Here is a 72,089-nt window from a genome sequence, read left to right as displayed (position 1 = left end):
TGTACAAACTTAAAACACTAACAGTATTCGACATACATTTGCTACAAAGTTTACTGATCAAGTATTTAAATAATATGCTCCCTCTTTCATTTCAATACTTTTACACTAGAAGCTCTCACCCTACCCGTAATTCCTCAAAATTTCATTTGGTCAACCCAAAATTACTTATTGCCCATAGATTCATCAGACACCATGGTCTAGCCCAATGGAACCCTCTCCCATAATCTATTAAATCATGTTGCTCCCTGTACTCATTTAAGGCCAAAGTTAAAACGTTGTTATTATTTGAATATTCAAGGAAAAATATATGTGTCAACTCTTCAGTCTTTATCATAATGTCATGTCTTCTTTCTTTCTAATCAGTGTCATTATCGTCATCATTATCATATGAGAATTAAGAATTATGTTATCCTGACAAAAGTGACATTTTCTTTTGGTATTTAAGATTGAGATACACCATACAAAAGGTGAATAAACTCTCTTTGAGCCGAGACCTAAAAATAATATGCTTGATTGTCGTTTTTCCATGACAATTTATGGCGACCTTGCCAGGACCAGAGTTTTAGGTCTTGTAGGATATATCACAGTATGTAGGTTGAATATCAATTATACTGTGCATGTAGGTTTTAGTTTTAAAAAGAGACGGATATTTGCAAAAAGATTGATTTTGTGGTTCGGTGCGGTGGGTCTCTCGCCACGATATCAGCAGTGCGTGTACTGTCAATAGTCGTACAGTATTTGCGGTGGGTGATTGGCGTCGGTATACGGGATTGTGTGTAGCGTGCTATTCCGATATTTAACTAAAATTATGTATTCTTAATGACAGCAAATGTATCCATTGTGAGAAAGTTGAAACCACTTTTCATTTTTATTACACCGTAAACTCATACGAACATTTTGGAAAATCCTTCAAAGGCATTTATATCACGTATTCAAGATAAATATATGTATACATGAAGAACTTCTAGTGATAGGCTATATAGTGGACGATGAAACTTACGATATGTTAAACCTAATTTGAACGTAGCACAATACACAGTCTATCGAAATTATATAAAATATTCATTTCGAGGTAAACAAATACAACGCGAATTATTTATGGGTTGATTTTAAGTTCATGGTGAAATCATATTTGGAAAGTTTAAGTAATTCTAGATTTGGAAAAGAAGGTGAAGTTCAAAAAATCTCATAAATGGTTGCTGTAAAAACTTGATTGCTTTTGTATTGTATGTATATATGTCATTGCTAATAAATACCTCGAAAGATAATAAGAATTTTAGTTTTTTAGCTGTGTGTGACTTAATCCAGGTTGTATGCAGAGGGATACTCTTTGGCATACTTTGATTTTGAGATGGGTCTTGATATTGCATGTCTATGTTTATGAAGACAAATGGTGAATAGAGTTTTCCATGGGTTTTTGTCTTGTCTTGAGATTTAAGCTAGACCTCTACAACAAGAGTATTGATGGTTGTCAGTTTTTTCTTGAATATATTCTACAGGAATTACTCCATACTTGTTGATACCCAGTTGTGATTTCGAACACAATGTTATAATGGTCAGTATTAGACCATGGGCCGAGGCCTGTTTCCTTGCTTATTTTTTGAATTCCGTGGTCTTCGACTGGGAAGTACCTACAAATTTGTCAGATATTTTTGAAATGTGTATCTGAATAAAAAATGATATGTTCCCACGTTTGAAACTTGAGCATACGGCAGAAAACAAAGAAGAAGTTTAGAATTGGTTGCTAGAGACTTTTCTCCTTAGCAACCATAATAGGGAAGATATTTATTGACATATTTTGCAGAAAATATGCTAATTGTGCATACAAATGTTATTATGAGAAGTGTGATGTTATGAATTGATGTTTATTCATATACAATTTGCATGTGTATATTAATTAGTACCTTAATTAATACATGTATACATATTGGTAAAAAGTCTCATAAAAACTAATATCAGTATGAATATATAATCAGATGCATTTGTGTATTTATCAAGGTTTCCAAAGGGATGGCATTATTAGTCACATGCTCCATACCCCCTTACCCCCTCCCCCTTAGCTTTCCTCACCCCCTACCCCCCCCCCCCCCCGAAACCAGCCCCATTAAGCGAAAACGTCACATAAACATACATTAGTTTCCAATCATACGATCAACAAAAGATGTTTTATAACTAAATTTCAAACCATGCTCATTCTATTATCCACACACAGCCACCCCTACCACACATTGATGTACATGTATATGCAGACAATATATAGGCAACCCAACTCATGAATGAAATTAATTACCAAAAATAAAGAAAGATTTGTGACATGCAAATTCAAATGCCCCTCATGCATACGCACACACAAGTCACACATGCCCCTATCATATACCCCCCCATCCATAAGCATAATTTCATATCATACTTCTTAAATATGATTTGCTATCTTGTTTTCTTGATGGATATTACCATCAATTTTTTCTCTCTGTGTGACCTCACATGAAAAGCAATGACAGGATAATTACTTACACAGGATGTTGTCATTAATCTCGACAAAGAGGGCTTCGTGAAACACAGAGTATACAATAAACTTACTAACGCTGATTTAGTGACGAAGCTATGACGGTTTCGAGAGACGGGCCCCTTGGTTGTTTAATTACAAGCATAGACATGCTTTCCTAGCATTCAGATACAAACCAAACTACCATCATATACATGCATAATTTTTAAGTTCAAGTTTCAAGTTTATTTATATTTCTGTCATAACATACACTACAAATATGACATGAATATAAAAGAGTGAACAGAATATGGCGTTACAATAGAAAGATGAGGTGACCTTGGTTAAGAGCAAGGCTTGTGGATTTAAGGTCCCTCATGAGTAGTGTATGAGTATGAGTATGAGTATACACACAATGACACACACACTCGCACGCACATCCACACCTAATGAATTGGCGTGATATTGACTTCTTATCCTTCAATGTGCAGTTCAGTGTTAGATGTGCTGATTTGGTTATCATGTTTATGTTGAGTGATTATATTGTGAAAGTACAGTAAATTTTACAGGATAGACATTGCTTTCAAATAATTGCTGGTGTTGTGGGCAATACGTTTATTGTGCAATATAATTTAGGTTGTATTAAGAGGAGGCGGACTGGGACACAGGACAGGGACTGAGATTGGCAGTCACGTAGCCAGAGTGTGATGTTTGAGGGGGGGGGGGGGCACATACATGTAATCGATCGACGTCCTGGGGAGGGGTCTAACAAATTTCAACCGATCTTGGAAATTTGTAGGAGGGCACGTGCCCCCCCCCCCCCGTGGTTACGTGCCTGGCAATTGGGTGCGCGTATACGGTCGCAATTCCATAACGGATGATTCCCGCCCCCAACTGGGGGTAACTTTAAGAATAACAAATAACTACTTAGGAGAGCCCTCAAACAGAAAATTACATTTATTCCAGGAAAAGCCTAGGCAATGGTTTGTGTTTTTGCTCGTTCTTAAATTGTTATTGTTATCATCATTTGTTTAAAATGCTTTTATCGTCAATATATGTTATCGTCTAGTATTGTGTTTCTGGAATAAAGACAATAAGTGAAAAAAAATTGCATTCACTTTGCGTGACGATTTTCCTCACTACCGTCACTTCGTGAAAACAAGGACGATTATTACAGAACCAACTTGGGCGACTTTTGCTCAATCAATAGTGATCGAACATTGTAATTGACATAATCTTGCAGATATTTTCAAACTCAACTTTATCTATAAGTTCTTTCTCTTTAATGTTTCTGTTGTTGCTAAAATGTATTTGACTAAAGACCTTGCTAAGGTATTGAGTCCTCATGGCAAATTTCAAGCGGCCCGAGAGGAAACATCCCGAAATTCCTGACGGCCAGTCTGCCTCTGGTACATGTATTATCCATTCACAATTATGTACACGATTCCAATTGCAAGAGTGGTTGCCTTGACTTTCCATGTCAAGTATTTACGGAGGGTGGACATATTATATACGCACGGGTGTATTAGTGAAATCTAAATTTATTTATTGAGTGTCAGGATTTATAGACTTTCAAATCTCGAACAATCTCAAGGAGAAGACATCAAAAAAGGACACTTACTCCTAGACTACCACTTCTGGACTACTTGCCTAAAAAGTATTCATCCAATTATTCCTAATAGAAACCTTTCTCAGCATGAAACTGAGAGGTAGTTTGGCATGGGATAATTGTCCGGAGTGACTTGCTCGAGGTACTTGCTGTGAGTGTATTGCCATCAGGGCTTTTGGGGTAGTTTTGCAAAAGGGGCTATTTTCCGCGAATGGACAAATGTTGTCTTTCTGTAGTATACAGGTCTGAAATGATCACCCCAGTATGTGTCGGAATTCCTCTCCTCTGCAATGAAAGGACCAATTATGTTTATTTTTTTCCGTGTCCAGAGGATGTGATGAAATAAAGATACTTTATGATTCAAGGTCAGTCATGTATAATGCCTGATTCCTGTGAGTATACCTTCGTATGAACTGCATACACAGAATAAGGGATTCGCCATTTTGAATTGGAGTTTGTGTTGTGATTGGTTTTAGATTATGCTATAATTGTTCTCGTGGATTAGGGGTTCTCTTGTTAATTCATGTTTTGCTAGCTTTGACAGCTTTGACAAAATTAATTGCAGTTTGTATACTTTTTTAAATTGCAATGGGAATATGAATATGTAATATTGAATCAAAACGATTAATAAAAACAATGTGAATACCAACTTCCCCTTCACCGTTTACTTTATTACTAAGCTTGATTGTATACGTTTCTCGTTGCGCACGATGATACAAGTGATAGTTACAGTAATGTTCTAATTTAATTTTCATGCGTGCGTTGTATCGGCATGATAAGAAATTAACTAAGCAATCCCACATTTGAACTAGCTACAATAAAGGGTGTCTCGGAAAAAAGAAACGCAAGTTTATATTCGTAAATTACTAAATAATCCTAAATTATTTGCATCATTATTGTATACATTACTGACAAGCTCGTTTTCCTTTATATCATATGACAAAAAAATATGATTATTAGATCACATATGACTGATTTAAGACAAAACGTGTCGATAATAGTTGTTTTGAAAGTCATATGATTTGGGAATACCAATTATCAAAACTCATCATGTAAAGTGTGATATTCTCTCCTTCCATTTTAGTGATTTAAAGGCTAGCCTTAATACCTACCTTTCACACTTTATTAAAACAATATCTCTCAAGTTAATCATGTATAGGGTTTAGAGATAGTTTACCTTGGGCGCTATAATTATGAAGGTAAGTTATATATATATATATATTTATAAGCTTTTCTATTATGTGCACATTAAAAAATATAATTCAGGATTATTGAGTAATTTAACGATACACTAGGGTCTCCCTTTTTCAAGGACATTATAAACAATGAAGTTTTTGCATACTTTAATAATATCAGTAATGAATACAACCAAATAATCAACAGTAAAGTACATTTTTCTGAGTAAAATACGTAGTAATATCAATTTCGACTAAGAAACTTTAAATTAAGAAGCACATGAAACTGTTTAGACAATATAATTATGGAACAACAATGTAAACTCAAGAACTGCATGTATTTAAGGTAAAAAGTCTCAAATCATAATATATTGTATCTCCTATGTTTGTTTTTTTCCTTCATTACTTCTTCTTAAATTGTCTATATTTCGTCAACCAACGCAGGAGTACATTTATTTTTCGACGATATTTGCCAAATTTGTTTGTCCACTGAATTTGGTGTCGCCAAGAACCTCTTGGTGTCGTTATATGGTCTACTTGATAACGCATTGGCGTTCTCTTACAATGAAATGGTTCGATTCCCGGCGGAGACAATTTGTTTTCAACCTTTGCAGAACAAATTAAAAAGAGGACAGCAATGGAGAACTTTGCATTAAGCTACACAACCGTCATTGTCTAATCTCCTTTCGCATTATATGTATATATATAAATCGTGCCATAACTAAAAATGACTTAAATGAATTGAACAAACTAATCATCGTACCATCACCATCATCATTGAACTTTTTTGATAGGGAGTGCCTTTCCTCTGAGTAATACACCACAAAGTATCATATAAAAACAATCTTCTGATCATGATTACTTCGATAAGATACAAATAAATTGTACAGATATAATTTTGTCATTGAAATAACAATTATGAACAAAATTAAATATACTGGGAGAAGGCGGATGGGGTGGGGTTCTTTGTGGTCTAGTGGTTAAGGCATTGGCGTTCTTAGCCAGTGACCCGGTTCGATTCCCGGCGAAGACAATCTTTTGCAACCTTTGCACACACACAAAATCAAAAAAGAGGAGAGCAATGGAAAATTTGCTTTGAGCTACACAACCATCACTGTCTATTTTCCTTTCCCATTATATATATAATGTCATGAATAAAAATGAATAAAATGAATTGAACAAAAATCATCGTACCGTCATTATCATTATTATACGTTTTTCTTCGAAATGGATAAACCTCTTCTCTGAGTAATACACCACAAAGTGTCATATAAACAAAATATTCTGATCATGAACAATTCAAAAAGGTTCATACAAATTGTACATATCTGTTTCGTCATTGAAATGTAATAATAAATCGAACAAATTAATAATGGGAAACAAAATCATAGTGCCATCACCATCATCATTATACGTTTTTCTTCAAAAATGGAAAGACCTCTTCTCTGAGTAATACACCACAAAGTTTCATATAAACAAAATATTATGATCATCAATACTTTGATAAGGTTCATATACATTTTACACATATAATCTCGTCATTGAAATGTAATAATAAATCGAACCAATTAATAATTGAAAAATATCATCTTACCATCATCATCATCATTATACGTTCTTCTCAAAAAGTGGATAAACCTCTTCTCTGAGTAATACACCACAAAGTATCATATAAACAAAATATTCTGATCATGAACACTTCGATAAGGTTCATACAAATTGTAAATACATGATTATTTCGTCATTGAAATGTAATAATAAATCGAACCAATTAAGAATTGGAGAAAAAAAAATCATCGTACCATCATCATCATCAATATACGTTTTTCTTCACTAATGGAAAGACATCTTTTCTGAGCAATACACCACAAAGTATCATACACAAAAAATGTTCTGATCATGAATACTCTGATAAGATTAAAAAAAATTGTACAGATATAATTTCTTTTTTGAAATATAATAAAGATGATAACAAATAGCAATCACCTGGTTAGCCGAATACATTGTGACTGAATGATGGTAATTGCAAAAAGCTCGGGGAAGGGGGGGGGGGGATTCTTTGTGGTTTAGTGGTTTAGGCATTGATGTTTACAGCCAGTGACCCGGCTCGATTCACGGCGGAGACAATTTTATTCAACCTTTGCAAAGAAATTTAAAAAGAGGACAGCAATGGGGAATTTTTTTTTATGAGCTTCACAATTGTCATTGCCTAACTTCCTTTTCTGTGTGGTTTAGTGGTTAAGGCATTGCCGTTCACAGCCAGTGACCCTGCTCGATTCTCGGCGGAGACAATTTTCTTCAACCTTTGCAAAGAAATTTAAAAAGAGGAAAGCAATGCGGATTTTTTTGTTTGTTTTTATGAGCTTCACAATTGTCATTGCCTAACTTCCTTTTCTGTGTGGTTTAGTGGTTAAGGCATTTCCGTTCACAGCCAGTGACCCGGCTCGATTCTCGGCGGAGACAATTTTATTCAACCTTTGCAAAGAAATTCAAAAAGAGGACAGCAATGGGGAAATTTGTTTTTGTATGACAATTGTCATTGCCTAATTTCCTTTCCCATTATATATCATGTCTTAAAAAAAAAGATAACAATTAATTGAAAAATACGTTTAAAAAAAATGACCTCTTCTCTGGGTCATACACTATAAAGTATGGTAAAGAAAACAATGGTATCATAATTAACAGCATCGATAAAATACATATTAATTGAAAATACATAAATTCATGATTGAAATATAATAAAGATGATAACAAATTACCACACCTGGTTGCCCGAATATGTGATGACGGTATATTGGTAATTGCAATATGATCGGGAGAGGGGAAAGGGACACAGTCGACACCCAGTCCAGTCCACCCCTCCCCTGCCTAGTATTCCATTGGAACATCATGTTCTCTTAAGACCTTATTCTTGCTTTGATATTATTGAATAAAAAGCCTCTGTGTTTGGTGCTACCCTCTGCATCCTTATATGGCAGCATCATTGTTGGTAGAAGTACCATAGTCGTTACCGTCAGTAGCTTTGCTGGAATTAGTTGAATCTAGAGTAACACTGACCGTGTCAGCATCCGTGGTGGAGAGAACACCATCACCCTCAGTGACATTTGCGACAGATGCATCAAGAGGGAGACTGACCGTCACGACATCGGTGCTTGTTGCATCACGATCCGTGTCCTTCTTCTGTTCCTCGGTGAAACTCTGGATATCTTTGCTCATTGGTGGTGTGACTCCTTCCTCCACCTGGCTAACATCATAGGTCGGATTGAACCTACACATAGGGTCGGGTTTGTCGTCTTTGGTAGGCAACAAGTAATTATCCGAGGCTCCTGGACGCAATTTGCTTATCACGCCAGATGACGAGGATAGCCCCGTCGAGCTTACCACACCGCTGGAAGTGCTTGCTTCTTTCTTTAGGAACTTGTCGAAACAAGTTAGCCCCCATTTCTTACGAATGAAAGGCTTCCGGACGCAATAGAGTAGAAAGATGAACAATCCTTGGAAGGAGTTCAGGACGACGAAGATTGGCTGAGCCACCTGTTATAATGACAACAAATTTGGCATTATAAATAATAATTAGGTATATGGTATCCTCTCTCATGTTCTTCAAATACTAGACATCTACAGAGGTATTGCTGGTGTATCTAATCATTATAACATTATAGTTCTCAAGATACTTCTTACAATAGATATACACCACGCAGTTGGAATTACCTGACTGAATAACGGGATTAAAAGAAGATATCCGGTAACCCAGGTCAGACCGAGCAGGAGCAAGATGCAGATCGCGTTCTGGACGCGTTCGATAGTCTCGCGACGTTCTACCTTAGCCTCTCTTTTCACCCGACCAGCGATGTTGGCTGACCGGAGCAACTGTCGAACCACCAGGACAAAGATGACAATGTTGATGAGGAGGATGATGGACATGGGAATCAAGAGACCACCGATTTGAGCCCAGAATTGTAGAAAGCATCTATTGATAGTAAATATGCATTTTTTAAATAGACTGAATTAAGTCAATCAATAATGACTATCTTAGCGATAGTTTTTTTAAAATGTCAATGGTCCTTGAAACATTTTAACTGAGAAAATGTCATTGTGATGATTTACCATCATCTATTTAATGGAAAGTCCAAGCGTAATTGTCCATACGCTATCAACAATATCTGAGATTTTAGTATGTATGGTGACTAAATTCGCTTAGTGGCCTTTATAAAACTTGGATCACTATACATACCCGCGAAAGTGATACTTAAATACCAATTCCAAATAAAATTGCGTACTTGCTAACTTATAAGTTACCAAAATACCAAATACCTAAAAACCAGATTAAATAATAATTATAAAAAAAAGGTTCTCATAGAGCGCTTTCCACCGAAGTCTCTGAGCGCTAAAGGCAAGCCTTGCCCTGGAATTGCATCCTACATGATCAATACAACCCCTGCGCCAGGTAAGAACCACGATAACGTACATAAATATAATTTTACTGAATCCGAAATTTGAAGATCATAAAGTATAACTAATGCTATGCAATCCAATATTCCAACTAAACTTTCAAACGTTACCACTTACAGATCATCATGAGCATAAGAGTCTCTAGCAATAGCTCCAGTAAGAACCACGATAAGTACAGGAATTCCTGTAATGACATACGTGTATGAGGAAATACAATTGTTTTAGTAATCCAAAATAAGCCTACATTAGTCGTGGGCCAAGCTCTATCTTTTCCCCGTTTTTTGTATAGGCCTACTTATGTTATTCTTCTGCTGTCCAGCTCACAATTTTTTTAACACGGTCATGGCGGCACTATACTACTTTTTTAAAAAGATAAAGATATCTCGATTGTTATACTATCCGGGTTTTCTTTGTACAAATCACATGCCATGTCGAATGTCGTTAAATAATGGTTATAACGAAAGAATTACACATAAATGGCAACATTTACGAATTCATGTGCACTGTTGGACTATAATCCGTTTGCAAAACCATGCATACACTTCATGTTAATAGTTAGCAATATTCCCATTAAAAAGATATAATGAATCAAATATCGTACCCCATGCAGCTAAGGAAGCCTTGATCATGAAATTCTGGATGTAGGTGTTAAAGATCTTCACGATAATGAGGTAGGTATTGTACCCTTCCACACCCATCCATGCAATAGAGGACAAAACGAAGAAGTGAACTAGGGCCGTCAGAAACCCACAGGGTCCAGCTTGGACCTCACGATAATCTCTGGTTGAATCGAGAGAGATCATGATGACAAATGTCGTGTAGAGACATAGCAATGTCAGACACAGACAGATGAAGATCTTGTTAGCCTGTTTGGTCCTCAAATCCCTATCAAGATTGGAACATTAAAATAAGGTTAGGAAAGCGTCGAAGCAATATTGTACCACACATGTACAAGTTTACCATCACCTGATTGGCAACACATTAACAAAAACGCCAAACAAGAAGAAAACGAAATAAAATCGAGGGGAAATGTTTGTAAATTGAGGAGATCACGTGGTTGTGCTTTACTTTTATACATGTATCTCTTTTAACACTGGACACAACCATCAGAATGGCCACGCGTGTTGAATATAAAATTATCTGAGTGTAACTATTTTAGGACGGTATCAAATGGGAGAATAGTACGCCAAAGATGTTCGAAATTAATATGCTTTTTATTCTCTGCAAACCGCACACCAAACGGCAGATGGTTTGCTTTACGAAGTTAATAGAGTATCAATGTAGAATATATTGATATGCTACAAACAAATGATTACTAATTGCAACCTATTTATGACTCTCGTCACACCATCCCTTCATCACCAAGCAAATTAATTCAAAAGCTTCAAAATAAAGTTGAAAATAAAACGACCAGAGACTAATTACACATTCTGTCTCATTTGTGTTACATTAATGATTGCATTATTTCTTCTTAATGGGCTCACTTGTTCCACAGGTAGGTTGCCAATGTGACAAGAAGACTGAAGATAGAAATACAGCATCCAATGTAAGTCAGGATGTTGTACGCCTCGATTAATGAACCCTCCTGTCCATGGATATCCTGTAACATGAAAGAAAATTGAGCCCAAACTGAAACATCTACTTCGAATGCTCAAATAAAACTGATTATTTTACGATTATCTCTCATAAAGTCTATGTGTCGTTAATTGAAAACTGAGAAATCTGGGGTTCATTATAATAGAAAGTGGTGACACCTCGTATTACTAATGGAAACAAAATAATATCACTTTACTACCTTTCACTCGAGACACCACACCTTCAAACTTGTTTTGATCTCAAGAGTGAAAATATTATTCATACCCAATTGAAGACCAGCATTACAGTGTGCTAATTATTATAAAAAATCATCTATAAAAAGTTAATTATTATACATCTTACGAAAGAGTGTTTTATCACAAATCGTTTGGCATCATTTTTTGTGGCATGTGTTTATGCTTGGATGCACAGGAGGCGTTGTTTGCGAAAGTGCAAAAATCGACTTGCGCCAAAGTTGCTTACGTGATGTTTAAAAAAAACAATTGGGATTTGGGTATTAATTCGGTCTTTGCAGATCCAAATAACATCCCTAACAAAATTAAGCATGCCACACATATCAAATATCGAATATATAATATCAACGAACATTTTGTGCGCGCGCGCGCGTGTGTGTGTGTGTGTGTGACTTTGCGTGTGACCATATGCAATGCATTTCATTTGATACATTCAACTCATTCTCTCACTCCTCTAATCCGCTTTTCACTGACCATTATAACAGCGAAGTTGGTAAGATGATCACACGCACAGCGCACGATCTCCTCATCAGAGCGATCATCGGATGATGTGATTCCAGAAACAAGAACACATCCATCTTGGGACCAATCTTCCTGCTCCTCATCCCAGAATGAACACATGGGATTCACGTATCCAGACTATAACAACAAACGTAAGACCCATAATAGAGTTAGTTAAAAAGACATAAAGGAAGAATTAATGACAACTTTGATTGGTTTAGTTTAAAGCCCATTTGTCATGAGGGGAATCAAACACAGGAGTAAAAAGAAAAAAGAGAAAATAGATTGCTATACATATAATGTTTACATTTCCCCCTATATATAAATATATATATATATAAATATATATATATATATATATATATATATATATATATATATCGTCACCGTTTTCACGAAGTGGCCTCAGTGGCCAAAATCGTTGAAATTTTTAATTTCGAGTTTTGACCGTTTTTGAGCAATGTATATAAATGTCTACAACTTCAGTAATTTTCAAAGTCTAATCTTGCTTAATTACGTCATACGTGACGTCACGAAACGTATCACAGGCGGTACAACTGGCAAACACCGTTTTCACGAAGTGGCCTCTTACGCGCAAATGTAGTCTGCTATTGATAATCGTACACGAACCGGCTCCGCGAAGCCTTTGTCACAGATGCCGGTGCTTCTGGCGGAATTGTTAGAGGAATCTGACAGCCCTAGGTAATTATTTTCACTTATTTTAAAACAATGTTATGCATCGTTCAATAATATCGTCTGTAGCAGTATAAACAAACTCATATTCTAAACGGATATCAAGTTACGAAATGGCGAGATAGGTCATTACAGTCCCACGCACTGTTTTCTGCGTGAGTTGTATTGTCGGTCTACTAGTATGCAGATCTAGTAGTACGTAGTACTCGCCTACTACTACTAGTACTATCAACAGAGTGCTACTAAGTATTAAGTAACACAGTATCTTAGATAAGCTTGAACATGTATAAGTGCAGGAGCAGTTACATGCAGTAACAACAATGTCACGAGTCACAAGGCGAATTCGCTGAAGAGTGAAGCCCAGGCCAGGGCGCGCAATTTTTTTTTACACGCTAGCCTGGCCATTTCTATGATAAACACCATTGAAACGACTAATATTAGTCTAGCAGCCTACATGCGAGGAGCATGATGATCAACATGTACATCGTGCATGACAATCATCAGATAAAGACATAGCTGGCCCTTTTAAATGAGACGGCCATCTCAGCCATTGGGCGATGGAATTCAAAAACTTAATCTATTTTAATTTAATTTAGAAACTTTACATTAATCTTGATCTAAGCTTGAGACACAAACGACCGAACGTTCAGCTAGAGAGCAATCAAGTTAAACTGCGGTAGGCCTAGTGCATGCCTATATGTAGGCTTTACCTCCAGCGCACTTTTACTAGTATTACGGCGAAACTGGCCAGACTAGCGTGTAAAAAAAATATTCGCGGCCAGGGCAGGGGAGATATCATTAATAATAATTTTACATTAACTATGTTAACTGATTAAGCAGTACCAGCCCAAGCCTCCAAGGCAAGGCCCAATTAGCCAAGGGCACATTTTGGTTAAAATTCAATGTCAATGTTGATATGACAATGCCAAATCATAAAATGGCAATTGCGACGTAGGAGTTGAGTCTAGGCTCGAGCGCGAGCCTAGAGTCTAGATCTACTACGTTAGTACTTACGTACTCCTAGTACTAGATTTAAATGTTACATGACCCCCTCGTAAGCTCTTTCCATGTTCATGTTATAAATACGAGACTGAGACTTGAATAGTAAAGCCAGGTATGCTTGAATGAATAAACAATTTTGTGCTTGCTAATAATTTAAAGGGAAATCCAACCATGAGAATTGAGATGAAGTGGCTTAATTTCAGCAAATGCAGAAAAATGAAGCAAATACATTTCATGTTTCTTCCCGGTTTTACCAGTAGAATAGCCGGCTGAGAAGACCATCACTAGCACTCCCAGTGGCTGATGTCTAAGTAGGAGTTTGACGTGGAGAGCTTTAAGCATGTTGTTGAGGTACTAATGGATGGGGGGGGGGGGGGTCAACCTAGCATAGGCTGGAGCGGCTTCTTATACACTTGGTTTTATGCTCATAAACGCATGCCTGCTCTTAATTAATTTGCTTTAAAGACAAAGATAAAGCTGATGGTATGGGAAGACGTCCACTACAAATTCCTCCCTCTTTATTGTGCATGATAATTTCATTTTGCCACCAAAGTTGTGGTTGAGCTACTTAAGGTGTACCTTTTGCCTTGGATGACAGGCTTTTTGTTTTGTTGGGGGGGGGGGGGGTTGCTTATAATAATAGTACTACCGTAGTTGCTTCTGGTATAGCGCACATGTCCGTCACGTTGTGAGGTGGGGGGGGGGGGGGGGAGTTAGCACTAATTTGGGTTGTTTCATCCCATGTTTGCAAGACTGAGACTTAATTATGCAAGGTCTTCTTAATTGCTTTAGATAATGATGTGCTTGCTAATAAGTTAAAGGGATATTCAACCGTGAGATGAAGTGGCTTGTTTGAACAAATGCAGAAAAATTAAACAAATACTTTTCATATTTTTTCATAGTTTACCAGTAGAATAGACAGCTGGGATACGCAAGAGATGAGGGACCACTAGCACCCCCAGTGGTTGATGTCCATGTAGGAGTTTGTGCAGCTGATGTGGAGAGCTTTTAGCAAATTGACAAGGTATGTGTGGTAAGGAAATTAGCTCCAAAAGAAAAGTTATAGATTGGGAGTTGGGCTGGCGAGGGGGAGGGGTCAATCTTTAGCAAACAAATGAACTATTTTCATTTACATAACTATGATCCATGGACAAAACTATGCTGGGAAGTAATTTTCTAATGTGCGCAAAGTGGTGGGGGTGCTAGGAGGGCCCTCCAAAGATGACGGGTTCCCAAACACTCAATTTTTTTTCATAAACGCATGACTGATCTTGCTTTGAAAGGTTTTAGGCAGTTGATGGTATTGTAAGGCATCAAACACAAGTTCCTCGCTCTTTAATGTGCGTGACAGACATTCATTTTGCCAACATGTCATGTTTGAGCTACTTATTGTGTATCAACTTACAAGATGACAGGCTTCATCTTATATTTTGTATTTTTCTTATTGTCTTTTTTTCATAGGGGGAAGGGGGTGAAGAAGGAGAGTTACACTAATTTGTGTTGTTTCATCACAGAAAAAATAAAATAATATGCATTAACCTGATGCCTGTAATTTTTTGAAGAGATGCGATTTTAAAATCATATCATCCCAGTATAGCTTCCTGTACGAGCTGTGTTGGGGGTTTTCTGCATCCATCATGAGTTATCAAATATATTCTCCTTTTAACCCAGCATCTTCACCCTCTGCCCTTGAACTGATTGCTTTTCCAATACCACGGTTTGGAGGTCAGACCAAACGACTGACAGACCGACCGACTGAATAGCTAAGTCCCCTCAGTCATCAAAGGTAAGTTTTAACCTAATTTGTTACATTTTATATTGTTTATATATGAAATATTTTTATAATTTTGACTGGCTTTAATGGGAATATGAAACTATATTGCCCAAATATAATCATATTGGCCGGGTCAAAGACGAGGGCAATATGGTTATGTTGAGGGCAATATTGTCTCATATCAACCAAAATGTGAGCCAGTCAATGTTATTATTATCAATTATCCTCTTCTTATATTTCAAGTATCACTTATACATGTATCATGTACAAGTACCCAGATGTGAAACGTATGGTAATATGCTCTTATATTACCCGCTGCTACATCACGCGTGTCTTTATGCGATAATTGCACCATAAATAATAATGAATGATATTATACGCTTGACTAACTTTGAATATTGATCCTTATTGAGTGGTCTTTCTGAAAGTTGATATAATAAAGTTTCTTTCAATCTGACAGACAAGTACATGCAAGTGCATTCATTGTTACTTACTGGGTTTATAACATTCATCACAAATTTGCTGATAACCTGCAGATTTTATATCTTCTTTAGATATGAACATATCAATTCAATGATTGACAACAAACCCAGTAATACATATGGAACCCTATCATATCATCTTCAGTGGTTGATAAATACTGTATAGATGTCCGCTACATTTTTTATTGAAATGGAATACAATAGTACCATACAGACCATGGAGTATGCTGTCACAATTTTTTAAACAATATACCAATCCTCCCAACCTAAAAGTGTTGAACACAGGAAAGCCATTCATATTTTTAAATAGGAGTTATACCACTCTGATTTCCTACCAGGAATTTAGTGCCACAATGTCACAAATTGCATTCTAAGTGAATAAATGGTGCAACAGTATTTATAAAACAATTGCAAATCTGCTTTTCTACTCGGTGCATGCTTCGCTTTTTTTCTGTTAAAAGTAGACCTTAAATTCATATTCTGATTTTCATTTATAGTTACTGTATATTTCAAAATATCAATTTAGGACAGAGTAAAACCACTTTTTATTTAATACCTGTTTCTAGGTTTCATTCCTGTTTTATGAAATAAAATTACTATGTCCTCTCTACTTATCATTGAACAGAGTTATTGATAACTTGATTGTAACAATCTTTTGTCAATTACCTCTTAGGATGGACAAAAATACAGAAGTTATTGTTAGGTGGGATCGTGATGGAGAGATCAATTGTGGCAAGAAACGAGATCTTCGATATAACGGAAGGCTTAGGGTGGGTTCAAGAGTCACTATGAGCTAGATGGATGTGGACTGGACGGGGACTGCAATGCTGACAGGAGACTCTGACTCCGAATGTGCCTCCATTTAGAGGTTTTGTGGTCTAGTGGATAAGTCGTTGGACTGTGGATCACAGGATCCATGGTTCAAGTCCCGCCACAGCAGTAATGTCTTTTGGCAAGATATTAATCTACATTTGCCACTCTGCTGTGAGCACCGAAAGCGGCTGCCTAGCAGAGCCAGGGTAATAGTTGGAGCGCCTTGAGCATATTGTTATTATTATTTTGACAGTGACAACCTCCCTCCTTCCTCACTAAGAACAGCACAGACTAAGGTCATCCATCATATGAAAGTTGCATGTAAGAAGTTTTAATCCCATAAACTTACAGTGTTGTATGTTTTTAGAAGGATTTGGCATGTAGGACTAATATTAATTGCTAATAGTTTATATTTCAAAGGGCAATCCAACCTTTATAACAAGTTGATTTATGTTAAAGCAGAACAAAATGAGTGTAATAGACTGGTGAAAGTTTGAAAGAAATCAGACATAGAATAAGAAATAATGTTTGAAAAGTTAGATTACAACATCTATGTAAATCTCAGATCTGCAATTTTATGAGGCAACAGGGACGTATGCAGCTGACAACTTTGTATGTCATACACAAAAAATATAAATAATTAATGATTTTCTTTTAAGCTCCTCTTCCATTGTGGCAGTACTCAAACTATATTGTAACCCTCCCTCCCCCTAATCAGTGGCCTTGTGAATTTGCATTTCAGAATTTTCCAAGAACACCGGTACCCCCCTTCTTTATAGAGCTACCATGTTGTATTTTTTGCCATGAGTGTGGGCTACAGTTAAATAAGTTGCAATTTTGATATTCAAACATGATTCATTACACCGGAGTGTTGGCTCAGTCAGTAGAGCGTCCGCCTCACAACTGGGAGGTTGTGGGTTCGAATCCCGGCCGCGTCATACCAAAAGACGTTAAAAGATGGGAGTTGTTGCTACCTTGTTTGGCGTTCAACAATAAGGGATAGAGCAACGTCGATCTGGCGCTGCTCAGTGGCTGCCGGGCTCACGATCAATTGGGCAAAAAGAATTTCCGTTTCGGTTTAATAAAATTTTGAGTGAACTATTAGGCTATTATTATCATTATTATTATTATTATTATGATTTATCAATTTTTAATGATTGTACATGTAATTGTGAAATGAACTGTACAAAAACGATTCCAGTTACTGTATATTGCAAAGAAATAAATGCAGTCATAATCAAGACGAAAGTATTAATCTTAAGATTTGATTGCTTTGTGCTATTCAACGTTTATTCTTATTTAGTTAGATTTGTTTATAGGAGAAATGTGTCTGAGAGAGTAATGTACTAAAATGATAATGACTTATGTGACAACAAAGAGGGGTAATAAACGACAAAAAGAGAGATAAAGAGAGAGAAAGAAAGAGAAGGAGGGGGATGTTCTTGTTTGCATGAGAGAGCTAGAGAGGAGAGAGAGAGAGAGAGAGAGAGAGAGAAAGAAAGAATTGAGAAGAAGTTGTACATAGTGCTTGGTGTGCCCCCCCCCCAAAAAAAAACAAGTATACAAATATGCTATTGATCATTGACAAAAATATTCAATTAAACTTAAATCACATATGAAGCAGGACAGTATATACAATTTCCATATCGGGCATTCAGAGTCACTAACAAATTATTGCATTTCCTGCATTATGTGAAGGATTCAAGATGAATTTCTGGATGGGGCAGAGTGATGCGAGTCTAACATTGAATATAGTGCTGTGATTTCGAGGAAACAGAATCAGCTAGGTATGACAAATATATTTTTATGGGTTGGGGGGGGGGGGGGGTACGCAAATGGGCATTGCTTTGCACAGCGCGCACGTCAACTGGGACGGTTCGTAAAAACGAAATTTCACATAACCAACAGGGGAAACGGGGCCGCGTAAGCTGCGGGGCCACTACGTGAAGACGAGCCTAAGCGTGGATGTCAAGTTTTTCGTTTTCACGAACCGTCCTCTGACTGTCCTCTGTGATTGAGGTCTAATTATTGTTTAAATAAACATTATTTCCACGTAAAACTTATATCATTTCATTCTGTAGAAAGTGTACTATCAAGATATCCAAAAAAATGAATACCATCACATACTTTTTTCCCGTGAAAACAGCGATTGTAAAAAAGTGAAACTTTAAACGCGTTTATCTCAAAATTTGTTTCTGTACGCTAAAACGCTCTTGGGACACTTCGTGAAAACGGTGACGATATATATATGTCTAAAATGTAATTATCTATAAATACTGCTAATGGCAGATTACAAAATAATAAGTGTACTTTGTTAAACAATTTTATAATGACATTTATTGTAATAGGTCTTACCATTATTGTAGTGAAGGTAAAGTTGATGAACTCGGTCAATGCTGCAACTTTCCCTCTTCCAATACTGAGAGAAATCACGGGAGAGTTAGCCGATCGATTGAAGTCTTCATTAGCTGCACTGAATGTGCGCAATGATTTAGAAATAAACAGGGCTGGAGTTGAAAATACATTGAAGTTGACCCGGACATATTCACCACTGCCATTCGACGGCGATCCTGAGAGTGGGGCCGTGGACGAAATGACGGATGCAACTGAAGGTGGAATGTTCACCTGAGCGATGATGCCTGGTCTTGTAGCAATGACGTCATCGCGGTCATCTTGGGTCGGAGCATCGATTGTAATATTGGCCTTGGTCAGGTCTGAAGGACTGGATCCAGCTAGCGAAAGCACAAGACCACGCATTATGTCGTCAGCAGGTACACTCTGGACCTGTTATGTGAATTCGGATTTCAATTATTATTACTATCATTGCAATGACGAACCTTCGTCATTGCCTTGTTTTCGTTCACATTCTGCCCCATTCTGCATTAATATTCTCCTCCTTGTTTTCGTTTTCTTCCTTATCGTCAGGAAATCGCATTCGTTTTGCACGTAGTGCTTGTAGTTACGTACTTTTCTCATGTCCTTTTCCTTTCAAATTTTATAGGCATAGTCTCTAACATCTCATCAAGGTCACTACATTCTTCGATTCTCAAAATCACTCATGCATAACCGTCCAGGCGCCATTTTGTCCGTTTCTGGTCCATTTTAAGGCCTTTCTTTCTTCCTTCCTATCTCCACTATCCTAGATCCTATAAACTTCTAACAAACTCCTCTAGATAGTCTAAGAGATGTTCTTTCATCTGCGACGTATAACCTGACCTTCAAAATGCCATCTTCGTACTCTAAATTTAAATCTGAAACCGATTCCGTCAAAAATCTCTCAAATTCTTGAAAAGTTGACCCCTAAATAATCTAAAACTGCCATAACTTTCTCATATAAAATCCGTTTTGTATTTAAATCTCACAGTATCTTTATCTCATGATTGCACATAGCCATGCCAAATTTCACGCTCCAATGACTTTGCAAAACATAAATCGCGCCCTCTAAAGTTTTGGGAATTGGCTTTCTTTCTGTGGCCGTATCTCCATTATGACTTGGCAGACCCGTACCCTTTTTGGGATTTAGATACTTGAAGTTATGCCCTTTCCGGCCATATTCAAAATTATATACCCTATCACTGACCTAATTTGAGAAAATTGCCCTCCAAATTCGCCATTTTCAGGAAAATTGAGAAATAACTTCAACTTGCTCTAAAATGGCGATCGTTATACCTACATCAATGAAGCTTGGCAGACACATGTATCCATATACGTGACAACTGTCTGCTAAGTTTAGTAAATTGTAATGCCCTCTTCGCAAAGTTATCGCCAAAAATGATGAATTTACTATGCTTTACGTAATAGCGCGTTTGATGCGTGCAGTACGTTTTGCGCAGATGACAATGGTTTTAAACTGACCGCACTGAAGTGCCCTTTCGAATGGTACCAAGTATGGTATATGTTCACGCAGAAAATTGTGAGTAAATCGCATTTGAACAAGGGTCACTATACGAATTCCGCCGAGTTTCCGCCCTATTACAACACGTTTCGGCCATGACGTCATTTTTTTTTTGGTGTTAGTATGGGTGGCCGTTCGTGCCAAAGCACGCGTCGTAACATGTTCATCATGCACCAAGTCCTATTGGTTTTGCACGCAGTGCTTGCGAGCCCTTTCTAGATCCCTTCCTCTACTCCAATTCCCTTCAAAATTTGAAGGCGTAGTCTCTAGCATTCCTTCAAGGTCACTCAATTCTTCGTTCTCCGGAAACCTTCATGCGTGACCGTCTAGGCACCATTTTTTTCCGTTTCGGGCCGTTTTGGTGACCTTTCTTTCGCCCTAACTATCTCCACTATCACAGAAGCTACATACTTCTTACATATTGCTTTGGATAGTCCGAGAGTAGCTCCTTCGTTTGACACGTAGAAACATGGCGTCATTGCACGCACATCGTTGTGACACGATTGCATTTCTAGTTATTATTATTATTATTCGTATTATCATAATCATCATCATCATTATTTCTAATATTACTATCATTAAAATTATTATTATTAATGTATTATAATTCGGTTGTATTTACAAAAATATCAATATTACTATTTTATTATTGTAATTATTATTAAAAATGGGGAACTGGGAGAAGAAACCTTCGCTTTGAACTATTCTCCCTTGACAAATTCGTTAAAGCAGATCAGTTGAGGTGTTCAAAAGTAATCTAAAATCATTTATATTTGGATTGGAATATAATTAATCATTCCCTTTTATTTCATTTGTCAGTATTTGTATGAAATCCAAATGTTTTTATTTGATTTCTCCTTCGCAATGGCGCATTACAAATCGAATATTATCATCATCATCATCATTATTATTAATATTATTTGTATTATTGTCAATACTATAATTAATAACCTATTTCATTAATATTATTTTAATTCTTTTTCTATTAGATCAATTGTTATCATTATTGTCATCATTATTATTGTCATCATTATTATTATTATTTTTATTATTATCGTTATCGTTGATGATTGAAAATGAAACGATTGCAACCATGCACATAAGTTCAAGTAAGGCATCCCACAAATTCAAAATATAAAGAATCATGCACACATAAATGCACAAATAATAATGTTGTTTGGCAGATCTACACAACTGCATGAACAAAAATGGTGAAAGTGTCGCCATAGATAAATGGCATTGTCAGGTTTTTAAACCAAATATTTATTTTAAATATGCATGCAAACAATTATACAACTTGGAAGTTAACTTTTATATTAAGTATACTGGAGGATTTCAAATGATTTTCTCGTAGCCTATGATATAAATATAAAATCACCTGTACGGCTATATTTGGTTGCTGAATGAGGAGCATCCCACCATCGGCAACATCAGCACGACTGATTTGTTCCTCAAAAGCCTGGACAAATTTACTTATTGCCCCATCTTCTGCCTCTGCGGCTTCAAGTTCCTCTGTTTCTACCTGAGCTATATTGCTCACAATACTCGTTATAGAGTTTGTTACCTTTCAATTCAAACACAAAGGATGAAAATGGTTTATTCTATAGTAGGATAAATTTGCCAAATCTCGGAAATGAAACTGAATGACGATAGGATATTAAATAATTAAATAACATGAAAGCCTTAGCACAGCTGTTCTTTTAAAGTCGTTACACAACTTCTGGATGAAGCAACTGCCAAGGTGTCAACATGATATGAAAGGGTAGTGAGAGACCTACATCTGTCATAGAACGAATAAGATATTATACCAAAAAAAAAAAGTCTGATACGGGGCAAGGATTTAGTAAATTCTTAATTCACAGTAGTTTAGCTTTAAGGCGTCCATTATTATTAAATTCGATTATGATATTTACCGCTTTCACATCTATGGCAATTTAACACATGTACCAAAAGGAAGGCTCCAATTTGTTTACCATTAGATGATTATCAGAACAAAATAAAATAATTAAATTCATATTCATGTTCAATATAATTGGTCTGGCATCGTGCAGAATACCTCTTCACTAGTAAGATTTTGCTGCACAATGTTTGATGTTATTTCTGCCACAAACGTGATGTCATCTGATGTGATATCTTCGATGTTGGAAGTAACAGACGATACTTGCTGGCTCACTTTACCTGCGTTTTCTTCATCTACGATTACCTAAATTTGAGAGAAAAATATCATTGCAGCATGTTTATATTGAGTGATATGACTTTCTCTCCTTTACCCTAATGAAGCAGAGGTATTTCAAGGATTTCTAATATCGGGGGGGGGGGGGAGGGGGCATTATGACAGGGGCTGCTTGAGCAGGGGGCGATGGGGGGGGGGGGGCATTTCGTGACAAAATATTTAGAGGGGCATAAGCGGGGGGGGGGGTAATGAGCACCTTTTTGTTTTACTAAGTACCCCCTTTCCCCTTGAGGAAGAAAACAAAGGGAAGAAAAATGGAGAGGAAAATTGATACACATATTGAATTAGTATAATGAACATCATGGCAACAAAACTTTTTCATCATTTAGCTTCGTTCATTATTTTTCGCAAAATTTTCAAAACTTACCTACTTTGCAGTTTTACAGTATTAAAATGGTTGGGAAATAAGTTGTTTGGAATATTTAAACACTTCAACGGATGAAGTACATGGTTTGTTTAAAATTAAAATCAAGTAAAAAAACACATTAATTGTCATAATTATCAAATAATAATCGTCTTTTTAAAATGTTCTGGGTATAAAACATTACAAGTTTTCTATTGTTTTTTATGTAGGATGAACCAAGGATGGGTCTCACTTAGTGGAATAGGAGTGTAAACCTTCTTAACAATGACAAAGATCAAGTGATTTTGAAATGATTATTGATTCATCGACAGGCTAACACACTAGCAAATGGAGAAAATGCACATTTTGATTGACATATGATCAATAATTGTAAGTTGACACCCCTACCGTTGGTCCGAATTGCACAAATTTGGTATCAAAATGTGCGGGGGAATTGACAGAAAAGGAAAAAAACATGGATTTGAAAATTAAAGGGGTTAAGACGCAGCGCAAAACATTCTTACTCATTAGGGTTAAAGGGATCGTTTAACATTGTTAAATCTGAGATACACGGCTCTACGTGTTATCAGTGTCTGTGATATGGTGTAATATTGAAGCCCTAAAAAAATTGCGCTTCAAAATGATCAAGAAGTGCCTCAAAAAAGTAAAAATCTTTGAGTGACCGGTTTTACCCTACTCGTTTTCCCCAATAGACTGTAGTGTTATGAAAACCGTCAGGCGAACGGTTTTCAAAATTTGTAATTCCAATCATAAATATCTTGATAATCAGACAGGCGATCGGCTTGTAAAAGTCATGGGGTTCCTGACTGACCTAAAGGTTTATAATTATCATTGCATCATGAGCTAAATCCAGAATTTTATTTCAGAATCTGAGACAAAGTTACCGGATCCCTTTAAGGTAACATAAAATTAGCGAACATGTTTCCCTTGAAATCACAATTGATCAGGTTTTCATGATCAGTGGCATGTCAAATATACTAAAAACAATTGCATTACATATGAGGGTTCTTAAAACAAGTCTCTTCTTAATGGTTGAAATTTGAAAAGAAAATTCCAAAAACCTGTGCAATTTCGATGAGAATATCTGTGACATTTCTAAATGGTCCGCAATTATCCACAGGTTGCCACTGGCTCTGGGTAATACCATCGCCGATACACAGAGCCCGTCCAATCGGTTCATTAACTGTTCGGTATAAAAATGAAAATACACATATATTTATTATATCAAAAGCACACTGGCAAACAATTATTACCAGATACAATAAAGAAGGGGACATACTAATGAAGTAAAGAAATTCCGTCTATGATTAAAATTTCCTCAAGTAATTCATGACTCTGGAACTTTTCAAAACATTCAACTACACTTGCGGATCTTGAATATTATTGTGGTCGGAGGGCTGGAGGTTTCGGATTCCTGCATTCATTGTATACGTGACCCTCGCTTTAATTCATGTATTGATTTCATGAACACAGTTTAGGGGCTTGAATATCTATGAGGAGGGGCTTTTAGACCCTAAGCCCCTATCTTGATTCGCTAGTGTTCAATAATGGAGTAAAAACAAATTACATCGGTTGAAAATCGTGGTATTAAAGCTACTTTTGAATTGATATTGCGATCTAATGAGTCATTCTCGATCGCGCAGTTGCCATTCATTAAAGGGAGTGTATCATGGCAAATACTGGTTAACGCCGTCTACGTCTTTTTTGGACAACTGCACGTAAACGAATGTACTTGATTAACTGGGTCAGCGCGCTAGCGTTCGCGAAACAGACCGAAGTTTTCCCCACGCTTCGGTTTCGCGTACGTTGCACGCATGTGGTGAATACTGCGGTCGCTTCGTCCGTAGTCGTATTATACCCGATTGGGCCCGCGCCATATCTGAACAAGCTAATAGGGAAATTATCATATTGATCGTACGCTTCCCCAAATTAAAGATGAACGAAAGACCCTCAAAACAAACCTTGAGTAGTGTTGAATGGACACATTCCTGTTGAATTTGCCCATGTTCCGTTTTCACCCACCGGAAATTCGACTTTTTCAAAGCGAGGAGATATCCAGGAGATATTTTGGCAAATAGCTACACAAAAAGAGTGAACACAAATTATTTAAAAAAGGTCTCTAACAAACTTCAACTCTATGTTTGTTTATTTGATTTAAAGGGAATTGCTGCAAATCGTGCAGGTATTCTTTACAAGAAATGGCCTAGGCTAAGGAACAGTAAGGAACAGTGGCGTACGCAGGATTTTTTCAAGGGGGGGGGGGGGGGTTAACATTTTGTAATCGGGCCGAAAATTTCACAACTACTCAGCCAGCCGCCGAATAAGCGGGAAGGGGGGGGGGGGGTAAGAGGACACTATTTTATTCATTTTTTTGTCTCGAAATTTGAAAAATTGACATTTTTCTTCGTTTGGGGGGGGGGGAGGGGTAAGGTCACCTTTTTTAGGTCAGCCATGGGCATGATTTTTTATTGATTTTTTATAATTAAAAAAACAACAACAAATAAACAAACAAAAAATCTAAGGGTGGGGGTGGGGAAGGGGGGTTTTAGGGGGGGGGGGTTTCCTACAAAATACACACTGACAAATACCAAAGGGGGGCGTTCAACCCCCCCCCCCCCCGTGCGTACGCGCCTGCTAAGGAAGTTTAAACATGCAGTAAGGCCAATGCGCCATAATTTAGACAGATAGGTGAGAAGGCGAATTGCCAGAATTTGTCAATGCGCAATATGTTAAAGTTGAGAAAGCGAGAAGGAGTGTATCAACAACCTGCTAAGGCTTCTTGTTTAAGCCGAGAATGCGAGACTTGTCGAACTTGTCGTCTGAAAGAAGGCGTCTAAGCCATGTTTAGCAACTCGTCTTCTTGTCTTCTCAACCTTCGTGACTTTTATCTAATAGTCTTCAACCATTTTCGTCTAAAACATGATCCGGGCCTTAACGACTTTGACAACTAGCTTTCCCGCCTTCTAGGCCCTTACAAGGTGCTTTGGCGAGTTAAATAGGTCGTATTCTCTCTGCACGTTGAAGCTTTCGTATACAATGCAGAGAACTTTGATCACTATAAATAAAAATACAAATTATTTAAAGAAGTACTTTAAAATGAAGGGCCAACAGGCCGCAGAAACAGACAACACCCGCGCAAAAATAAACACATACACACCCACCCACACATACGGAGTCGTACACGTGTGTAAATATACCAATGTATATACATTTATATATATTTATATATCCTTTACGTCAAGGGTGTCGATTTGTATCCGTGGTTGGGGGGGGGGGGGATGATAGGTGCCAAAATATTTTCGGCAATGGATCAAAGCAACCAAGGATACAAGCGTGTGGCAGGCTGCACCCCCTCCCTTCCAAGTCCCACATGGGCTTGATACCTGGATTATTATCCTCTCAAGCGCGTATCCAGGATTTTATTTTAGGGGGGCGTTAGTGAGCACGCGAAGCGCGGAAGTTTGGATGTTTCATTAAATCATTAAAGAAAGAAGACGATTCGTTGTCGTTGTACCGTTCTCGACTCTTAATCCTTGTGTGAATTCAGCCCCCCCCCCTCCCGCGCGAAGCGCGGAAGCTTTGACGTTTCATTATATTATTAGAGAAAGAAGACGATTCGTTGAACCGTTTTCGACTCTTAATCCTTGTTTGGATCAAGTTCTCCTTCTTCCGCGCGCAGCGCGGACGCTCTCACGTTTTATTAAATTATTTAAGAAAGAAGACGATTCGGTGAACCGTTCTCGACTCTTAATCCTTGTCTGAATTCAGTTCCCCCCTCCCCCTCCCGCGCGAAGCGCGGAAGCTTTGACGTTTCATTATATTGTTAGAGAAAGAAGACGATTCGTCGTACCGTTCTCGACTCTTAATCCTTGTCTGAATTTAGTTCCCGCGCGAAGTGCGGAAGCTTTGACGTTTCATTGAATTATTAAAGAAAGAAGACGATTCGTTGTACCGTTCTCGACTCTTAATCCTTGTCTAAACCTTTTTGACGTTTCATTACATTATTAGAGAAACGAGACGATTCGTTCTCGACTCTTGATCCTTTTACTTCCTACGTCCTCTTCCTTTCTTCTTTCTCTCTGTCTCTTTTTTTTAGGGGGGGGGGGGGGGGGGGGGGGGACCTCCCCCGCTCCTGGCTTCCGCCTGTATCCTCTCTGTCTTTCATTATTCCTCTCTCCCACTCTCTACTTTTTTTTGCACTTTTGCGCTTCGCGCTTAACATTTAGCTCGTTGCTTTTTAACGCTGCGGCTTTGCATTTGGCGCACTGCATTTCTATGATGCTGTTGATTGAATAAATTGAATAAATCCATCATAGAAATGCAGTGCGCCAAATGCAAAGCCGCAGCGTTAAAAAGCAACGAGCTAAATGTTAAGCGCGAAGCGCAAAAGTGCAAAAAAAAGTAGAGACCTGTACAATCATCCCCCCAATAATTCACCATCACAAAAACAAATGAAGAGAAATTAATGATGAGAGCCCGATGAGAGTAGTTAATGGTTATTACTCGCAAAATGTGTAGATGGAATTATGGATGGTCATCTTGCGAGTAATAACCATTAACTACTCTCATCGGGCTCTCATCATTAATTTCTCTTCATTTGTTTTTGTGATGGTGAATTATTGGGGGGATGATTGTACAGGCCATCCCCCCCCACCTGAAATATTGGGGGGGGGGGGATATATCCCCCATCCCCCCCGGGGGATCGACACTTATGCTTTACGTCGTGTAGTGAACAAATTGTTCATTAAATAGACATGGTCATTAGCAGGATATTTTCGTGTCCTGTTTGAACAAAAAAAGTAATGCCCTCTACGTACGTGTGAAGGCATGTAGAGGAAACCGACAAGAAACAAATAGTTACTCACTAGTCATTAGTAATATTGGTTGTATTGTTTTTAATTGACGGTTAGGGTGAGGGTTGCGGTTACGGTTTAGGGCTTGGTTAGGGTAAAGGTATCTTGCGTTTTTAAAACTACCTAGCGTACCGATGCCACACGTCCAGTTAAGTGGCGAATTCGGCATATCCCAATCCACTCCCCTTCGGAAGCCAAGTTTAAACAAATGCTTGCAATGAGTGGTATCACGAAGGCGGGACAAAACAAAATGATGACCCCTGGTTTTTCGCGTCACCTACCTGTCATCCCATCAATCTAAGGATACCCCACGTCCTTATACACAATAAATTGACTTTCACAACTACATGTATATGAATGAATTTTGTACCGTTATCTTGAACTGAAATGGTGTTTGAATCGAGAAAACCGTCCGATTCATTGGCTAGACTGTCAAGAGATAGACCAATAAGATCTTGTGTCTCCGTTGCCGTCATATTAGTCCGCTCGATGTAGATATTCATGTCAGCTTTGACGCTTCCTGGTCTTAGGGCTCTGCATACAACTGATAGACTCTTTAAACCAGAACTGGTTCGGACGCCTTGCTCCACCTTTATACAGATACAAAATAACAAATATAAAAGATAACACGTTTAATAGATATTTCCCCTTCTAAGACTGATACTCTTTTGTAACTCATTAAAGAATACGTCATAACCGTAAACCCTTCGCATGCAACATTGTGTCCATACTGTATTCATAAGAATATACTTATGATAGAATTGCATTTTTGAAAAAACTTGTAGAACTGAATGAAAGTATCTGTAGCGTAAGTGTAAAAAAGGTAATGTGAAAGAACTGAGATGACCGTTTAAATGTTTGAACGGCTTTTGCTAGGATATATTAATACATGTATATTATTAAGTTTTTATAATGATGGAAAAAAGTTGAGTACTTGTAAAGGTGAGAAATAACTTGTGAGCTTACTCGTTCTGTTGTTTCAGTTTGGACATATTGGAAGAATGTTATAGACCAAAGTGTTCCCTGAGAATAATGGTTCCCATGGTATAAAAGCCATCATATTCGAAATCAAGGCGAAAGCAAGATGTGTCCCACGCATTCCTGACCAAATTACCTGAACGTCGTTAAAGAGCATCACGGACTCAAGCCTGGTCGCACAAACAAAACATGTACCAAAGTGACTAGTCGTATATGAACCTTGTGGGTTTAAACTTACAGCTTATTCAAAAATTGTCTGAAGCAAGTTTTGTCATAATCGAATAAACAAATGCAAAATTATTTGTCACGAAAGAGCTCACAGAATTAGCTTTGACCTTAGAATGTGACCCTCGACAGCACTATAATGGGAAGGTCCCCTAAATGCATATCTTCCTCAAGTTTGTTCACAATAGCATTAATAGTTGCTGATTTATTCGTCACAAGAGAGTCCATGTTTGCAGGTAAGCGGAGGAAGAAGGCCTTCTGGATGCTTTACTCTTGTCTCAACCATGAGAAGAGCTGAGAATGTGTATGCCATATGTACGAGCAAACAGCCTTTACCAAATCCCTGCTAGGAAACTTGTTGCACAACGTACTCGGACTCTTTAATTCAATTGTCTATTCTAAACCCAAAACAATATTAGGCCAACCCTGCAGAATATCACAAGAGCGGAATAGGCCTTTTTGATACGCACCAATTACTTTTAGGATATACTTACATAGGTGCTGATGTTGAGCGCCGTTTCTTTATAGAGTTTAGACGTTTGGTCATGAAGCTCATCGCTGAATGGAATGGCAAATCTAGCGTTCAAAACTATTATATTGGTCAGATCTGAAAATGCAAACATACGTATCGAGAATCAGTGACACAGATTCAGGGGAGGGCACAGAGGAACGCCCCCCCCCCCCCGAGCCAGAGGAAAGGGGGGGGGGGAATTCTCCTGATGAAGAGCTTATAGCAAACAAAAAATACCCAAATACAAGTAACTTAAACATAACTTTAAGAAAATGTCTTTAAAAACGAATTCGATATTAAATCAGTATTTGTATGAGAGCATTTCTCTCATACTGAACACATAATGTACCCAGTATAATCACGATCGTTTTGTTTTACGCGCTTGTATGTCTCAATTGCGATCTAATTTTTGTTGTAGTTATTTCTTACTTTCACGCGTAGCATTAAACATAACATTAATATCTTAAAACTTAAAAGAAATTCATTTTCTGTATATATATTTTTTTCCTATAGAAGTTTGATTAAAGGTAATACAAAGTTTTGAGAAATTTTGAAAATTGGGTGGATCGTGATTCTTACAATGTTAATATATTTGGATGCCCCTGTGGATGTATTATAAGCACTAGACAATTTTGTATGTGGTTTATTTCAAGCAAAGATTTTACCTTTGACATATACAGATGCTCGCATCGTGTCTAAAGTTTCTTCATTTCTCCCCGAGCCTCGGCAGAAGTAATACCCGATGTCACTTGGAGTGACAGACATGATTATCAAAGGATTCTGATTTCCACTGTTAGGCAAAAGGACATCATCTTTGTACCAGTGGTATCGCTTGGCATTGTTGAAACTACATGTCAGCTCCACATAAGCATTGGTGTTGACTATCTGGCTTGACGGATGGACAGAAACCTCCAAAGGAACTGTATTCGAGGTAGGAATTAGAAAATATGACGGCGAATGAAGTAATTTTGTTTTCAATATTGATGATGATAAAGATGGTTAAAAAAATAATAAAAGTAATGATGATGATAATTATAAGTTAGAGAAGGAGAAGAAGAGGGATGATAATTTCCCCCCAAAAAACAGTGAGATCAATTATGATCACAATAAAACCACGACTAATGATAATAATAGAAATTGAAATAATACTAATACTCTACTACCAATACTATTCATAAAAATGATGATAATAACAGTTACATATATATATACGTAAATACCAAGGGGGTGGTAAAGGCACCTACAAAATACTATTATGATTCCTACACTGGCTAGCCTAGCTGCCCTAAGGCCCTGAAAGCATTCAAGGAATAAATTCCTAACAAAGTGATAGTGACAAATGCCTCGTCAAAAGACAGTGGTGCTGTCCTGAACCGCAATCCATGTGATCTCAAGGAGGTAGTATAAGCTCATTGGTGATCCTAAGTCCGGTGATTAGATTTAATTCATATAATAAGCAAGTAATATTTTGTTTACACTTTTTATGAAATCTTTTAGGGTAAGGGTTAGGGTTAGGATAAGGTTTAGCATTAGGGTTAGGGTATGCAATAAATCCCCCCTTTACAAAAATCCTGCAACAGATAAATACCCCCCCCCCCAGAAAAGGGAAGTATTTTGATATTTTTATTTTATATCCAGATATGATGAAAAGACATTCGATTTACTTATTCAGAAATGAAAAGGTTTCGTTGCCATTTAAGAGGGTAAAACATTGTGTAAAAACATCGCCTTTCCAAATTTTGATTCTTATTCACCCGTCTTTCGAAACGATGTGAATCATGGATTTGCAAAACGTAATTTCTGTAAGATGCATACAAGTAAATCGAAACATATGACTTACGAGTTGGTTCATCACAATGGATCCCCTCATAATGATCTTGGCATTCACATTCGTACTGCCCTTGTCCACTAGGACGACAGACACCACTGACGCACGGGTTTCGTTGGGTGCAAGGATCAGCGATACCTGTCAAAAGTTAATTTTAGTAAAATTGTAGTAGCATAGAACTTACGGATGAATGCTTGCAGTTTTATCCTCAGTTTCCTGGTTACCAGTGTCTAGACATAATGTTATGGTGTGTTTACTTTTATGAAGGGTTACTCTCAAAGAAGAAAAACATGTTAAGACGCAACCACTGACAACAGCTTTTGAGCTCTCAACGAAAGTGACGTGCGAAAAACTCGAGATAACTATTTTCCCATAGTTCATTTTTGTTAGAGGCTCATAATTCCGAAACGAAAATTACTCATAACTGAAGGTTCGTTATTCTTAAAATTAAATAGGGTTTATTCAACCCAGAAGATTCGTAATTCCGAAAATTATACAAGGTTCATAATTATGAAAATTAAATGTGATTCAATGCTGCGAAGGTTCGTAATACTATAGACGGGCTTTAACAGACGAGATTGGGTTCTAATTTAATTTGGAATTATGAACCTTCGGAAATATGGACTCTGTTTAATTTTTTTTGCAATAACGAATCCTATAAAAACTTCAGAATGATGAACTCTTTTCCATTTCCAGAGTTTTAGAAAATTGGAAAAATGCCATGTTTACCAAAATAACGCATTTCGCTGGAGTTTATATATGTGTATGTGAATAGTATATATTTACATAAGAAAGGTTCATACTTTTGACGTGTCATTGTATGTGTCTTTGTATAGTGAAAATGGCTTCCTAAATTCCCATTCGATTTAGGTGTACCGCTTACTTATTTCACAGTTCGGGCCGAGAAATAGATCCATGCAAATACACTGGTAACCGATTTTATTTTGCTGACAAGTACCTCCATTTAGACAGGGTGTTGGGAGACATGCGTTCCCTGAACACAGAAAAGAGAGCAATGTTAAGAGTTAGAAATGGAAGTAATCATCATGGGAATTATTCCAGAGATCCACGTGGTTGTTCATTATATTTGAATTTATTGGTGAAAATGCGGTTCAACAAAATGTTATTGGATTAAAAAAGAACTACAAGTCAAAAAAAAAGTTTACACCTAAAACATGATTTCATAATTCATCTATAAACATTAAATTATTATACATCTTAAGAAGAAGTGTTTTATCCAAAATCATGTAGTATCATTTGTGTGTGGAATATGTTCACGCTTGGATAAACAGGAGGAATTGTTTGCGAGAGAGCAAAGTTGCTTATGTGAAGTTTGAATAAAACACTTGGGATTTGGGTATTAATTTGGTTATTACAAATCCAAAGACCAAAAATTAATCACGCCCGTATCAAATATCAAGCATTTGTGTGCACGTGGGTGTGCGTTACTTTGCTTCTGATATTTTGCGCCGACTGAGCCAGCCGCTGAATAACCGGGTTGAGGTGGGGGTAAAACGCTTTTTTTTCTTTTCTTTTTTTGAAGTATGTTGAAAAATGTATTCGAATTATGCTAAAAAAAGCTCAAATTATGCCAGAATTTTGCTAAAAACAGCCAAATTATGCTAAAGGGTCAAAATAATGCTTCGTTTCCACTATGTTTCTCGGCGGCCACGGCAGCCCCGTTTGCCCGAAACGTTGTGCGCCGTGGGATCTAGGCCAATTTTATTTCTGGATTCAAGTTTTGTTAGGTCTTGCCAAGTTTTCTCACGGTCTACCACGGTATCCATGAGGGGCCGTGGGGGAAAGGAGATGCTGAGTCCCGGAGGCTCCAAGGCGCACTACAGTTCGGCCCGCGTTTTACCACGGATGCCAGAACGTTCCCTTTCGGCCCGTCACGTTTTGTTGGGGTCCCTCACGTTTCTCAAGTTCTGATCAAGGTCCGACACGTTTTTCACGTTCTGTCAAGGCCTTCTAGGGATAAAACGTGGACGCCGGGCAGCTTTGGAGCACGTTTGTGCCCACGGTACGAAAAGAAGTCCTCCGAAACAAAAGCAATCATTTTATCCTGACATTTCAACGAGACAACATCATAAATGCACAAGATGAAGAAGATTTATTATGTGCATGTTTGCTGGGTGCATACATCAGGTCTTGGCATCAGCAACAAGAAGGCTATCATCAGTTGCAGAGATGGAAGGCCTGGGCCCTGTTTCATAAAACTTGATATCAATAACAAGTTACAAGGTATTGTAATTATAAGCTACTGAGATCATAGCTGAGAGCAAATTTGTCATAGAAATTTAGCAGTTGTTATAGATAACAAGTTTTATGAAACGAGCCCGAGGGTGTAGCAGGCAGGAAGAAGGCGGATGAGAAGGCCAAGATCCATGTGAGTGCGCGCAAAGGGTTATAGGAAGACAGCAGCAGTTGGGCCACTATTCATCATTTCTCACTTGAGAGCTCCCCACCGAAGATGTCAACGCCTTCCAGAACTATCTGAGGATGCTTCCAGACCTCTTCGACGAGATCCTGGGAAGAGTAACACCAGCAATGAAGAGAAAATACACACGAGTTCTGCTTTGCGCTCCTTCTAGCAGGTGCATCTTCTTCAACCTCCTCCGCCTCAGGTTCAGGTTCAGGACTTTCCAGTTCAGGGACCGGGTCATAAGCATCAGCACGCTTCCTCATCATCTGGCGGCGGTGAACGGCGAGGATCTTCAGGCTGCCCCTGCCCCTCTACTGGTGGGGATGCAGGACTGGGAAGCGGGGGGGGGGGGGGCTTCGTACATCTGGGTTTCTTCGGTGGCATAGATTGGCCTTCTTTTTTTTAAAGCTTGGTCATCTCTCTCTCTCTCCGTATTGTAGATGCAGTAATGTGTCGTCGATTGCTCAGACTCGAATAAAGCTCCCCTGCCGGGCCCGGATTTTATTTATTCCCTCCCAGGCATGAAGCGCCGTGTCAGAGAGTAATATAACGCAAAAGGGTGTCTAACTTTAAACCCCAAACGAAATTTGAACTAACCTGTTGTTGTGCCGGGTGTGGTACCTAGTGTGGTCCCGGGTGTAGATCCTGGTGTTGTTTCAGGGGCTGTATTCGGTGTTGTACGTGGTCTTGTTCCAGGTGTAGTAGCTTGCGTTGTACCCGGTGTTCTACCTGGGGTTTCTCCTTGTGTTGTTTGAGGTGGTGTTTGAGCAGGTGTACTGGAAATAACTAGGACGAATTAAATGCATTCTATTTCTTAATAATTGAACTAAATGAATTTGTGTAGAAAATCAAGAATCAAATAACACATTTCCTAATATTAAACAAAAAATCTCTGTGAACATTGGTTACTCCATCATCCTTCTTTTACTATGTCTTATATTTGAAAATAATGTTGTGTGCAAAAGTAGTAAAAACATCATACCCTTCCAATGAAAACCAATCTAAATTTCAATATTGTGAACAAAGTGAACTTCTTTTTAGTACTTTTTATGTCAGTTCCTCGCTTGTTTATCATTGATAAATGTTACAGTTAGAGAAACATTTATACAATACCTGCAGTGTTCTCTCCAACAAGAATTCAATAGCAGAACATGATAAGTCTTAGATATTTGGAATGCTTAATTTATGCTGAAGTTAAAACAAAGTGGTATCCTATCAATCAACCGATTGCAAGAATATTCAATTCTGACAGAGTAATAATTTTCTTTCTCCGACCCTGTTTCTTCTATTTTTCTTCATGAATTACTCTTATCTACTATTATATCCCTTATTGTAAGATTGTTGCATTAGGTGTGTACACAACAAGAAAAAGAATATTTTTTTTACTGTAAAAGACGTTTCCTGCCGACTAGATCGGAATAGTTCATTTTTTATCGATGACGTCACGCTAGGGAAAAAAGGTACTATGCGTGACGTCACAATAAAAAACGCATATTCCTGAACAATGCGTTTTTCCAGCGAGCGCGTACATGATTTCAAATGCCTCCGCGCGCTCAACTCCCGCGGTGTCACGGCGCTCAAGCCATATGCAACTTACGCTGTACGATATCTGCACTACACTAGCGCCAGCTAAACATATTTACATCCTTCAATGTTTCATTCGAGCCGTGCAATTTTCTTTATTTCTTTTCGATCTGAATGTAGATGTTAATGTGAGTATAAGCTTCATATTATTACAGAAGTGTACAAGGAATAATACAGATGGAAGGGATATATAAAAACAAATATAAAATAACTCATTCTCGGAACAAGCTACAACTATTCGCACTCAGGAACACCATTAGTACTTTTCTCCCTTGGGCCGATGGCCCTCGGGAGAATAGTACTATAGTTGATGTTCCTTTGATGCGAATAGTTTCAGCTAGATCCTCGAGTGTCATTGTATATTTGTATACTATCTAACCAGACATAGCCGTTCATATCACCTTCCACCTTTGGTACAACTTTCGCTAATAATATAGTTACTTTGGAAGGAACTTCCAACACACTTAGTTAATACGGACTCTCTTTGTCCTATTTAAAATGTACAAATCACCAAAAGTCATTTGCACAGTCCAGTTGTCAGGGTTTCCATGTTGCTAAACAATATCAAATGTATAAGCTTTAAATATTACTTTTATATTAGAAACTGCAAATTGAAATACTATCTCAATTATGATAGACAAGGGCCCGCACAAAAACCAAGTCCGATTTGGGATTGTATGTTATTTCTTTTTCTTCATACTTACGATACGTTAGCAGATAGGTTTCAAGATAACAAAATTGAGAAACATTTTATACATTCTTACTAGAAAAAAAAAATCTTTTTGGTGATACACTTTAAATGCATATCTATCTAAAACGATTCTTTCTTGAATAGTGCAACATTCCGTGACTCCTAATTCTGGCTTCCTCTTTAAGTACATACTTATTCATTGGCTTCTACCCTTTTCCTTTTTTCGTATTTTCATGAATTTGTCTTCAATGATATTTCTTAATATTCTACTTTAGATTTTGCATTATGCTCCTTAGGTATCTTATGTAACTCGGTACGATTTTCCCCTCCTAATACTTGTATTAAAATCATGTATCTATTAAACCATCTATCTATCTATTCAGTTGAACCATCAACCTGACCCCAAACCGACTCCATGCCATCGATTTCATTGGCGGCTAAAAATAATCATTACGGTGTCAGTATTTGTTCGATCACGAGTCGGTCCGGAGTTGGTTTTATTGAGCGATGCAGTGACATCCAAAATAAAATATTTTCAATTAAGATAAATCGATGATAATCACATACTCACTTGATTTTGGAAATGGAAATTATCTCAACCTCCATTTTTGAGACTGCTGTAACCCTTTGTGTTGGATAATTATCATGCTGTAACTGGTAAATTACCAGTTATTACTGCTTCAGTACACAGAGCTTTAGATTACACGAATATCTTTTTAAAAAAAATTAATTCAACACTCACTTGATAGTTTAATGGAAATTATCTCAACGTCCACTTGGAGACTGGAATAATTATTTGCTCCTATGACAGCAAACCACATCTCATTGCTATCTACATAGACATCATCAGGAGCGTAGTTTGTATATCCAAGAATAGTTGTGATGACAGACTGTATGTCAGACGGGTCGTTCCCTGTCCCTATTTGGACTTCATCATTAATATAAAGATATAAATGTTGGAACTCAACTCGAAATCCATTCGTAGCGTTTGTTTTGAGCAAGATTGCATTATAAAATCGTGTTGTGTAGGTCCGTGGTAAAGAAATGAAATGTGATTTGCCTTCCTGGAGATAAGTTGCTGAATAATCTGTAAGGGGAAGTAAAACGAATTAAAAAAAAGTCACCTGAACATGATTCTTTTCAGTTCTTCAACAAGGAATCGGAAGATAAGATTCGTCATCTTGAACTGAGAGCTGATCTGGGAGCCTTTACCGACATAAAACTTGTATTATCCATACTGCTTGACCCCCTAATTTACTTAGAGGAAAGGACATTCCCCCAAAATGTATAGACCTAACTGTATATATCAGAGTTCCATAAACAGAGCCCACTGTCGGGTCGCTTTTTAATCCATCTACCACATGCGAGAAATTTCGCTAGTAGAATTTATGACATGACATTATATACACAAAAACTACCAACTTTGAACGGGAATCGGTTGATATCAGACGCCCCTTTAACAAATGGGAGCATTTTCCCTTTAAATCATATAGACACAATTTGTAAAGAAAAATTCCCTTTTCATTACAAAATATAGAGACTGGCCTGTCCTAATATGCAGACATTTATGTTTTCTAAATGATGATATGTGGTGCTTGGACAATACTTTATGTGGTATGTTGAGGCAATTTACGGGGATTAACCAGACAGCTACACTCTGCCTGCCACACTTTTTTTTATTAATGAATTTGATGGTACTTCCAGGGTCAAAATCGTATGGTATTAAATGGGTTACCATTTAGGACCAGTATTTGGCTTCCACAAAGATGTGAAAAGTCGATGAACAAAATTGGACCCCCTAATAGGCCAAGAGCACAAAAGCCATAACCCCAGTGACTAAATTATCCATTAAAATTCTACGTGACAGACAAAATAAGTCTGTCTTTAAAACTGTGTTCATCGTTGAACTGCAATACACTAATAGAATTATGATATTCATAATGAAGTGGAAAAGAATATGAGATAATGGGAGTTTCAAGTCTTCATATTTCCGCACCCGTATTCCAACACCATGTTTGTGTACCTGGGCCCTGTTTCATAAAACTAGTTATTAAATAACAAGTTATTATAACTGTAAAAAGCTACTTAAATCTTGACATTTGATTGGCTGAGGGCAAATTTATCATAGTATCTAAGAATTAACATATGCTAGAAAATCATGAAGTACAAAAAATACCTGTATTATTTATAAAGAACGCATTACTAAATATAATTTGTTATTGACTTACTGCACGGTAATTCATCCTCGTAATGTTCGCAGTGGTAAAGTCCATCGCAAAGGACAGTCGGTGACACGCTCATGTTAGAGCTTGAACAGGCAAATAAGGCTGGTAGAAGATAGAAGATGGGGAGAAAAATACATTATGTTTAGCTCATAATGCTCTGAAATGTTGCAATTGAATATACTATGTTTCTTTAAATACTTTCAGTAATTAGGCGCGTCAAAATTCACCTTCTTTATACTATTATTTGTGGTAAAACTGAAATCATGGATTATCTTCATCAGTCGACAGGTATTGAATAATTTTCATTTTATAACCAGTAAAACATCAGTTATCACTGCTTCAATAGACATAACTTTAGATTATACCGATATTTCAAAAGAAAATTAATTAAATACTCACTTGACAGGTCAATGGAAATTATTTCAACGACCATTCGGAGCTCGGAGTAACCATTTGCTCCTATGACAGCTAACCACATCTCATTTGTTTCTGCATAGACATCATCAGGAGCGTAGTTTGTATATCCAAGAATAATTGTGATGACAGACTGTATGTCAGACGGGTCGTTACCTGTCCCTATTTGGACTTCATCACCATAATAGAGATACAAATCTCGGAACACAACTCGAAATCCATTCGTAGCGTTTGTTTTGAGCAAGATTGCATTATATAATCGTGTTGCGTAGGTCCATGGTAAAGATATGAAATGTGATTCGCCTTCCTGGAGATAAGTTGCTAAATAATCTGTAAGGGGAAGTAAAAACGAATTTTAAAAAAGTCACCGTGAACATGATTCTTTTCAGTTCTTCAACACGGAATTGGTAGATAAGATTCGTCATCTTGCACTGACAGCCTATCTGGTAGCCTTTACCAACATTAAACTTGTATTATCCATACTGCTTGACCCCCCCTAATTTACTTAGAGGAAAGGACATTCCCCAAAAATGTATAGATCTAACTATATATATATCACAGTTCCATAAACAGAGCCCACTGTCGGGTCGTTTTTAACCCATCTACCACATGCGAGAAATTTCGCTGGTAGAAATTATGACATGAAATTATGAACACAAAAATCTACCAACTTTGAAAAGGGATCGGTTGATATCAGACGCCCCTTTAACAAATGGGAGCATTTTTTCCCTTTAAATCATATAGACACAATTTGTATAGAAAAATTCCCGTTTCATTACAAAATATAGAGACTGGCCTGTCCTAATATGCAGACATATATGTTTTCTAATTGATGATCTGGTGCTTGGACAAGACTTCATGTGGTCTGTTGAGGCAATTTACGGGGATTAATCCGACAGCTACACAGTGCCTGCCACAATTTGTATAAATGAATTTGATGGTACTTCGAGGGTCAAGATCGTATGGTTTTAAATGGGTTACTATTTAGGACCAGATTTGGCTTCAACAAAGTTGTGAAAAGTCGATGGAACAAAATTCGACCCCCTAATAGGCAGAGAGCACAAAAGCCATAACCCCAGTGACTAAATTATCCATTAAAATTATACGTGACAAACAAAATAAGTCTGTCTTTAAAACTGTGTTCATCGTTAAACTGCAATACACTAATAGAATTATGATATTCATAATGAAGCGGAAAAGAATATGAGAGAATGGGAGTTTTAAGTCTTCATATTTCCGCACCCGTATTCCAACACCATGTGTGTGTGTACCTGGGCCCTGTTTCATAAAACTAGTTATTAAATAACAAGTTATTATAACTGTAAAAAGCTACTTAAATCTTGACATTTGATTGGCTGAGGGCAAATTTATCATAGTATCTAAGAATTAACATATGCTAGAAAATCATGAAGTACAAAAAATACCTGTATTATTTATAAAGAACGCATTACTAAATATAATTTGTTATTGACTTACTGCACGGTAATTCATCCTCGTAATGTTCGCAGTGGTAAAGTCCATCGCAAAGGACAGTCGGTGACACGCTCATGTTAGAGCTTGAACAGGCAAATAAGGCTGGTAGAAGATAGAAGATGGGGAGAAAATACATTATGTTTAGCTCATAATGCTCTGAAATGTTGCAATTGAATATACTATGTTTCTTTAAATACTTTTAGTAATTAGGCGCGTCAAAATTCACCTTTTATACTATTATTTGTGGTAAAACTGAAAACAAGGATTATCTTCATCAGTCGACAGGTATTGAATAATTCTTATTTTATAACCAGTATAAAATCAGTTATCACTGCTTCAATAGACAGAACTTAAGATTCTACCCATATTTCAAAAATAAATTAATTTAAAACTTACATGATAGGTCAATGGAAATGATTTCAACGTCCATTCGGAGCTCGGAGTAACCATTTGCTCCTATGACAGCAAACCACATCTCATTGGTATCTACATAGACGTCATCAGGCTCGTAGTTTATGTTTTCATCGATAGTTGTGATGCCAGACTGTATATCAAACGGATCGTTACCTGTCCCTATTTGGACTTTAGCACCATTAAGATAAAATTCTCGGAATACAACTCGAAATCCATTCGTAACGTTTGTATTTAGCAAGATTGCATTATAAAATCGTATCGTGCTTGTGTATGGTAAGGAAATGAAATGTGATTCGCCTTTCTGGAGATAAGTTGCTGAATAATCTGAAAGGTAAACAAAATAAAAAATAAAAAGCAAAAAAAGCAAAAAAAAAGGGGCACCTGCCGATGTTTTTGACAATTCTTCAACAAGAGTTAGGTAGGTAAGCTTCATCATCTTGCATCGATATCTTATCTGGCAGCCTCTCTCGAAAAAATGTGTATAAGCAAAACTGCTTAACCCCCCTTATTTACCTAGAGGAAAGGACATTCCCCCCAAAAATGTATAGACCTACCCGTTTATATCAGAGTTCCCAAAACAGATCCCAATGTCGGGTCGATTTCAAACCATCTACCACTTACGAGAAATTTGGCTAGTAGAAATTATGACATGACATTATGAACAAGAAAATCTACAAACTTTGAACAGGGATCGGTTGATAGAGTCAGATGCCTCTTTAAAAAATGAGAGCATTTGCCCTTTAAATCATATGGACACAATTTGTAAATGAAACTTCCCTTTTCATTACAAAATATAGAGACTGGCCTGTCCCAATATGCAGACATATATGTTTTCTAAATGATGATATCCGGTGCTTGGACAAAACTTCATGGGGTCAGTCGAGGGAGGCAATTTACGGGGATTAACTCGACAGCTAGACTTTGCCTGCCATACTTTTTATCAATGAATTTGATGGTACTTTGAGGGTCGAAATCGTATGGTATTACATGGGTTACTATTAAGGACTAGTCTTTGGCTTCTACAAAGTTGTGAAAAGTCGATGGATCAAAATTTGACCCCCTAATAGGCCGAGAGCACAAAAGCCATAACCCCAGTAACTAAATTATCCATTAAAATTCATTGAGACGGACGAAACATGTCTGTCTTTAAAACTTTCTCTATCGTAGAACTGCAATACACTAATATAATTCTGATATTCATAAGAAAGTGGTAAAAAGAATTTGAAAGAATGGGAGTTTCAAGTCTTCATATTTCCGCACCCGTATTCCAACACAATGTCTGTGTACCTGGGCCCTGTTTCATGAAACTTGTTATCAATAACAAGTTATGATAACTGTAATAAGCTACTTAAATCTTGACATTTGATTGGCTGAGAGCAAAATTTCATAGTATCTAAGAATTAACATATGCTAGAAAATAATGAAGTACAATAAAAAACCTGTGAAATTTATAAAGAACGCATTACTGAATATTATTTGTTATTGACTTACTGCACGCTAATTCATCCTCGTAATGATCACAGTGGTAAAGTCCATCGCAAAGGACAGTCGTTGACACGCTCATGTTAGAGCTTGAACAGGCAAATAAGGCTGGTAGAAGATAAAGATGGAGAGAAAAATAACTTATGATTAGCTCATAATGGTCTGAAATGTAACAACTGAATATACTATGTTTCCTTAAATACTTTCAGTAATTAGGCGCGTCAGAATTCACCTTCTTTATACTATTATTTGTGGTAAAACTGGAATCATGGATTATCTTTATCAGTTGACAGGTATTGAATAATTCTCATTTTATAACCAGTAAATCACCAGTTATCACTGCTTCAATATACATAACTTTAGATTCTACCGATATTTCAAAAGAAAATTATTTTAAAACTCACTTGACAGGTCAATGGAAATTATTTCAACGACCATTCGGAGCCCGGAGTAACCATTTGCTCCTATGACAGCTAACCACATCTCATTTGTATCTGCATAGACATCATCAGGCTCGTAGTTTATGTATCCATCGATAGTTGTGATGCCAGACTGTATGTCAGACGGATCGTTACCTGTCCCTATTTGGATTTTAGCATCATCAGAGAGATACAAATCTCGGAACACAACTCGAAATCCATTCGTAGCGTTTGTTTTGAGCAAGATCGCATTATAGGATCGTGTTGTGCTGGTGTGTGGTAAGGAGATGAAATGTGATTCGCCTTCCTGGAGAAAAGTTGCTGAATAATCTGAAAGGAAAAAAAAAAGAAAAAAAAAAGTCACCTGTCGATGGTTCTTGTCGATTCTTCAACAAGAGATTGGTAGATAAGCTTCATTATCTTGCATCGATATCTAATATGGCAGCCTCTCTCGAAAAAAAAATGTGTATAAGCAAAACTACCCAACTCCCTTATTTACCTAGAGGAGAGGACATTCCCCCAAAAAATGTAGAGACCTAACCCTATATATCAGAGTTCCCAAAACAGATACCAATGTCGGGTCGGTTTCAACCCATATACCACTTGCGAGAAATTTGGCTAGTAGAAATTATGACATGACATTTAAAACACGAAAATCTACAAAATATGAAAATGGATCGGTTGATATCAGACGCCCCTTTGACAAATGGGAGCATTTTTTCATTTAAATCATATAGACACAATTTGTATAGGAAAATTTCTTTTCCATTACAAAACATAGAGACTGGCCTGTGCTAATATGCAGACATATATGCTTTCTAAATGATGATATCTGGTGCTTAGACAAGACTTCATGTGGTATGTTGAGGCAATTTATGGGGATTAACCTGACAGCTACACTGTGCCTGCCACAAGTTATATCAATGAATTTGATGGTACTTTGAGGGTCAAAATCGTATAGTATTAAACGGGTAACTATTTAAGATCAGTTTTTGGCTTTACACAGTTGTTAGAAGTGGATGGAACAAAATTGGACCACATAATAGGCCGAGAGCACAAAAACTATTGAAAGTCTTTTAAACTGTCTTTCTCGTAGAACTGCAATACACTAATATAATAATGATATTCATAAGAAAGTTGTAAAATATGTGAGAGAACGGGAGTTTTAAGTCTTCATTTTTCCGCACCCGTATTCCAACACCATGTTTGTGTACCTGGGCCCTGTTTCATGAAACTTGTTATCAATAACGAGTTATGATAACTGTAATAAGCTACTGAAATCTTGACATTTGTCTGGCTGAGAGCAAATTTGTCCTAGCATCTAAGAATAATTAAAAAATAACATATGCCAGAAAAACATGAAGTACAATAAATACCTCTAATATTTATAAAGAACGCATTACTACATACAATTTGTTATTGACTTACTGCACGCTAATTCATCCTCGTAATGATTGCAGTGGTAAAGTCCATCGCAAAGGACAGTCGGTGACACGCTCATATTAGAGCTTGAACAGGCAAATAAGGCTGGTAGAAGATAAAGATGGAGAGAAAAATAACTTATGAGTGGCTCATAATGCTTTGAAATGTTACAATTGAATGTACTATGTTTCGTTGAATACCTTAAGTCATTAAGCGCGTCAAAAATTCACCTTCTTTATACTATTATTTCTGGTAAAACTGGACACATGGATTATCTTCATTAGTCGACAGGTATTAAATAATTCTCATTTTATAACTAGTGAGCCACCAGTTATCACTGCTTCAATTAACAGAACTTTAGATTTGTCCGATATTTTAAAAGAAAATTAATTTAAAACTCACTTGATAGGTCAATAGAAATGATTTCAACGTCCATTCGGAGCCTGGAGTAACCATTTGCTCCTAAAACAGCTAACCACATGTTATTTGTATCTGCATATACATCATCAGGCTCGTAGTTTATGTATCCATCGATAGTTGTGATGCCAGACTGTATGTCAGACGGGTCGTTACCTGTCCCTATTTGGACTTTATTACCATAATACTGGAGATACAACTCTCGGAACACAACTCGAAATCCATTCGTAGCGTTTGTTTTTAGCAAGATTGCATTATAGAACCGTATCGTGCTGGTGAATGGTAAGGAGATGAAATGTGATTCGCCTTCCTGGAGATAAGTTGCTGAATAATCTGTAAAGGGAAAACAATAATTGAAACAAACAAAAGTCACTTGTCGATGATTCTTTACAGTTCTCCAAGAAGAGATTGGTAGATAAGTTTTATCATCTTGTATTGACATATAATCTGGCAGCCTCTTCAGAAGAGAACTTGTATTTTCTATACCGTTTGACCCCCCCCCCTTAGAGGAAATGACATTTCCCAAAATGTATAGACCTAATCGTATCTATCAGAGTTTCCAAAACAGATCCCAAAGTCATGTCGGTTTCAACCCATCTACCACGTGCGAGAAGTTTTTTCTAGTAGAAATTATGACATGACATTAAAACACGAAAATCTACACAATTTGAACATTGATCAGTTGATATCAGACGTCTCTTTAACAAATAGGAGCATTTTCTCCTTTTAAGATTTCAAGATTTATTTCTTTCTTTCCACTTGCATAAAAAAACCATTTCATTCAGGAACAGTAGAAACAAGTTTATCGTCAACTAGCATAAATACATTAACAATGAAACATTATAAAGACTTTAACAAATGTGGAAAAGAGGTGGTCTGTAAAAAAACACAGCTTGTTAAAACACAGATCACCTTTGCAGGAACAACAACAAAAATTTAAGAAGTAGGTTACATCACAGGGGGAGGGGGACTAACAGTACTAATCTAGTTACCTACGGTATACTGACTATAAATAAATATCAGAGGTACCACTAATTTACAGAATATGGTAGACTAAAAAAGAAAACAGAATAATGATGATGGAATAGTAAAGAAATAGGTGAATGAGGATAATGTACAACACGGGGGGGGGGGAGGGGACAATGCTAATCCAGTAACCTATATTGAATATTAATAAATATCAGATCTATTCACTGTAGGTGTACAGTAGATGGAATTTCAGCTTGCGTTTGAAGAGAGAAGAGCTTACAGACTGCCTAATAGAACAGTCTAAAGAGTTCCAATACTTTAGGTCCAGTATATGTGCAAGTGTATTAATCCTAAGCTGAGTTCTAGCTGATGACACATGGTATAAGGCAGCCTGTCTAGTAGAGTATTTGTGTATTCGGTTATTCTTTACAAAAATAGATGCTATTGCCATGGGAGCTTCACCCTTCTCCAACTGATACATTAGATATCCCAGATATAGAAAGTATATATCTTTTACCTTCAGCATTTTATTTTCGTAAAATAGCTTGTCAGTGTGAGTGCGCCAGTCAGCTGCCGAAATAATTCTCACTGCTCTCTTTTGAATGAGCAGAATTTTATTTAAGTAGGATTTGGCTGAGGGACCCCAGGCTAGCACACCATAATTTAGGTATGTCAAAATTAAGGAACAGTACAACATGCTAAGTACATTTCTTTGGAATACAAACATCATACCAACATTTCTAGAGAGCACTTTACTTAAATGAGTAGTATGCATCTTCCAAGTCAATTATCATCAATGTGGAGACTTAAACATTTAATAAATGAGACCTTTTCAATATTTACCTGATCAAAGACAACATTACCAGCCATTATTGTTTCACTGTTACTGAACAACATAAATTTAGTTTTAATAAGTTAAGTGACAGTTTATTTGCATGAATCCATTTAGTCAATACACAAAGCTCTCTATTTACAGTTTCTAAAAGAGTATTTAAGTTTCTATGAGAACAGAATACACTTGTATCGTCTGCAAAAAGCAAAAAAAGAAAACGTCTCTGAGGAATTTTGGAAAATCATTTACATATAAAATAAAAAGCAGGGTACCCAAAAGGGAACCTTGAGGTTCTCCACACGTGACGGGTAACATATCTAAACAAATTTCGCCGAGCTGCACAAATTGTTTTCTGTTACTAAGATAACTTCTAAACCATTCGAGTGCAGGTCCTCTTACCCCATAATAAGAGAGCTTGTGCAACAACATATTATTGTTCACCGTATCAAAAGCTTTGGAATAATCCAAAAATATACCAACCGTATGGAGGTGTTCATCAAGTGCCGAAGATATTTTGTCTAAAAGACATAAAACAGCATGATAAGTTGTGTGTTTCTCGCGAATACCAAACTGAGAATTTGAGAAAACTTGACACGACTTCAAAGACCTAATCAATCTAATATATACAAGTTTTTCCAAAATCTTAGAGAAGACAGTAAGTAGAGAAAGTGGTCTATAATTAACCGTTTCTACAGGGTTCCCTTTTTTATATACAGTGCGTCCCAGAAAAAACGAAACCGAGAAATATCGATGTTCTATCATAACTTAATCACAACTATAATTAATGAATGATACATATTTGGAAAGCTTAGAGTCTCCTCTTTCATGTGATGCTACTCATATAATGCATATTTCACGCATGAGTGATTAAAAGCAATTTGAAGGAAGGAAACCAAAAAGACATTTGGCGGGCGGTATCTGAATTTCGAAGAAAAATTCACATTTCTAGAAAGTTGAGTTTCTGCCCTTTCATATGACACCTCAATCTGGAAAAATGAGCGAGGAATGACAAAGTTCTGTTTGTTTAAAGTAGTGCTTGCATTTCCATAATTTTATTAAACGAATTCGTTTTCACTGGCTGCCTGCCGTATCAATAAACGAAATTAACATAAGACTTAACTCCGTTTCGTTGACAATCAGCCATAGACGAGAGTCTTCATGCATGGCTGATTGTCAACGAAACGGAGTTAAGTCTTTTCTTTTGACAAATCTGCTTTTTGCTACGGCAGACACCCAGTGAAAACGAATTCGTTTGTTAAAATTATGAAAATGTAAGGGCTACTTTAAACAAACAGAACTTTGTTATTCCTGGCTCATTTTTCTTGATTGAGGTATCATATGAAAGAGCAGAAAATGAACTTTCTAGAAATGTGAATATTTCTTTGAAATTCAGATACCGCCCGCCAAATTAATTTTTGGTTTCCTTCCTTTAAATTGCTTTTAATCACTCATGCGTAAAATATGCATCACGTGAGTAAAATCAACTGAAAGAAGAGACTCTAAGCTTTCCAAATATGTATCATTCATTAATTATGGTTGTGATTAAGTTATGATAAAACATCGATACTTCTCGGTTTCGTTTTTTCTGGGACGCACAAGCAGTGGGAATAGGATGCAAATTAGTGAAAATATTGTCAATTAAGGTTTGTAAGTTTTCTGCTACACTCTAGTTGGCTTATTAATCAGAGGAATCAAAGAGAACGTACTTAAAGTATCAAACAAATTATTAACAGAGTTATCGCGATCAAAAGAAAATAAATTTATATTAAAATCACCCATAATAATTATTTTTATATTTCTGAATAATGGGCTTGAAAGAGTGTTTAATAGACAATTCTTCAATAAATTCATTCACATCACCATTTGGTGGCCTGTAGGCTACTCCCACTAACAAGTTTTTTTTCTCTCCAGGAATTATAATCTCAACAAATAGAGATTCTAATGAATCATTCATAATGTACAATTCTGTTTTTGTATGGCACTCAAATTGCTACACCACCACCGGATCTGCTTTTCGATCATTAGTGACTAGTTGATACCTAGGAAGATCGTACATGGCAGTTAGTCCATGCTAGAGAGCAAGGAACCTTGTTTTGTTATATATACAATGTTTTTTGATGGTTTCTTGTCAATTCGAGGGTGCTGATTCCAAATCTGATGAGTGCCAGACGCAAAGCCTTGAGCATATCTCGTAAACGGCAAAAATTCAAAATGGCCGCCAAAATGGCTGCCAAATCATGAAAAGGCTTATTCTTTACAAATGTTTGGCCATTTAACAGGTTATTTTATGTTTTCTTGTCAAATTGAGGGTGCTGAATCCAAATCCGATGAGTGCCAGATGCGAAACCTTGAGCATTTCTCGTAAACGGCGAAAATTCAAAATGGCCGCCGAATCATGAAAAGGCTTATTCTTTGCAAATGTTTGGCCTTTTAACAGGTTATTTTATGTTTTCTTGTCAATATGAGGGTGCTGAATCCAAATCCGATGAGTGCCAGACGCGAAACCTTGAGCATTTCTCGTAAACGGCGAAAATTCAAAATGGCCGCCAAATCATGAAAAGGCTTATTCTTTGCAAATGTTTGGCCATTTAACAGGTTATTTTATGTTTTCTTGTCAATATGAGGGTGCTGAATCAAAATCCGATGAGTGCCAGATGCGAAACCTTGAGCATTTTTCACAAAATGCGATAATTCAATTTGGCCGCTTTGCTGGAGTTCCAAAACTTCAGTCTGATGGGAAGAGATTCCCACAGAATTTCAGGGTGCTTCGATTTGTCATTGAGGAAATATTGTAGGTACTGTAAGACCACCACTTCACTGACTTCGACGAGTTGTTTGAAACAGCCAGCATTCAAGGCAGTCAAACTACTAAATTGTGGATGAACTGTCTTGTAACACCCATGATCATCTGTAGGGATTTTGTTAGAGCTGGAAGGGAGGATGACTGGTCTCTCCATCTGCAAACTGTGAAGGAAATATTTGCTCTATTTCTTCGCTTCAGGGCATACAAATTTTGCTCGCTATGGGCTGTATTATCTCCTTTCCATGCAAAGTCTAGCTGCCACCAGCATTTCTCAAGCAGTTCTCAGATAGAGAACATGTGATGCACCATCTGGTCCGATATGTACATTGAAACGGCGTACATGCGCTATGGAAATGGACCTTCCACTTTGAATGACTCTACCCTTGCTCTCTGGGTTTTGTCTCTCAGCCTCTTTGGACAACTGAAGAATGACTTGGAAGCCATGCAAGAAGGGGAAGATCAGAAAGTTGTCACTTGTCACCGTAAGGAGAGAGTACATGTACGTCTCAACAGAATCAAATCAGATGTGGCTGACAGAAAGAGAATTCGTGAGGCGCTATCGACTTGTTTAGATACATTTAACAGTGAGAAGCACCCTCCTTCAAGCCTGGTGAACATCTACACTGGAAAGGTTGTGGATGATTCAGCAGTAAATGCCGATGATCTAATCAAGATAGGATCTGATCAGATGAACAAGAACGAAAGAAAGTTGCTGAAGGGGTTCCATGGCACAATTAAGAAGAAATTCAAAGGAATGGCAAAGGCTTCTGATATATATCGTCAAGAGGTGAGGTATCTACAGTTGCCAATACAGGGATGATCTACGACCAAGTAATCGACATCATGGCTACATCAAGGGAAGCAAGTTTAACCAAAACCTTCTTCTATTATGAATTGGCTCCCTATCCACCCGCACTGTTCGAATGGTGATGCACGTTCTACAAGTAAGTCTGCCTTGAATTCAAGGAGCAAAGTTGAGGTAGTCAACAAAATGCACAGGTGCTAGATGTTATATCAGGCTTGATGAATGTGCTCTTCTTTGGATTGTTCCGTGTCCTGCTTCTCCTGCAAAGGTGTGTACTTTCGTAGATGTTGCTGTAGCAACATTCATGAAATATGCAGACAGATGACCAGTATTCATGTGGTTTTAGACAGATAGTATGAGTTCAGCATCAAGTCCGTTTTTTACGAACAGCACATGCAAAAGGTTGCAGCCGTGTAAAATGGCTGAAGAGTGAGTATCCTCTGCCAAAACAGAACGTCATCCTAAATGTTTCTGCAAACAAGCAACAAGTCATCAAGGTGATCGTAGATCAGTTGTGTTCCATGCAAGCACAAGAGGGCAAACGACTGATCGTAACTGGACCCGATCCGCATCTAATAATTATTGTTGTTGGGGCACTTGAAGAAGTAGCAGATGTAATAATGGCCTACCACGTGATAACGGAGGCGGAGAATGGTCACTCACGTATCAAAGTTGTGTGCGATGATACAGATTTTCTGTTCATTCTGGCACACCATCTACATTTTCAAACTAATGGCATACCACACACAACAAAGGTGGTAATGGAATCAACATCTCACACTCGAGCAGTCATAGATATCAATGAGGTTATCAAGAAACACAAGAAAAACATGCCCTATCTACTTTTCCTGTTTCCTGTTTAATACAGAGTAGGAAAGGCTTCTGTACTGAAGAATTTGGAGCCATAGCTATCCTGATTCTCTATACCCTTTGGGAATACTGAAACCCTTCTCAATGAAGTAATAGAATCCTGCTTGACATACGAGGCATCCATGTAAGGAGAAGAATCAAATGATTCTCTTGACACAATGCGAAGGATCATTTTCGCAAGGAAGGCTGGTGGCAAGCGCCTAGCCCCTTTCAAATTGATGAGTCTTCCACCAACTATGGCCGCTTTTCGGCCAGTTACCAGCGTGCCTATTATCAAGTGACGTTGTGTGTGGCTGCTGGCAAGCCAGTACCCCCAGCCCTATACCAGCCTAGAATAAGACCCATTGAAGAATGGATGGAGGAAGAAGTCTTCTACGATTCAACCTGTATATTTTGAAAATGATCAGCCAGTCGCTCCGGAATAGTCCTCAACATTAAGTGTGGGTGTAGGAGCGACTGCAGAACAGCCCAGTGCATCTGCAAGAAATCTTCACTGGCATGCTCGGAATTCTGCCGCTGTATAAAGGGCGATGTCTATTGCCAAAATCCAATGAATAAGGCATCAGAAGAGAGTGAGAGTGACAGTGACATTAGTGGTTGTGAAGACTTGTGCGATTTGACATTGTTCGGCGCTGTAAAAGAGGTGCTAAGACTTAAAACTTAAAAGACTTCAATAATGGTAAATGATTGTCTATAATGGACAAGGATGCTAAGACTTAAAACTTAAAAGACTTCAATAATGGTAAATGATTGTCTATAATGGACAAGGATATGGTTAACAATGAATATCTGTATCATATATTCATGTTTTCATTATTTTATTCATATATAACCTTCCCATTGCACAAAGTATACTTTGTTGTTTTCTAGCTAGCCTGTTGAGTTCGCTGTAACGGTATCCACTGCGAAAATGCTGGTGTTAGAGCAGCACAACTTATATATTGGACCACGCGGATAGATATAATTTGCTGTTATTATCATTCGCGTATTCCAGTATACTGTAGTTGAAGCACTGGATTTCTGTCTTCGGCTAAATCAAAATTGTTGACCCTTGAATAATAAACCATCCGATGCTCACAATGGTAAAGCTACCCATATTAAGACTAACATTGGGAATCAATAGCATTGCATCTAAACTTATGTGAGTAACATGTAGATAAAGCACACACTCGGTATACAGTTGGCATACATCATTGCACATGTTTTTTGTTGTTGCCATTTTCAATATAATTGGACAAGAGAAAATCAACCTAAGAAAGGAAAGTGTATTTGTTTGCAGCTATATGAGCTTACGGTGAACAATTTGTACACTATGATGATAAGAATTAAAAAACTGCGTAATAATAAGTGGTGTAGTGAGATTCACATTTGGTTCGCATCTGGGAATCTGGTTTTGGAATCAGCGCCCTCAATTTGCCCCAAAACATCAAGCAACATGATGAATGTCCTTAGAATAAACGTTTTCATGATTTGGCGGCCATTTTGAATTTTCGCCATTTACGAGAAATGCTCAAGGTTTCGCGTCTGGTACTCATCGGATTTAGATTCAGCACCCTCAAATTGACAAGAAAACATAAAATAATCTGTTAAATGGCCAAACATTTGCAAAGAATAAGCCTTTTCATGATTTGGCGGCCATTTTGGCGGCCATTTTGAATTTTCACCGTTTACGAGAAATGCTCAAGGTTTCGCATCTGGCACTCATCGGATTTGGATTCAGCACCCTCAAATTGACAAGAAAACATAAAATAACCTGTTAAATGGCCAAACATTTGCAAAGAATAAGCCTTTTCATGATTTGGCAGCCATTTTAGCGGCCATTTTAAATTTTCGCCGTTTACGAGAAATGCTCAAGGTTTCGCGTCTGGCACTCATCGGATTTGGATTCAGCACCCTCATATTGACAAGAAAACATAAAATAACCTGTTAAATAGCCAAAGAATAAGCGTTTTCATGATTTGGCGGCCATTATGGCGGTCATTTTGAATTTTCGCCGTTTACGAGAAATGCTCAAGGTTTCGCGTCTGGCACTCATCGGATTTGGAATCACCACCCTCGAATTGACAAGAAACCATCAAAAAACATTGTATATGTAAAAAAGCAAGGTTCGGGTCCTTTCCTATGGGGCCTAGCCTGGACTAAGTTGGATGACTAGAAAACCAAGTTTCAGTGATTCCAATTATTGGGTACTTATCCTGAAAAGTGTCCAAAAACAAGGAAAACCTGTCAAAATTTGCATTAATGCTACGCACATTAAAGCAAAAAAAGGACGTTTCATTGACAGGACAGTTTTCTAAATGTTCAGAAAATTTTTTTTTAGTAAAATATTTTGAGTCGTACACTGTAGTTTCAACCTCGTCATTCAACATAAATTCAAAATGTGTTGCACTCTGCTACAATGTTATCATCAGAATGAGTGTGGCTCAATTGAGTAGCATTAACCTGAGGCATCATAACCTTGACTATAATCTGCACAAAGATCTGTGGTTATAAAGTAAGTAACTGGATTTAGCAATAGCACACAAGGGCAAAAAAAACATACACACAATTGATTGAGATGTTGAAAGCCATCCTTTCCGCATGGCCAGGCATCACGTATACAAAAATGTGATGTGTTAACATATTTACAAACTTCCTCAAAATGAGTAAGGAAAAAAAGGCTCATTTACAAAGGTTAAGATCTAACAAACAACAAACGTGGGTTGCTTCTGGGGCCCAGAATCAACCTAAGAAAAATAATGATTTTCTCTAGCGTACATAATATATGTAGAGGTCTACAGACTATCTAACATACATTCTTTATGGCTCACATCATTCACAAGTAAAAGAATCATATTATTAGTTTTACTCACTGGTTAAATATCCAACCAAGTAGAAAAAGAGGTTACCTTTAAATCATATGGACAAAATTTGTATAGGAAAATTTCCCTTTTCATTACAAAACATAACGACTGGCCTGTCCTAATATGAAGACATATATGTTTCCAAAATGATGATATCTGTTGCTTGGACAAGACTTCATGTGGTTTGTTTATGGGAAATTTATGGGGATTAACCCGACAGCTACACTCTGCCTGCCACAATTTTTAAAAATAAATTTGATGGTACTTTGAGGGTCAAAATCGTATAACTATTGGACCAGTCTTTGACTTTTACCAAGTGGTGAAGAGTCAAAGGAACAAACTAGGACCCTATAATAGGCCGAGAGCACAATTAAAAGCCCCAGTGACTAAATTATCCACTAAAATTTCATGAGACAGACAAAATAGGTCTGTCTTTCAAATGTCTTTCTAATAGAACTGCAATACACTAATAGAATTATGATATTCATAAGGAGGTGGAAAAGAATGTAAGAGATGGGGAGTTTCAAGTCTTCATATTTCCGCACCTAAATTCCAACATCATGTTTGTGTACCTCGGCCCTGTTTTATATGAAAACTGTTATAAGCTACTGAAATCTTGACATTTGATTGGCTGAGAGCAAATTTATCATAGTATCTAAGAATTAACATATGCCAGAAAATCATGAAGTACAACAAATACTTGTAATGTTTATAAATAACGCATTACTAAATGTAATGTGTTATTGACTTACTGCACGCTAATTCATCCTCGTAATGATCGCAGTGGTAAAGTCCATCGCAAAGGACAGTCTGTGACACGCTCATGTTAGAGCTTGAACAGGCAAATAAGGCTGGTAGAAGGTAAAAGATGGAGAGAAAAATAACTTATGGGTAGCTCATAATGCTTTAAAATGTTACAATTGAATGTACTATGTTTCTTTAAATACTTTTAGTCATTAGGCGCGTCAGAAATATACCTTCTTTATACTATTATTTCTGGTAAAACTGGACACCTGGATTATCTTTATCAGTCGACAGGTATTGAATAATTCTCATTTTACAACTGGTAAGATACCAGTTTTCACTGCTTCAATACAAAAAGCTTTACATTCCACCGATATTATAAAAGAAAATTCAACACTCACTTGACAGGTCAATGGAAATGATCTCAATGTCCATTCGAAGGATGGAGTAACTATTTGCTCCTTTGATAGCAAACCACATCTCATTGGTATCTACATAGACATCATCAGGCTCGTAGTTTATGTTTCCATGAATAGTTGTGATGCCAGACTGTATGTTAGACGAATCGTTACCTGTTCCTATTTGGACTTTAGCACCATAATACAAATACAAATCTCGGAACACAATTCGAAATCCATTCGTAGCGTTTGTTTGTAGAATGCTTTCTTTATACAATCGTGTTGTGCGGGTTGATGGGATAGAGAAGAAATGTGATTCTCCTTCCTCAATATATGTTGCTGAATCTGTAAGGGGAAAACGACAAGAAAGAAACGAATTATGAAAAAAATAATTTAATAAAAAGTCACTGGTTGATGATTCCTATCAGTTCTACAACTAGAGATTGGTAGATAAGCTTCGATAATCTTGCACTGACAGCTTATCAGGATGCCTCTGCCGATAATGACATATTATTATCCATACCGTTTGACCCCCTTTGTTTAGTAAGAGGAAAGATCATTCCCCAAAGATTTGTAGACATAATCGTATCTGTCAGAGTTCCCATAACAGAACCTAAAGTTATGTCGGTTTTAATCTTTCTACTTCATGCACAAAATGTTGCTCGTAGAAATAAAAACTGGACATATAAAATCGGGAAAGCGCCACAATTTGAACAGGGATCGGTTAATATCACACGCCCCTTATAAGCAGAGCATTTTCTTTAAATCATATGGATATAGTTTGCATAGGAAAAATCTCTTTTCATTTCAAAATATAAAGAGTGGCCTGTCCTCATATGCACTCAGATACACGACTTCATATTAACAAAATTCATGGGCTCTCTTGAGTCGGTTGGGTGGATTAACCCCACGGCTACAGTCAGCCTGCCACAATTTTTATCAATAAATGTAATGGTTCGTTGAGGGTTAAAATCGTATGAATGAAATGGGTGACTATTCAGGATCAGTCTTTGGCTTCTATCAAGTTGTGAGTTCTTGGAGTCGATGGAACAAAATTGGACCCCCTAATAGGCCGAGAGCACATAAGTCATATGCAACCCCAATAAGGAAAAATATCCAAGAAAACTCCATGAGACAGACAAAACAAGTCTGTTTTCAAAAGGATGAAGAAGTTTCACTGTTAAAATTCAAGACACCAATGAATTTCACAATTTCTTAAAACAGTGGAGAAGAATGTTATAGAATGCGAAAAATGTGGCCTTTTTTCCGCATATTTATTTTAGCAATACTTTATATTGTTCGTATATTTTGGACTGTTCCATGCAATCTTTTTAAAAACTTTTAAAGGCTACTAAAATCGTTGTAAGTGAAACTAACTAGGGGGTATGCTAATTGGGATTTCTTCAAAATTTGCCTAATTTTATTCTATATCATGTAGTTGGTAGTAGGCAGCGGAACATAAACGCGTCACAACAATGTGATAAGTAGTCAAACATAATTTCAGTATCAAAACTAAGGAGGTATTCTGTTACTTACTACATAATAATTCATCCTCATAATTGTCACAGTCGTAACGTCCATCGCAAACCAACGTCATTGACACGTTCATGTTCGATCCCGAACAAGGAAAGAAATCTAAAACCATAAACAAAAGGATGAATGGCATTATTTACTCACTTCTTATTGTTACTTTACTCAGTTTTGTCATGGTATTTTTTTATTATTATTTTTTTTTTTTTTGGGGGGGGGGTGGGTTGTACACCCTTTCTTTTATTTCAAACAATCAACATTCTTTTACAAAATTAACGATATTCTCACGTGCCCAGAACTGAAGTTAACGTTCTGTAAATCAATATCATATCCATCATTGCTGCAAATATCAATCTAGCTCTACGACTACATTCAGTGTAAACCTCGTGCCTATAATAATAATGTCAAGTCATCACGCGCACGTATCCATTCTGTACAATATAAACATAGACTATTTATTTAATATATTAAAACTTCGACTAAAACAAATGATGCTTAAGTTTCTTCTTAAATATTTCAATTGATGATGGGTTCTGGCTGGTGTTATTCCAGGTGTAGTAACTCGTGTTTAACTTGTGTTGTAGCTGGGGTTGTTCCTGGTGTTATACCTTGTGTCGTTCCAGGTGTTGTAGCTGGTGTTGTTTCAGGTGTAGAAGCTGGCGTTGTACCCGATGCTGTAGCCCATGTAGTTCCCGGTGTTGTTTGAGGTGGTGTTTGAGGTGTTGTACCGAATGTTGTTCCAGGTGTAGAAGCTGGCGTTGTACCCGGTGTTGAAGATGTTGTAGTTCCCGTTGTTGTTCCTTGGGTTGTTCCTGGTGTTGTTCCTGAGGGGAAAATAAAATGTATTCTATTGTCATGTTGACGTTAAGTCGAATTGAATTGAAATATGTTCTTAATAACATTTCATCTCGGCCAATTGCCAAATTGCAAACTAATTACCCAACTAAAATAACTAAATTAAATAGTTACATACTAAAATATATATTATATACCATCATGACAATCATAACATATATGTACACAATTTGCCATTAAATCCTTACCACTGCAAGTAATGCTGTCATTGCCTAATTCATATCCAGAGTTACATGAACAGTTGAAAGAGCCGACCAGGTTCACACACATTCCATTTTCACAGGCCGATGAATTCCTGGAGCATTCGTCAACATCTAAGAGAAGTAAACATTCTTGTTTTGAATTTGGCAATCTGACATTTGCGTGTTGTGATTTTAAGATCACAAAGACTTTTAAAAAATCACCCCAAGATGATTTCACTAGCCTTGACCACCACCTATAAGGGAGTTTACAGATACAATCTGCGCATGGGCAAATAAAGGTCATTTGTACCAAAAAGGTAAAACCCATAGAGAATTATACTGGATATGCGTTCATGAAAGTTATGTAACATTATTCATTTATGCACCAACGGTTCATTCTATGATACGCAAGTGGAAGTATTCTTTTCAAGAGGGCAAACAAAAGGTATTCATGAAGCACATCTAGGACCTTGGCAGACTATTCTAATATGCTCAAAGTGGAACTTTTCCATGTGTAAAAGATCTGTGGATATTTGGGGTCATTTGTACCACGTGCTATCTGTAAATTCCCTTATTGCAACGTGCGATCGTTACAATGAGTCATTACAAAACCATGTATTACAAACATTAAATCAATGGACATTGCAATAGGATATTTAAATTGCCCTTGAATTAGTTTCACAAAAGTCTTGGTGATCATGTTACTATTGTATTAGTAGAAATAATTACATTCTCTTTGTTAACATTCAAGACATTACAATGAAGCTATATTTACTTCTAAAAAATAAAACAAAAAAAGTTAATTGGGTACCATATTCAAAAATATTTTAAAATAAATTGAACTAGATCTTTACTTAGACGTTAGAAACAAACAAATAACCAACCTTCTCATCAAAAGAAATAAAAAGGTGACAGATGATCATCCTTTTATAATGAAATACCTCTTTCCAATCAAATATTTAATGATTGGATAGCTGAAATATGTGCATCTACATAATTCTATAAATGTTGAATCACGCTTAATGGAATCACTTTGTTACGAGTAGAATCCACTCCACATTGCTAGCATTCTTTTTAGTGTGGATTGCACTTTATTTAGCGTTGATTCCACAACAAAATGAGTAAAACACCACAAATATGACTCTGCAAGGAGCGGATTTTTATTCCTGTATATTCAGAAAATTCCAACAAATTACATTTGGCATTCTATGGCTAACATAAAAAGAGCACCAAAACAAATAAAGGATATAAATATAAAGCCTGGCACCCTAAACCTAAGTCGGATTTGGGTTCTGTGCGAGCCCTTTTTATGCGAGCGTGGACGAGTGCGTCAGGTAATCTACTCACAATTTGCTTTTTTGTCACTTTAGAGTGTATTTAAACTTGGGAAATCTCTTTACAATAGTAATAATGGTGAATATGTTATAACCGTAGTACTATTACTTTTAAAACAGAGAATATTTTATTTTTAATCATGAAACACGTTAACACATTCAAAGTAAATTTTTGCTTGATCAAATCTACCTGTGCAATTAAATTCGCCATCCATCTCGTATCCATCCAAGCATGCGCATGAGTATCCACCATCCTCGTTGTAACATATTTGCTGGCAGTCATTCTCCTTCAGACATCCATTTATATCTGTTCATCAAAACACAAAGTATAACAAAGGCATTTGCACAAATTTCACATATTTAAAGAGAAGATTGAATTCTGATAAAGATTCAAATTGATTTGTGAGTTTCTTATTATTTAGTTGGAAGAATATCATTGAAGAAATATCCTTTGACACAGATTGATCTTCAGATGCCTTCATTATAAATATATGACAAGAAAAAGCTAAAAATGTTTGGACCAAACTTTCGTTCTGGTCCACATTTCATAAAAAATACATATAAATAAATGCTAAATTTCTATGACAATTTTGCTCTCAGCCAATAAAAATGGCACGATTTCAATAGATTTTAACAACTATTTGTAACTTGCTCTTGATAATTAATTTCATGAAACGGGGCTCTGCTTGCACAAGTGCATGATGTGTGTAAGACCTTTAGCTAGATTTTAGTCTATTACTCATCATTTTCATTCTGAAACATTTAAGTATACGTCAATTTCCCATGCTTTTCTCATGTTCAGAGCTGTACTTATCTATTACTCAGTCCTCATAATAAGGTTAATGTACACTATATATATATATATATATATATATATATATATATTTACAAATAATATTTTTTTTCAGTATTTTATTTCCTTCAGAACATGTTGACGTTGAGTTGAATTGAATTGAAATATGTTGTTAATAACATTTCATCTCGATCAATTGCCAAATTGCAAACTAATTACCCAACTAAAATAAAATAAATTAAATATTTACATATAAAATATAACTTGTATACCATCACGAACATATCATAACATATAGGTACACAAACAATATTAGAAGAACATACTATACAAATTTAAGTATTCAAATAGACATTTGGGGGAGTTGGATAAAATCATAATTGTGCTTTGGATTTAAAGAAATACTGAAATAATAAAATGCACCTTTACAAATAGGAAATAATTGGGAAAAATATAATCTGTAACCAAGAAATAGGATGATTTAATACTACATATCTGTTTAAATTATTCTATTATTAAGAAATGTCCTACAAAAGTGTCAGCAAAAAACTTTAGTTCTTTGAGTGAAGCCAATATTAGAAATGCAAATTCAAATAGCATGGGGAAACAAGGGATGTATAATTGAGTCATCACGGCAAGCAAGAAATCTCTTTAGATGCAAGATAATTGCCATTGAATTGAGGGAGAATAATTCTCATTATACCTCCAGTAATAATTATAAAAAATGTTATTACATTCGCACGAATCTGTTCCCGTTCCTTGGAAGCCCTCGTTACACGTGCAGTAGAAACTCCCGTAGATGTTCGTACAGTTCCCATTACGGCAAGCATCAGTAAACACTAAACACTCGTTGATGTCTACAACATCCATGTGAGATGAAAAAAGTACCAAGAATATTGATGATAATATTATTGTCTTCTCTACCCTCTGTGAGTACATTTGACATTATTGTAGACAGTGACATTACATGCATGTACATGTACAATAGGAAAAAAAACGACTTTTGACAAATCAACCTATTACGAAAAATGCGATTTCAAAAGCCTGTTAGTTAACTATTTAAACATGATATCATTTGAGGTGTTCACACTTGTACAAGCATTGCTTTTTAGTGGACCCCTCTGTTTCCAACATGCATTTCTTACATTTGTTTTAAATGTTTATAATTGATTTGTAATGTTTTGCTGGAAACATGAATACATTTGAAATTGAATTGAAATTGATAAAGTCGATCTTAAATCCAAACATGATTTATATGGGACAATTGGGTTCTAAAATCCCTCTTGAGTTTAGGAAATGGTTGCTATCGCACTACCCCATGCCCCACCCCCACATACAAACATCGCATAGACTGCCAATCAATTATTTGGTAACTTCGCATTAACTTAAACTTAAACTTAAACGACCAAAAAGGTAAACATGGGCTTTAATAAATTCAATCGAATGAAAAAAGATGGATGGAACATTGTTAATGTTAATTTTCTTCATCTTGGATTTGATAAAAATCAGTCTTGCTTGTAGTTGGGAGGCAGATATTTCTTAATATTTAAAGTGATTTGGGTCGCCAGTTTCCACGTGCACAAGGCCATATTTTGCTGACACGAGACCTGGTGGAAATATGTACAAGTCTGCGCACAGCGAATATGTATGCCTATCAAGAAATAAAACCTAGTCTCTCAGAGAGTCTTCGAGTGAGGGAAAAGCAAGGAAGGTGCAAAGCATTTAATAAGGCCAGTTGGTCTTAATATTGAACGCTAATCCAGGTGATTGACAACACTTGTTTGTTTGTATTTCCCCATGAGAACCAACTTCTATGGGTCTTTAATCAAATGATTTGGGTTTAAAATGTGGAGAAAAAAAGAAGAACGAAATAACATATCTCACCTTGTGCGACGATCCGGTTATTTGAGCCAAATACTCGGTTTGGCGGAAGGGAGTCAGTGAACACCGACTCTAAGAAAGTAGCGTTCAGATCATAGTTGAATGAGTCGATCCGGAACTCGACGAAAGCGTTGCCTCCGACCACAGTATAATTAGTCACACAAACATCTGCGAGGTTCCCATCTCCTATAACAGATGTACTGTTAAGCTGGTCAAACACCTGTAAAGGGTCAATTATTTTGAGTCGATATATATTCTAAGGGCTTCTTAATGAACTGTTTTTTTTTAACCCCCAACTTTATAACCATAATAATCGTACTAAAAATGAAATTTAACGAAAGTAAAATAACATCCAGAAGTGCTGTATGGAATTTGTTGTACTTCTCGTTAAGAGAAATCCCATCATTAAATTATCAAAAATGAAAGTGTGAATAATACCTTTTATCTTCTTATCGATAGGTCATCATTTATTTATGAGGTGGCTCACGTCTTCCAGCTGGTGACGTTAAAAGTTGATTTCCAGACGTAGATAATCATATCTGATTGATTGATTGATTTTTTTGGCGCTCGCAACAAGTTTAATAATCGGGTAGATGCCAATAACTACTATGTGATGAAGTGCCTTACCTGTTCGGCTAGTCGGTTCCGGTTTTGTTCAGTGTCTGTATAATGCTGGATTACTATGTCGTTGATGAAGTCAAACATCAGTTCCAGAGTGTACGAGTAAGCAGCTATCATTTCAAAGTTATATGATAAAATTTTTAAAGCATCAGCTCACACTCGCAGTTAATATCACTGCGAAAGCATTTTTGGAAATACACAAGAAGTATCAAATGAAAACTGCATGAATTTTAGATAGATTAGCAAAATGTTGTGGTGCGAAAAGCTTCAGTTCGTTGACCTAAGAACGGGGCACTCAAATGAGTGAGGGCATTTCATATATGCAGGATTTACCACGGGGGGGACAGAAAGCTCTGATTTCACAAGATGGAAATGTCTTTTTTCGTACTGGAATTCCGCGACCGAAGTTTTTCTTTTCTCCTCTACAGGCAGACACAAAAATAATATTTTCTACGTGTCGAGCTTCTCTGAGCATGGCACGTGCACAAGGGTGTCGATTTGTGTCCGTGGTTGGGGGGGGGGGGGGAATGATAGGTGCCAAAATATTTTCGGCAATGGATCAAAGCAACCAAGAGGAAGAAGCGTATGGCAGGTTGCACCCCCTCCCTTCCAAGTTATTAACTTTTTCAATTCACCCTCAATAAAGTTAACATTTCAGAGAATATAAGAGTGGGGGGGGGGGGGGTGTAGAGGCCAACGATTACAGACAAAACTAGCCCCCAATTACCGACAAAATTAAATGTCTCAATATCTATAAATTTAACCCTATAAATCCGGGGCCGAAGGCTAAATTGTTTTTCCTGTGGACTATCAATAGTACTTGCGTATGCGCAAATGGTCATTTTCCTCGACGACATACATATATACAAATTATTTCGTCAACTAAGTCAGCCTCACAGCTATATATATTTTAATGCAGGCACGGAGATAGGGTCTTATTTTAGGGAGGGGTGGTAGTGAGCAAGCCTGTAACTTAAAGAGCGCGCGAATAAGGGGGTGTTGGTAATATAGGCGCGGAAGCTTAGACGTTTCCTTACATTACTAAGAAAAGAAGACGATGCGTTGTACCGTTCTGGACTGTTAATCCCTGTCTGAATGAAGTTTCCCCCCTCCCACGCGAAGCACTAAGGCTTTGACGTTTCAGTAAATTATTAGAGAAAGTAGACGATCCGTTGCACCGTTTCGACTCTAATTAAGCCCTATTTATCTGAATTCAGTTTCCCCCTCTCGCTCGAGGTGCGGAAGCTTTGACGTTTCATTAAATTATGAGAGAAAGCAGACGATTTGTTGTACCGTTCGCGACTCTTAACCCTATTTTGTCTGAATTCAGTTTCCCTCCCGCGCGAAGCGCGGAAGCTTTGACGTTTCCTTAACTTATGCGAGAAAGCAAACGATTCGTTGTACCGTTCTCGACTCTTTATCCTTATCTGAATTCAGTTTTTCCCCCGTTTTATCGAAATATAGAGAAAGCAAGACGATTCGTGGCACCGTTGTTGACTCTTAATCGTTGTTTGAATCTACATGTAGTTTCCCCGAAATGTTTAAACATGTGGGTCCCACATGGGCTTGCTATCTGGGTTATTATCCTCTCTGTCTCTCTACTTCTTTTTTTGCATTTTTCCGCCTCGCGCTTAACATTTAGCTCGTTGCTTTTTAACGCTGCGGCTTTGCATTTTGCGCACTGCATTTCTATGATGCTGTTGATTGAATAAATTGAATTAATTCATCAATTCCTGATGAAGCCGTATGAGCGAGAATTCAATTTATCCTTGTCTTATATATGGTTGTCTCATTTACTTCGTTTTATATTTGTATATGTATGTATTATGAAAATAAGATAGCAAAATGTGTATATTGATGGTCATCTTGCGAGTAATAACCATTAACTACTCTCGTCGGGCTCTCATCATTATTTGTTCTCTTTTTGTTTGTTGATGGTGAATTAATGGGGGGGGGGGTGATTGTACAGGCCATCCCCCACCTGAAATATTGTGGGGGGGGGGGATTTATCCCCCCATCCCCCCGGGATCGACACCCATGCACGTGCACTATTTTGGAGGCATAGCCGGGAGATATATTGAAAAGGACGGCAATTTTAAAAGATGTTCTAACCATTTTTCCCGTCAGGAATGCGTTCCTTTGGTACCCACCTCCCAATTAAATGGTGAAATTGACCTTCTTTGCAGACAATAAATACACAACAGGTTAAATAGACAGGGAGTTGACTCACCAACAAACCTATGATATATGATACAGAAGCAGGCGGTTATGAAAGGTTGTTCCATTCAAAGAAGCTTATTGTAAATTTAACAAATAAGCACTGAAACAAATGATATCATTTCGTCCTTGTTTTCCTCTCTGATAGTTCAAAATCCGGTAATCTGCCCTCTGTAAATAGCCCTATCTTTATTTGCCTGAATTCATTTATACGGTTTATGAAAGGGTTTTTTTCAAATATGTGTACACTGAGCAAGAATATCATTATTTATACCTAAATAAATAAGAAAGTATTGTACTATATCAAAGCTTACATTCGCATGATCCGTCGACAAGGGCATAACTCGTACTACAGATACAGGTGTGGTTTCCTACGGTGTTCATGCACACACGATTCAAACTTTCGTTGCACATGTGGTTGCTAGTTGCACACTCATCGATATCTAAAGGGGACAAATCAAATGTTACATTTATTCAAACATATCTATCTAGCATGACATAATAAGTTGCAGGACTGTTTTGAATCTTAGTCCTGTAGTTAAAAGACATGATAGTATCAATACCCCCAAAATAACACATACAAAATACATTCAATACAAGCAGCATCTAATACATGTGTTATCAATTATCTATTATCAATATCAAAATGCCTGTATTTCATACTGAACGGGCATCCAATAATATATTTTTGTTATACCACTGCTCCTACTACTACTGCTAGTTATGATAATTTTCGCCGAACCCTCATGACCATAGCATGTTGAGTGAGACAGTTGTAGCGAACACACACGCACACGCTACCCAAGGATCATATGCGTGGGCATGTCACAACTACCTCTCTCAATACGCTATGTTCATGACATGTAATGGTACTATATTTCTACCTTCGCATGACTTTGTTTCGTTGACTGTATTAAATCCATCAATGCAGCTACAAAAGTAATCCCCATCTGTATTTATACATGTTGAAGCTTCAGGGCAGTCATCAACTTCTCCCAAACATTCGTCGAAATCTGCATAAACATAGCCATACATTGTGTTTCTGAATTTAAAACACTTTGCAATGGAATGTCTGTAAACCTTTACATATATATAACGCTTCACGAACCGCTACCCGGGTCCACCTTTTAATCACGACACAAAATACAATTTTACTCACATTTACATGATATTTGTAAACCATGGTAGAGTTATATAAAAACTTTTTTTTGGGATATAAATGTCCTATTTCAGATACTTTTCATCACACAGCTACCGTTATTATGTTAGGTTGATTTTAAGAAATTAGTCGCTATCGCGTTTGAAATCAATAGGTTTATAACATGTGGATAAACTAAGCGAGAACTATTTACATGCATGTGATATAGATATAATATTACATAACTAATGTATACACATGTAATTCAAGAGATCTCACCTGAACAGGTTCCATTATCAAACTCGTAACCAGGGTCACATGTACAATTAGAAGAACCAGTATTGATCATTGCAGCAGGCGTACAACCTGCGTCGTCTGTTTCCAAAACAAATATATATATATATATATATATGTTACAAAAAGAATAACAAAATTAGTTTCATCAGGATTTGAAAGAGGCATTTATATAGTTAAGCTAATAGATAGAAAGACGTATGAAAACTGATATTTTTCTGTGAATTTGAACAAGCGTATATACCATGACCATTAACATGAGTTAATATTTGACATGCTTATGATAATTTAATGATGATTATATGTATAAGTATACTACTAATAATAGTAATAACAGCAACAACAACAATCACAAGTCTTACTACTCTCACTTAAGCATCATTCGTTCTCTAATTCTGAAGTTTAATGAAAGTTTAATGAAACATGGCCCTGCATGAGCCCTAGTTTTCGGTGGTTCTCCAGCATTCATACCTATACATGCACGTGTATCCAGAGAAAGAGTAAATCCATCGTCGCAAGAACAATAGTATCCATAGAGGATGTTGTGGCAGGTCTGCTCACAGTCGTTGGTCGTGTAGCTTTGGCATTCATTGACATCTTAAATTCCGAAGGAGAAATCATGAAATTGATGATACCAAAGTTTTCTAGTGTAGCTCATATCATATTTATATTGATATATAATCCGTATAAGCTCCCAAAGAAGTTTGGAGGGTGGCTTTAGCTCTGGCAGCCGTAATTGCAATAGGTTCATCATACCTGGTACCCATGTAACACTTGGGTGAGAGTTGCAAATGTGGACGAATGTCTTGCATAAAAATGTGAGTTCCATACTGGGCTTCGTTGCTAAAAAATACATGTATATGTATGCTTTGCTAATATTTAGTTTTTACCAATAAAACTAAGTTTACACATCTCATAAAGTGAAGTGAAAGCTTACAGAGGTCCGGCCACTATCATATTCGTTCTTCTTCCACTTCCGTTTCCTCCTCCTCCCCTTCTTCTTTCTCTACTTCTTCTTCTTTTTTCGCTTCATTTTCCTTTTCCTGTACCTCCTCCTCTTCTCTGATTTGCTTTCAGGCATAAATGATCAAATTATTATTACTGTTTTAAAGAAAATTGGGAGGGGGAGGGAGCAATTTGTTTGTTTTAAGTGGGTTCTCCGTATGAAAGTTAGAGCAAAGCTGTAGTGACTTGGTATCACATACCATAGCATGTTTCCCCGTCACCCTGCAGGCCTGGCGGGCAGTCACCACACTGAAATTCAGGCGTCACCCCAGCGGGGCTGTCCATACATAATACCGCCTCGTAGCAGGGAGACCCTGCGCAGGCGTCGAATTCTACATCACAATGGTCACCTGACCACCCGATGGTACAATTGCACGTGACAACCTGAATGTTTAACAAATGTAAATAAATTTACACATTCCTACATTATTTGCTCATCAGATTTTACACGTTATATGTGTATTAAAAATACATTATTAGTTACTTCTGCTTTTGAATACATGAATGGAACAACATTATCTGAGCTGCAGCGAACCAATTTGATTAGCCTCTTTGGGACTCTTCTTACAAGGCATTGCAATGACGTAAGTGCAACGATCTGTTGGTACCTGAATACACCAGTTTACAGTTGTGTGCGCCATTTTAATTGGCGAGTAAACAAAGCCAATGATCTTTAGGTCAGTGGTATTTATGCGTTAATTAAGATTGCGCCCATGCAAATGATGATATGCGCGCACAACGCAGCGCGCAGGCAGTGATATCATCATCATTTGCATGGGCGCAATCTTAACTTACGCATAATACACCAGTTTACAGTTGTGTGCGCCATTTTAAACAAAGCCAATGACATAGAGGTCATGTATTTATGCGTAAATTAAGATTACGCCCATGCAAATTTTGATGATATCACTGCCCTACGCGCTGCGTTGTGCGCGCACATCATTATTTGCATGGGCGCAATCTTAAATTACGCATAAATACAAAGGTCAAAGGTTATTGGCCCCGCTTCCGGGGCCAATGACCCGAGGTCGACTGTCTGCGCATGCGCACTGATACAACTGTAAACTGGTGTATTACATGACCTCTAGGTCATTGGCTTTGTTTACTCACCATTTAAAATGGCGCCCATGTCTGCGCATGCGCACTGATACAACTGTAAACTTGTGTATTGGCAATTGTTCGCATTTACAATTTCATGTGACAACCTTAAAGATTAATATATTTTTAAAACATGATGACATAACCAACCATTTCTACATTGCTTGTGACAACCTGGGGTGATATTCTAAACACTGAGATATATTTCATGTCCGTAAATCAATGTTAACTATCCAAATTTGGGACAAGTTAGGTCTATAATTGCACAAGTGCAGCTGCGCATGCGTAAATTTAAAGAGGCGACCACCAATGAGAAGTGTTTGTTCCGTGTAATTTCAGTACGCTATGACAATTTACATCATTTCTCCTTATAAATATCACATTGTTTTAAGAATAGGGCCCCTGAAAAAAAGAACATGCAACTATAAACATGCTCGCCTGAATAAACCGTCGGTACGAATGCGCTTGACATTCTGAAAATGCAACAATTATGCAAATTTATGATCAGATGATCAACTGTGCGCTACAATTTCATGTTACAGCATAAAGTATTACACATGTAAATACATGATCACGTATTAAACCAATCTGTTGTACAATTTGATGTATACACATACATATATCAAGTTATTTTTAGGGTAGAACGGTTATTAAATCAATACTGGTTGTTTCAATTGGAGGTCATGTAAAACATAAAACAATAGAATACAAAAGTGTCGTACTTGACAAGTTGTCAAGGTTAAAGTTTCAAAACACTGATTTTGCCCTGACCCAGCCCGTTGCTTGAATTATTTTGTGTCGAATCGCATGGACAGGATATGCTATTTCGAACCAGTTATCTGGACGACAAGCATATATGTCGTTGGGACTTTGAAATACTGATCAACTCACCGCGAATCCATTAGCGTTGAGATTCTGGCCTACGGCTAAGGTCTGAAAGTCACATACTCCCTCGTTCATGCATTCGCAGATCTTGACCTTAAGAGAGACCACCGTTTGCGCACCTCGGTCATCACTGACCACGACTTCAATCCTCGATACATTGAGACTCGATGGTGTCCACTCAAATAAGCCCTCTGAAAGATAAGACAAGAAATTTGTTAAATACAGCCATACTGTAAAACAGAGCCATCTATATACACAGAGTTTCATTTCATTTAATTTCATTTAATTTCATTTTTTTTTATTCTCCATAAAAACATTAACACATACAAACATGGTATACAAATGAAAGATCAATTACAAGAAAAATACAAAGGGAAGGAGCAAACAAAATTTTAAGGGAATGTGGGGTTAACAAAAAGGGCAATTAGCCTGATGAACATCAACCCCTTAAACAATATACACTGTATTGTTGAGAAAAGAAGAACAAAAAAGGAAAGGAAAGCAGAGAAACTCTAAATACAAATACAAAAGAAGAAAAAAAAAAAGGCGAAGAAGAAGGGAAGGGGAGGGGGAATACATTAAAAAGTGCATTAACTGAAATTTAACGTCATTTATTTTGAGATTGAATACAATGATAAGAGATGGGATTTATACAATCGTTTAAAAATATTCACTAAATTAGAGTTTTTTTTTTTAATGAAATAATTTTCCATAAAACTGGCCCTTGGAAAAAAATTGTATTTTTTGAAACTTTTGTACGGATTTTAGGACAATGAAAATACCAGCATTACGAGTTTCATGAGAATGTATTTCATAATTGAATGTAAATTTACATGACATGGACCTTGGCAATAATCCCTAAGAACACATAAACATCTACTAAAAATACTACGGCAGACGCAAGGTAGCCGTTAGGTGCCCGCACGGCGGCCGAAGGGGGACCATACGGCGACCTTGCGGCCAGACTGATGCTACCGCTGCACCCCTGGAGTATATAAAACGCAAGGCTACCGTACGGCGTGTATAAATGCTACGGCAAAACTAGAAATATAAACAGTTATAACTCTGCGTTATAATCCATCAGCGATCCGTACGGCCCGTAAAGACAGGTATACGCCCTATTTAAAGGTTACACTGAGGCCACCGCAGATCTTCTGCGGCCGCCGCAAGTATCTCTCGAGTTTGGGGGCGTACGGCCGCCGTATCCTAGCCGTAGAGCAAATGTGACCGAGGCATTAGTAGCAAAAGCCATAATGTTTGTACTTCCCAGCTGCAACTAATGTATGAAAACCACATTATGGCTACCAGGCTACTGAAATACAATTATTAAAATATTTTTTGTATTTACCAGAGCTAATAGCTGCACCATCGGGAACAGAGTCGGCTAAAGTAAAATTGACCATATCCCCGTCATTAGGATCTTCAGCCGTTAACATCAGCTGAACAGCTTCGTAAACCTTTACACAAAGTACTTTGTCCTCAAGAACATTGTTGGTATCAGTGATCATAGTAACGTTCGGTGGGAAATTTTCTGAGAAGGAAATAAGAAGATAACAAAAGAAGTGAACAATTTAATTTTTCATTTACTTCACCACCACGATCTCCCCGAAACCTGCTGCAAGATGGCATATTTTCCAAATTTCTACACCTAGCTAAGCGAAAGGTTAGGCTGCACCGTACACCGATGCGTACGGATTTGTGAATACTTCCACCCCTTGGGCTTGCAGTAGGTACGAAACGGAAGAAATCGCGATCGCGAAATAAAATAATACCAAACCGATTCTTGACTCGGATAACGTAAGATACACTCAGCTCCATTAAACAATTAAATTCATACAAAATTATGAACGCTGTTTACATGAATTCTTATTTTGAAATTGGCTACCCTATACTACTCTACTTGTTGCTACTTCATGCGTTACCCTCATTTGATATTATCATAATTTTTTTGAATTATGTTTAACGTATTAAATTTTGTAATTTGAACTGCTATTGACTTTTATACAAGACCCCCATTAAGGACAGTATTTTGAACGAATATGGTCGAAATAAAACTTAATCACATGGAATTATATCGAATTATAGTGATGATCTCAAGGCTTTACTTATTTCTTATTTTTGTTCTCTAATGCTATAATATGACAACAGGACGCATCATTTCTATTGTGACATATATCCCTGGGAATTAATTGATGTAAATTCATATGGATTGTGGTGTAAAACTGTCCGATATGGAAAACATGGAAGATACTATGGTGGAAGTTGTACAGGGAAGTTGATTGAGATGGATGGGTCATGTGCTGAGTAGGGGAGACGATGAACCTGTAAAAAGAGTGTGAGATCTGAAAGTGAATGGCATAAGAGAGAAGAAAACCGATGATATCACGGACAGATGTGGCGAAGAAAGAAAGCAGTATTAAAGGTTGGTCTAAATGAGAAGGATGCCTGAGACAAGAAGAAGTGGAGGGGAGGATTTTCATCATGGCGCGAAAGTCAGTCACCATGATGATGATAATGAAGACCCCTACGCATCATGTCCGGTCCCCACGAGGCATCATTGTTCAGACGTAGCACTACTATACCTATATGTTTTCATTTGCAACAAACTATTTGGAGATCATTTTCCTCATAACAAGGATATAAAACATCCTGCATGCTGCTAACAGATCTATGTAATCATGCTAGTTGAGCCTTTAGCTCAAAATGTATTGTATTCAATACCTTCTTGGCCTAGACCAATCCAATATGGTTATAGTGATCGTTACTGAGAGAGGTTGCTTTGTACGACAAACAGATGAGTACGCGTAGGACGTTTGTTTCGTTGTTTCGTGAATCTACAAATTTGTATTTATTCCCACTTGCCATTCATTATCTAGTACATACAAATAAAACCCTCCTTGGTATAAGCCGCTGCGGTTTACCGCAGCAAATTATGTAAGCAAGACGAAAAGGGTGGCACGGCTTAAATCAATACCTAGGTTGGCAAGGTTGTCATCAAATGTATTCCCGGCCTCCATTGTCATTGCTCCCAGTTCTGGGCTTACGGCAAGGTAGTCAAACAAGCACATTTCATTGTCACCGCACGCCTGCCTTGCAGCAGCTGTCCGCTCGGGGTCCTGAGCCAGAAGTTCACTCAGGAACATCGGTGTGTAGTTTGCCGGGTTGTAATAGGTCCAATTCCTCTCGCCGTACTCGAAGAGGGACTCGGCCTCGCTGGCTTGCCCTGAAGTTAGCAATGAAGAAATAAGGCGATTGGAATAAGGTCATACCAGCCTATTTTGCCAATATTTTAAGAGGTGATCACGGATCATTTGTAGAAGAACC

General features: G+C 37.2%; 3 protein-coding genes and 1 long non-coding RNA gene across 6 annotated transcripts; 1 reads left to right on the top strand and 3 right to left on the bottom strand.

Annotated features, from left to right (window-relative positions):
* Nucleotides 1–8,236: 8,236 nt before the first annotated feature.
* Nucleotides 8,237–19,572, bottom strand: LOC105443536 (adhesion G-protein coupled receptor G2-like). The gene is made up of 7 exons (XM_030973608.1): nucleotides 19,171–19,572; nucleotides 12,025–12,189; nucleotides 11,206–11,321; nucleotides 10,323–10,606; nucleotides 9,839–9,905; nucleotides 8,981–9,239; nucleotides 8,237–8,803 (listed from the first exon to the last, which is right to left on the bottom strand). Exons 1-7 carry the CDS (start codon nucleotides 19,570–19,572, stop codon nucleotides 8,237–8,239), a joined length of 1,860 nt encoding a protein of 619 aa, XP_030829468.1.
* LOC105440837 lies at nucleotides 12,429–16,973 on the top strand. Of its 3 annotated transcripts, none has more exons than XR_004061839.1 (5): nucleotides 12,429–12,753; nucleotides 14,007–14,097; nucleotides 14,649–14,770; nucleotides 15,418–15,532; nucleotides 16,676–16,973. It is a non-coding gene; the product is annotated as an uncharacterized LOC105440837 (long non-coding RNA). The 3 variants fall into 3 exon arrangements; XR_004061837.1 differs by having other exon boundaries at nucleotides 14,004–14,097; XR_004061838.1 differs by lacking the exon at nucleotides 14,007–14,097.
* Nucleotides 19,573–26,076: 6,504 nt separating the features above from the next.
* LOC115919531 lies at nucleotides 26,077–34,390 on the bottom strand. Its single transcript, XM_030973601.1, has 7 exons — nucleotides 34,156–34,390; nucleotides 32,661–32,696; nucleotides 31,715–31,840; nucleotides 30,540–30,794; nucleotides 29,858–29,970; nucleotides 28,570–28,750; nucleotides 26,077–26,126 (listed from the first exon to the last, which is right to left on the bottom strand). Exons 1-7 carry the CDS (start codon nucleotides 34,388–34,390, stop codon nucleotides 26,077–26,079), a joined length of 996 nt encoding a protein of 331 aa, XP_030829461.1.
* A 25,451-nt stretch (nucleotides 34,391–59,841) lies between these two features.
* On the bottom strand, nucleotides 59,842–65,380 carry LOC105441848 (fibrillin-1-like). The gene is made up of 6 exons (XM_030973593.1): nucleotides 65,230–65,380; nucleotides 64,660–64,788; nucleotides 62,135–62,238; nucleotides 61,511–61,727; nucleotides 60,361–60,483; nucleotides 59,842–59,849 (listed from the first exon to the last, which is right to left on the bottom strand). Exons 1-6 carry the CDS (start codon nucleotides 65,378–65,380, stop codon nucleotides 59,842–59,844), a joined length of 732 nt encoding a protein of 243 aa, XP_030829453.1.
* Between the last annotated feature and the right edge of the window lie 6,709 nt (nucleotides 65,381–72,089).

The sequence above is a fragment of the Strongylocentrotus purpuratus genome, unplaced genomic scaffold, assembly GCF_000002235.5.
Source record: "Strongylocentrotus purpuratus isolate Spur 01 unplaced genomic scaffold, Spur_5.0 spur5_contig_865, whole genome shotgun sequence".
Lineage (NCBI taxonomy): Eukaryota > Metazoa > Echinodermata > Echinoidea > Camarodonta > Strongylocentrotidae > Strongylocentrotus > Strongylocentrotus purpuratus.
This window is presented reverse-complemented; position numbering and strand designations above follow the sequence as displayed.

Coding starts and splice junctions, on each gene's coding strand:
- LOC105443536 (XM_030973608.1), bottom strand. CDS start 19,572: ATGCGTGGTCTTGTGCTTTCGCTAGCTGGATCCAGTCCTTCAGACCTG. Junction 9,240..9,838: donor TCTTATGCTCATGATGATCT/GTAAGTGGTAAC, acceptor TACTATCAATAG/ATGCTTTCTACAATTCTGGG. Junction 8,804..8,980: donor TAATCCCGTTATTCAGTCAG/GTAATTCCAACT, acceptor TCATTATAACAG/GTGGCTCAGCCAATCTTCGT.
- LOC115919531 (XM_030973601.1), bottom strand. CDS start 34,390: ATGAGGAAGCGTGCTGATGCTTATGACCCGGTCCCTGAACTGGAAAGT. Junction 32,697..34,155: donor CTTCGGTGGGGAGCTCTCAA/GTGAGAAATGAT, acceptor TTCTGTGTTCAG/GGAACGCATGTCTCCCAACA. Junction 26,127..28,569: donor TCTAGCCAATGAATCGGACG/GTTTTCTCGATT, acceptor GCCTTCTTTCAG/ACGACAAGTTCGACAAGTCT.
- LOC105441848 (XM_030973593.1), bottom strand. CDS start 65,380: ATGTATGGCTATGTTTATGCAGATTTCGACGAATGTTTGGGAGAAGTT. Junction 64,789..65,229: donor CGAAACAAAGTCATGCGAAG/GTAGAAATATAG, acceptor TGTCCCCTTTAG/ATATCGATGAGTGTGCAACT. Junction 60,484..61,510: donor TAACCGGATCGTCGCACAAG/GTGAGATATGTT, acceptor TGGATGTTGTAG/ACATCAACGAGTGTTTAGTG.